The 72,089-nt window shown below is 35.3% G+C and overlaps 1 protein-coding gene, 1 long non-coding RNA gene and 1 other non-coding gene across 5 annotated transcripts; 1 reads left to right on the top strand and 2 right to left on the bottom strand.

Moving 5' to 3' along the window:
• The first annotated feature begins 25,144 nt into the window (after window positions 1-25,144).
• LOC120069612 lies at window positions 25,145-25,727 on the top strand. The gene is made up of 2 exons (XR_005479594.1): window positions 25,145-25,447; window positions 25,543-25,727. It is a non-coding gene; the product is annotated as an uncharacterized LOC120069612 (long non-coding RNA).
• Window positions 25,728-25,868: 141 nt separating this feature from the next.
• On the bottom strand, window positions 25,869-50,955 carry LOC120069611 (probable isoprenylcysteine alpha-carbonyl methylesterase ICMEL2). 3 transcript variants are annotated; one of them, XM_039021404.1, is made up of 11 exons: window positions 50,449-50,949; window positions 49,573-49,649; window positions 49,410-49,479; window positions 49,041-49,127; window positions 47,737-47,811; window positions 45,611-45,712; window positions 44,987-45,124; window positions 26,833-26,898; window positions 26,613-26,756; window positions 26,210-26,300; window positions 25,869-26,057 (listed from the first exon to the last, which is right to left on the bottom strand). In XM_039021404.1, exons 1-11 carry the CDS (start codon window positions 50,754-50,756, stop codon window positions 25,896-25,898), a joined length of 1,320 nt encoding a protein of 439 aa, XP_038877332.1. In that variant the 5' UTR covers window positions 50,757-50,949; the 3' UTR covers window positions 25,869-25,895. The 3 variants fall into 3 exon arrangements, 2 of the variants coding, with proteins under 2 accessions (XP_038877332.1, XP_038877333.1); XR_005479593.1 differs by having other exon boundaries at window positions 25,994-26,057; window positions 26,210-26,286; window positions 50,449-50,955; XM_039021405.1 differs by lacking the exons at window positions 49,041-49,127; window positions 49,410-49,479; window positions 49,573-49,649 and having other exon boundaries at window positions 50,449-50,948.
• A 5,727-nt stretch (window positions 50,956-56,682) lies between these two features.
• On the bottom strand, window positions 56,683-56,789 carry LOC120069626. The gene has a single exon (XR_005479607.1). It is a non-coding gene; the product is annotated as a small nucleolar RNA R71 (small nucleolar RNA).
• Window positions 56,790-72,089: the final 15,300 nt, after the last annotated feature.

Here is a 72,089-nt window from a genome sequence, read left to right as displayed (position 1 = left end):
TTCAACGGATCCCACCATCCCGTTCTAAGGTCGGAAAATAATCGGAAAGACTCAGGTGGTGGTCTAGAAACCATTTGTGAGGAGATTGAAGCTATTTTGGAGAAGGTTCAAGTCTACAAATGTTGTATTACTTCTATCCTTTTATACTTGTTTTAATAGCATGCTTATTCTTTGAAATTAACCTAATTATACTTGTTCCATCAATTGGTATCAGAGCATGCTTAAAGTACACAATTTTGGTTAATTTTTGCATATGATGGGTATTGATTCATGTGATGAATTTTTGTGTGCTAAAGTGGATAATTTTGGTTTTGGCATCCATTTTCTCTCTTGGGTTGTAATAATTATTGTAATTGCCCAATTTTTTATGGGCTTTTATGTGTCATGAAGGATCTGTAAATTTGCTAGAGTCATTAGAGACGTTTTAAGATTGTAATTGCTCATTTCTAGCAAGAGGACAGCTTCTTTTTGGTAAAAAATGCTCACAGGCCCGAGTTTCACCTCTGAGACCCGAGTTTATGACTCGACGACCCGACTCGGAGTGGAGTCTGACCCGTGAGGTGATACTGACATGTGTAGCAGCTCCCGGACCTGGTGACCTGCTCCAACCCGCCCTGTTGACACCCCAAGCATGCGGCCTAACCCGTTTGACGCTCCAGGCCCAAGTCTGCATGGCTCACGCCTGCGTCAACATGCCAGTCCAAGCCGTCCGATGACCCCCGGCTCAGCCCAGTTCGACACGCTTCAGTGTCTGCTGCAGCCAACCCGTCAACCCGCGCCTGCTCTGCCCAACCCGATTTGGTAGATCAGCCGGTCCAAATGGTCTAGACCGGTTTGGTTCGACTAGTTTGACCAATTTTGATCGGTTTTGAGCGGTTTTTTTATGTTTTTTTGGGTTTTTGAGGCCGCTTCAAGCGTTTTTCAAGCAATTTGAGCTGGTTCGAAATGTTCGGAGTTAGATCGAGGCTGGTTTTGGTTTATTATTGTAATAAGTTTAGCTTTTAGCTAGCTTAGAATGCCAAAACCGAACCATTTTAGTGTGTTTATTTAATTATGCATTATGAATATATGAATTAAATAATTTATCTATTGTGTGCATATTGTATGTCATGTAGATTTAAAATTTCACCATAAGATAAGCATGTAGCATGCATTGCAAGTATATTACAAGTGTTATAACGTATAGTATGCATATGTAGGATTTCATGATTTTTTATATAAGTTGTTATATTAATGCATAGAATGAATGTTTATATAATTGTTATATAAAGCATGTTAGATGCTTGTTATAGGTTTGTTGTCTTTTTATAAGTGTTATAAAAAGAGGTAAACTTTAAAATCTATAATAAAAAATAGTTACATGTTCATGTAGATTAACCACTTGTTTCAATAAGTTAAAATAGTTCGTTATCTTATAAAATCTGCGTTACAAACTCAACTAGCATATGATCCTGTCTAAGGTTGGGGGTACATAAGTTGACGGTCTACGGAACACCTCCTACCTAGGGATTATGGCCGAATAATTGAGCGGTGTCAACCGATTTTATGAGCACACATGAGCGGTGTGAGGTATTAAAATTAGTTTATCACCTAGACATCATAAGTTAAATCCAATTATAAACATTATACTTAAATAAACCACATAAACTTAGGTTGTTTAATTAACTGAAACATTCCTAAGTAAATATTTACCCAAAAATAAACAAAACACTTCAGTGGGAGATTAATAACATATATGATATGTTGTTCATAGCTCTCATATCCCAAAGAGTTCACATCATGAGATCCATGCAATGCTTCGTGTCGATTATAACTCAGCTGCTCCATTCAGAAAGTATTTGCATGGACCAATAGCAAGGTAAATAGGGGACGCGATTTATAGTAAGTGGGTGAAGGATGTGAGTCAACGTATCCTGCGGTCTCTTCCGTTAGTTTGGACCGTGAGATTCCTATTTTGTGCATACTGTCATCTTTTGGTCGGCATTAGCTAGTCGCTAAGCACGGCTATCCCCTCAGATGGTTGTAACATAAGATTCAAAACAAGTCAAACTACATAAATAGATAGGATTTCTTAGGTCATTTCCAACTTTGACTCTCCAATCAGTAGCATCATTGGGGCCGCTAATCTCTAAGATAAAAAATTGGAGGGTTACACTTACAGAATTACTAAGTGTTAGTAAGTTCTTGACCAAAAATGGTAGCTAAATTGTTGGAATATAAAGAACACATGCACAATAGAAGCAAAATATGAGGAATTAGATTTTACAAAATTCAAAAGCCAAATTCAAAAACCAAACTATGTCTTCCACCTCAAACTCTACTAGCATGTAAACTTTAGGTGTCAAGCTTAGGAAGTGCCACTTTCTTCAAAATCCTACGTTTATTTTTCTCAATGTAAGCCCATGTTATAAGGGCCTAATATTAACAAAAAAATTTATTCTTTATTCTTTCTGTTACATGAGGAATTATCTTGTGTATGTGTTTAGGGCAAGAGTGTTTCCTCCCAATCTTTATATATATTGTGCCTATGATTCTCATAAATATATACAAAAGCTAGGATTTTCTCTTGCAACAATTATCTCTCTGATGGCCTTCCTTTCCTCGTTCTCCTATTACCTTTCATTTTGTTAAAAAGCCATATGGGTTACTCTCATCCTTCCAAAACCACTTTCTTCTTCCTCAGAATCTCCTCCACCCATTACATGTAAGTCAATCTCATACTTTTTGTATCAAGATTATAGAAAATGGGTTGAAAGAGAATTTGGTTACAGTGGCAGAGACTAGAGCCAACCGGCAAAATCCTACTCCGACGAAACAAAGCTTGGGTGGTCATCAGTAAGGTTCTTAGTAGAATTAAGAAGCCAGTGGTGCATCTATATGTGGTCGCTTTGTCTCAATACCGCAAAGATGGTCATCTATAATCGTATAGCGCCATTGGTGCCTTCTTAGGTTTCCGGATACATGGACTGAGCTATTGTACGCGATCTCTTTTCCTGAGAGTTTCTTTAACTGAGCTTTGTTTTTTTTTTTTTTTCTTTTTTAATGCGTAAAGGAAGAATTAGAAGGAAAATAATAAGGATTAGAAATAATCTGGTGTTTATTAATTTAAGCCCCATTTGATGACTATTTATTTTTGTTTTGGGATTTTTTTTTTTTTTGAAAATTAAGTCTATTTTCTTTTCATTTCTTGCCATGATTTGCATCTTTCTTTATAATGGTTTAATTCTTAGATAAAATCTAAAAACAAGAAGTTTTTAAAAGAGAAATTTTCACATATCCAAAAAATGTCAGATGATTTACGAAAATATGTATATATAAAAAAAAACAATGATAGACATTAGTAGACTTCTATCAGCGTCTATCAATGATAGATTTCTATCAGTTTCTATCACTGTTAGATACTGCTAGACTTCTATCAGCCTCTATCAAAGAAGATTAAAAGTTTGCTATTTTGTGTAAATAGTTTCTCTTATTTTTATATTTTTGAAAATCTCCCTTTTTAAAAACTACTTTTTTTAATTTTCAAAATTTGGATTCGTTTTTTAAACTATTAGTAAAAATTAGATAACAAATGAATAAATTTGAAGATGGAAGTAGAGTGACTTAATTTCCAAAACAAAAAATAAAAAAAATAAATGATTACCAAATATGGTCTTAATTAGTAATCGCATAATTGTTGTTTTTTTGTAATTTTAAGGGTATACCTCTAGATTGGGAGGAGAGAGAGAGTTCAGAGAATAAAGAAAAGAAAATGAGAGGGGGAGAGAAACAGGGAGGACGACGGGGAGGGAGAGAGAAAAGAGATGAGAGATATATTAAAAAATAATTTTTTTGGGTTATCTTGCCACTTTAGTATTTAATTTTTTTTTATTGAAATTCAATGTTTTTTTTTTATATTGTGACCTTTTAAATTCATTCTTGAAAACTGATACGCATAAAATTTTAATCCATAAACTTGTTGACAAAATATTTGAATTCTTTAACTTAAGGACAATGATGAATATGAATGAATGAACAAGTCCAAGTCCTATTGCCATAAACTTGACAACATAAAATGAATTCTAATCTTCTTATGATCTTATGTCATACAACGCATGGATGATTGCGATGATATGCGATACTACTTCTAGATGTATGTCGTTATTAACGATATGCTTGTAGTATGCTTATGCATTGTCACAAGTTTCCTTGTGTTGAAACCAAGTATAATTTCATCGCAAGTTTCTCGATGTGATCCGAGATCGAACACAGGGATTGTTTTAGGTTGATTGTGTTACGTTCGTGATATATGTGACCGGTGGTTTTTCCATTTAATAAAAGTGTGGTTTGTACATGCGATAAAATAAATTGTGCAATAAAGTAAAGATAAGCGATAAAAATGCAATAATAAAATAAATTGCGATGAAAGTAAAGTGCGGTAAAATAAACCTAAGCTATGATGATACAAAATATCGAGGTTGAGACTGACTACGAAGATTATTCAAAGGTTGTGTTATACGGTGGCAAGGCTTATGTGCGAAGCAGAAAAAGAAAGGATAATTAATATAAACAACGCAAGTTTCTTAATTGCGTTAAAGATATAAGTACGGTTCCACTTTCCCTTAGCGTACACCTCTCGGTGATCGGCCGCATTTTCCACATCTCTGTGGTGAAACAGGGACAAATGTAGTGAATGCAAGGTTGATTCCATCTCTGGAAGTACTTTTTGCTTTAGTTAACGCATTCTTCTAACCTTCTCTCGACAGATCAAAATGGCATCTTCACTTCTGCTCTCACAGGTGAAGATGCCATCTAGCATGCATTAGCTAAACATCATTATTTCTTTAGCACGGATTAAATTACTTGCTTAATTCATATTAATCACCACAGGATTAAGAAAATATCGTGGAAAAAGCAATTAATGGAGGAATGGAAATAGACAGAAATGTGAAAATGAAAATGATCATGACAATTAATTAAAAAATCAAGCGTCTGATACATGGTTGTGAATGATTTAGACTAAGAAGATGAGATACAATTGATGAATAAGAGTTAGAAACAGATACAGAAGAGTGCCAACATCTTGACACCGATCTGGATGGAGAAATCGCTTGCCGGTGTATGAAGTGAATGGAAGGATGAGCTTCCCTCTCAAGCTTGCTCAACCGGTAGAGTTGATCTAGGTACAGAGCTTCACGACAGGGATTTGAAATGATTTGCCCTGAGACTCACCTCTCGGCCTTGCCTCTTTTCTTCCCGAATCATCTCCGATCAACACTCAGATTAGCCTCTCTTTCAATAGCCTCGTATCAATTATCCCCCGTATCAAGTATATTTTTCAGTGAATTCTCTGAAGGTATTTATAGATGAATGCTCTGACTCTCTGTCATATGGTCCCCACTTTATTATTATGAAAATTCCGAGAATGGTGGAATAAATATTCCTTATGTTATGCAATCAATCCATCGAAAATCCACAACGGTTAGTTGTACATGTGTCAAAATCCTCCGTGATTGCATTGCTCATTTGCATCTTTCGATCGTGTGCCCGCATGCGGTGTTGTTTTTTATTACCATATGCAGTTGAAGTTCAGCTTTGGATCGATTGTCGCATGCGCCGTCATTGCGATGATTGTCTATTCATTCTGAATGATGGGCGCAATGCGACGTAGATGCGTTAATCTTTTTCTCTTGAGCCATGAGCGCATACGATGACTTGATTTCCTGCAAAACGGACTTGAAATATCCTTTTCTACCATCGCAATGGTGTCAGTGGGTGTATTGACGATAATTTATAATTATTGTATTTCTTAGCCCAATTTTCATACAATTGACGCAACTTTCCTTTCTTTTGACCGTAATATCTAAATAAAACAGTATAAATAACTTGTATTTCTACAAGTTATCAAAAATGCATGGACTAAATTGGTCAATTTGAACATCGGGACTAAATATACCTATTCCTTAAAAATCAGGGACCAAAAAGTTATTTTTTCCAAATAAAATATATAAAAACTCATTTGACAGAAAGTTAAAAGTTGTAGAATACGTTAGACAAGTTTTAAAGTCTAAAGACATACTTGACACAAAAATAAAAGGGTAAAGATCTATTATTAATCGTTTAAGTCAAAAGATCAAGTATAAACACATAAATTTTGGAGTGTATGACAAAATTTAAGATTTTGTTCTGAAAAATGCAAAACTGCCCAAGAATAAGATTTATGGCAAGTCACGTGACATGCACATAGCCATAAATTTCTAAATTCCTTATTTGCCCTTGTTTGGTTCGTAGTTGTTGTAATTGATGAAACTACAAGTAATTGTAGAATAAAACACAAGGTCGAGTTATATATACAGTGTAATTGTTGATTTTCCTCAAGACAACTACCTTCCTGATTTTGATTCTCCATATTTTATATTAATTTAGATTTTGTTTAACCACTTTTCGAATTAATCTCACCTGAATTGAATATTCAGATTTTTCTATCAAATTAATATTTTAAATATCCATATATTATCAAATTTTATTTTATCTAATCAAATTTCAAATTTATTCAAATTTTTTAATGGTTTTTCATTACCTTTTACATATTCAATTTTATTTAAATCTTTGAATTGTTTTTCATAATTTTGTACATATATTCTTAATAAATTAGTTGTATAACTATTTTTTCTATTATTTAACGATTTTTATAATTTTATATATATATTCTTAATAAATTAGTTGTATATTTCTTATATCCTTAATGACCATTTCTTTACAAAGTGATATATGTTTTCCAAATCGTTCAAACATTCTTCAATTTTTTTTTTTTATCAATTTTAACACTTATCATATTATTATAGTTATGTTTATAAACGATTTCACCAATTAACTAACATATAGTTACACATACAGTGTAATAGTAATATGAAGCTATGTGATTTAATTATTTTACATTTACACATACAATGTTTGTAATGTAAACTTATGAGATTTTAACCATAACTTTTTTTTGTGATTCGTTATTATAACAAAATTTTGTATCTTCCTGATTTTTCTCCATGATTATCTATCCAAATCTATCTTTTGTCATCACATTTGATTTTATCTTATTCATTATCGATTTATTTATACATTTTCTTATCAAATTTGGTTTTATCTTATTCATTTTTTATTTATTTATACATTTTGTTATCAAATTCAGTTTTATGTTACCTTCTTTTTTCAAATTGATTCAATTTTATCTAATTATTTTTCAATTTTTTAATATATTTCGGAATTTGTATTCTTATCACGGTTGACATATTTTTTTTTATTTCATATATTTTCATATCAAATTTGGTTTTATTTTATTCCTTTTTAATTTATTTATACATTTTGTTATCAAATTCAGTTTTTTGTTACCTTCTTTTTTCAAATTGATTTAGTTTTATCTAATTCTTTTTTAATTTTGTAAATATATTTAGGGATTTGTATTCTTATCACGGTTTAACAATTTTTTTTTTATTTCATACATTTTTTCTTTTAATATTATTATATTTATATAATTTATTTTTTAAAAAATGATATAGTAATATAATAATATATCATTGGTATATAAACTGTAATATTCCGAGATCTTGTAAATTTAAATTAATTATCTCAAATTATTGGATTTTTTTCTTTTTAATTTTGTATTTTAGTGCCAAAACTAATGTAATTGAGAAGATAATCCATTTAAATTTATTTGATACGAGATTTGTAAATTTTGCATTTAAGTTGATAAAAGATTTGAAATTTGTAAATTTTAAATTTAAGAGGGAAATGTATAAGGAGTCAACCTTATTTGGAATTATATATATAGATTTCATTTTTCAATAACCCAATAAATTTTAGTTGAGTTTGAAATGTCTAGATTTTGTTTTAGAATTCAATTTTAATATAATTCAAATCAATAAAAAGAAAAAAAAATGAATAAAAGGAAATAAATAAATAAATATATATATATATATATATATCCCTACAGGCTACAACTTCTTTCTCTTTTTTCATTTTTGTTGTTCTACCATTATCGTAGCCATATAGCATGCCACCAACAGGTTAAGGTGTGTTTTTTCCTTTTATCACTTTTTTTGTTCGTTCACGAACTTGTAATCGGTAGCCATACAACTCCAATATGATTTTTCTTTCCTTCAATCATTTCTTATTCTATGTGACAGTGTGTATTGTGATCACCTGACGAAAAGAAAAATTGAAGGAAGAGGTTGCGTGAAGAAATTCTCAAATCTTTAATTTCTTTTGTAGAGGAAAACCGAAGGAGGAGGAGAAGTTTTTCAAATCCCTAGTTTTTTTTTTTTTTTTGAGTTGTTGGTAGTTTTGGTTTTAATTATTATTTTTTATTTTCTATGAATGCTTAGAGAATTGTAGTAATCATATCATGTAGGTGTTGACTGAACTTTTGGAAGGCTATATTAGTTATCATGGTAATTGTTTAGTTACAATGTATTTGAAGTTTTTTGCTTCAACTTATGAGCATTAGGTATTTATTTGTAAGTGAGGGCAGTTTTGACCATTTGTCATTATTATTATTTTTATTTAATTTGATTTTGCCATTTTTACAATTTTGAAATTTTTTTTCTATTTTTCCAAATGAAACCTCTAAATTTGCTATTTAGCTGGTCAGCTCACAATTATGTATAGATATAAATTAAGTTAAGGGTTGACCAGATAAATAGCAAAATTTAAGTTTTCATTTGGATAAATAGCAAAAACTTTTTAAAATTGTAGAAATAGCAAACATAATATAAAATTAAAAAATAAAGATTAACAATTGTCAAAATTGCCCAATGGAATTCTAAAGGTTTGAGGGTTTCAAAATTGTTTGAAAACAACAAATACACTCTACCTACTCCTATCACACACTACACAATCCATTATGACAAGGGGTCTAATCCACCATCACACCCCACACGATACTCAATGAATTTAAACCAAAATCCTAACCAAACAATTATTACCTAACAATCATTCAATGCAAGAAGAAAGGTGGGAGGGTTCGACGGAAGAAAGACCTTCACTTCAAGAGAAGAAATACCTTCATGACATCTTCAAGTGCTTGACCTTTGACATTGAAACTCCTTCAAAACAACTTCAAGTGGCAGCTTCAATGGACTTTTGCACGATATCGAATATTTCTCCATGGTATTGAATCTAAATACTTGCTTCTAGTCCTTTTAAGCACCTCCTTTAAGCTCTTCACTGATTGCAAACTGCTTAAATTTTCTTGAATGCAATCTGCTTAGGTCTAGAATCTACTTAAATTTTCTAATTTCGGACAGCATTGTGATTCCCATATTTCTTCTAATCCATGCATTGTAATCTAGTCTACCTCTTGTTTGCACATTGAAGAGATGAAAACAATGCTGACCGAATGTTTATATATAATATATAAATATTCCATTATTTTTTAAAAAATAAACAAATATTTAATATTGGTTTTACTGTTAAATATTTAGATTCAAATCTTTTGGGATATAAAATAACGCCCTTTTTTTAGGAGTTGAAAACAGAAACGATTAATGAAAATGATATAAAATCTCGCCCTTTGGTTATTTGTATAAAATTGATAAGTCTATGATTAATCAAACATTACAAGCTATGAAAAAAGAGAAAGTCGAAGGAAGAAGTAGAGGCAACGAAAGATTAAGAGCAGCTAGAATAACTGGTGGAAAAACAAACAAGCAAAGGGCCAATAGTTCTCAACAGTGACGACGAGGTATGTTTTTATTTTTATTTTAATGTATTTGAAAACATCAAATTCTGATCATGTATGTAAAGCAGGGGAAAATGGAGATAATGGCAGGGGGACCAAACATAAAACGTGCAACTCCAATAACTAGCAACAAACGAAAGCACGATGCTTCTACACTAGAGGTAAAAGTTCAAGCAAACAAACCAAGGATAAAGAGCAAGGTCAGGATTATTTGGAAAAAAAAAAAGAGAGAGAGAGCAAGGTCAACAAGAAATGTTAAGGGTTGAAGATCTTATAGATCTAAATTATGATGCAGGCTGTGAAAAAAAAAAAGATAGAATCCAACAAGAAAGGGAGAAAGTGAAGAAACTCTTAACGAAGAGCATTCATGAGCGCGTTCGGATCTTTTCGATTTCATTGTGGTCGAAATACAACACATACATTCCAACAGATAGTTATGCAAATTAACACTAATTAACGGCATGCTTCGAATAATAAAACACAAGAGAAAGAGTTCTTATACCAATTGAAGACTTTCTTCAAACGTCGAACTCAAAGCAGTGGAAGAACCTCTACATGTTGTATCGCCCAACAAATCATTCAGCTGCGGTAGCACGATCGTCTACACGAACGGCAGCAACACGAATAGTCACAAATAAGTAAACAGCGAGGACGACACCACCAGTTGAGGCCCTTGGTATTCTCGGAGTGAGAATCCAAAGTGTGGTCTTTGGTGAATTTGGTAGAGGTAAGATGAAAAATAGATCGTATAGACGATAAGAAAATGGGAGAGAAAGAGTTATCGTATAGCAAGGGTTCTTATCGTTTAGATGAAGCTACACGATTGTGTAGGTTTTACTAAGCGATTGTTTAATAAAAGGTAGACGATCATTTAGAAAATGCGGCACGCTATGCGATCATTTAGGAAAGCTAAGCGATCGTTTAGGGATAGACGTGCGATTGTTTAGGCGTTGGTGTGCGATCGTTTAGACAATGAGCTACGATCGTATAGGCTCTTAAGCTAAGCGATCGTTTACGTTTTCACACCAATTGCAAATTTTCTAACTTTTTGCCAAATGAAAAGAATTTTCATTTTATTCATCGGTTACCATAACCGAATGTGGCTTCTCCCACTAACACACGATCGAGGAGAATAAAACGGCCAATTATCTCATAATTAACCGAATTAATAATTAATGAATATAATCCTATTATATTCTTATCCTATAGTTTGATATCACTTATCTACTATAGTAATTTTTCCTCCACTTGATATAAATCATATTTATATCTAATTTTCTCCATAATTAATGTATCTCATACATTTAGTCAATTATATCATATATAGTTAACTAGTCAAATTATATCATATATAATCGAACTCCCTCTATTTAAACATTTCAAACTGACCTAAACACTGATTCTCGACTTTATCCAAGCTACCCAAGGGACCTAATGGACCTGTGGCTCAAAGCTCCAATAGTACGTGAATAGTTGACTAAACTCTTTAGCCACGAGATCCACCATCCGTTAACTACCAGACATTCCACTAAAGACCAACAGCTAAACGTTCTTACACAGATATATTTCTGTGTCCATCGGATATAACCAACCATGAGTACGATGACCCTTCACAGATGCTCGTAAGTACAACTGGGCCAATTTACTATTTTGCCCCTGTAGTTACATCTCACTCTTTAAGTACCACTGGTTCCTCTAATTAACAATAAAACATAGTCCAACTATGTGTGAACACCTCTCAAGCCAGGAGAAGGTGTGTGGCGCCACATCGTTCAAACCTTGGAATCAGCCCTTAAGAGAGCTATCTATCTACTTGCCCCTGCCTCGGAGAAGGAGTGAATTCCATCTTGTGTAGCTGAGTTCCCAGCTCCCAAATTAGACGAATCCCCAAAATGATAGGTTTGAATCGGCGACCTGGCCACTCGCACCCATACAAATCAAAGGACTGCCCTCAATGGCAGGAGTTCTCAACTCAATCTAGATTGAGGTCATGTTACTTATGGTAATCCTAGTGAAGTGAAGTCTCTGTCATAAACGATATTATATAACGAGACGTTAGTACTTCATGGTCAGGTCTTATACAAACTCTTTGTATAGGATGCCTCCGCTCGCATGTCCCCTACACGAATGATCAAGATCAGACTATCTGTGACAAGTCAAAACACTTGTGAGCATTCCACAATACAGGCCACATCCATAGCATTATCAGGATAAGGTTTCTCCTATATCCATATACTACAGACCATTTTGATTATCACTCAAGACATGATCTACTGTATGTCACCACATACATGCTTAAGTTACATACAGATAACCAGGGATTTTAAATTTATTGGTTTGTTGTAAAGCAAATAAAATATACAACTAAGCAAAAACAAGATGTGAAGTAAATATCATATATTATACAACACAAGCGTTCGTACAAACAGTTTACAAACTAAAGGACACGAGACTTTAGGGCATTAACCTCAACAGAAAGTACAAAGTAGAAGAAGAAGAGCAACATGAACTACATGAAGGAAAGGTATGATAATGTAGATTTTATGAAATCATCTATTAATTATAGTTTATTTGTTAATTATATACATAATATAATTACTAAATAATGAGGATGAACAATATAGTAATGAGTATGAAGAGGAAGAAGAGAAACTTGAAGGGACATGTGAAAATGTGCAAGATGCAAGCAAAGACAATGAAAAAGAACAGTCACAAAGTCGCGGGGAAACAATACTATCAGAAAAAAGATTATCTAGTAGACAGTCAGATAAGAGGATGGAAACAAATAAAGGAAAAAAGGTAATCATCTATGGAATAGATATATGTGAGGTATTCTTACTTTAATATTTGCTGATAGTTGTAGATATTAGGTAATAACTAGGTCAGATAAAGGAAAAGGCAAAGTAACAACATGCCAAAAGGGAAAAACAATCAAAATGATAGAACCACGTGAGGTATTTTTACTCAAATACTTTGTACTTGTATTTACTATTAGCATATTATTAAGCTTGTGTGGTTTATTTCAAATGTGTTAGGACACTTTGTATCTAATGGATAGTGCAAGGAGAAATGAACCACTAAAAATAAACTTGCAAACAAAGACTTCTATAATTGATAAACTTAAGGAGAATTTAAATGAGGAGTTACAACAGAGATTTAGAGAAACTATTTTTGGACATTTCCTTGATTTTTCCATTACAAATCAATCTTCCCAGCTGTTGTTACACCTAATATAAAGATAATGTAAACCAAAGTCATCACCCTAGTTGAACTTCTTCATAGGGAGTCGAGTACTGAAATTTGGTTTGAGAGAGTTTGCATTGATAACTGGTCTAAACTGTGGTGAATTACCAATAATTGATAAAAGTGGGATAAAGAGAGGAGATAATATAAGAAAAATGTACTTCGAAGATATGAAAGTTGTGACTAGGTATTTTCTTAAAATAGATTTTAATGTTAGCAAGGCAGGATGTGAAAGTGACAGGATAAAAATGGCGAAGTTGTATTTCTTGGAAAGTTTTCTTCTCTAAAACAAGATTCGATGAATGTGAATATAGACCACATCCTGATGGTTGATGACGATGACCTCTTTGATAACTACCCATGAGGAAGGGTTGCTTTTAATTTACTTGTTGATGTTATGCAGTATTATGCATAGAGCAATACACAACAAAGGTAAATGAGGAATATCAATGGGGGGATTCATATTCCCAATCTTAGCATGGGCATACGAGGTCATAACCACCTTGAGCTCGTCACAAAATTTCTTTGCTAGGAAGGTTTGTAATAATGTTCAAAGGATAGTAAATTGGGCTATAGACAGTCAACCCAAATGGAAGGATCTCAAGCTAAAAGTATTTGGTTCAAAAGAGGTATAAATATCTATACAAACAAAATAGAGTTTTAAATTCTAAACTATAAACTAACATCTTAAATTCTAAACTATAAACTAACATCTTATTTCCTTGTTTACTTGACAGCTTGAAATTGGTCCATTACTTGCAACCCCACAGGAAATGACTATGCCATATTTTGCTTCATTCATCGAGGAGGAAAAAAGGGTGTTGCAAGAGGTCGAAGAAGAAATGAGAAGGTATAGGCTGAAAGAGAGAGAGAGTGGTTGAACTATCCTTAAATAGAAGACTCGATTTATCATATGACAAAGATGAAATGGAACAAAAGTTTGAAAGTATAAAGAAAATACAACAATTAATGAACACAAGGATGAATGAAACTTTGATGCCATGAAGAATAATTAGCAAATCTTGACGAAGAAGATAAATGACTTGGTGGAATCGTTAAACAAACAGATTGACTACATAAAGACTACACAGGCTGTTCAATCACACGCATCAACAAGCAATGTATTTACTGTATTTCATAGTACAAACCTATTATGAATTATATGGAAGCAGCTTGCATTCTAGTTTGAAAAGGAACTAGATGGTATTGAGAAAGAACAAGAAGAAAAAGAAGAAGAGAAGGAGTTGGTTGATGCTTCTGATGCTCCCACAATAATTCAAAGAAAAGATGACGATGAGGACGAAGAAGGCCCAGGAAACAAGGATCATGGATGGAAAATACCATTAGCAGTACACAAAGAAGCATGCCATGGAGATAAAAACAAGGAGTCTGAAGAAAAAAGAAGTAAAGAACCACAGGTCAAGGTGAGTTAATATAAGCGTGTTGCAAATTATATCTTTTAACAATACATGGAAATTGACTAGCAAAATTTATTGAGATAGGACAATCAAGACGTTGATGAAGAAATCAACGAAGTGATTCGATCAATTGATGAACGAGAGATTTACAAGAAGCTAGAGATGTCAAACAAGCGAAGGCCAACAATATTGGTATGTTTCTTTAAAATTGTACAATCCTGGCAATCATTATTTTTTAACCCCATATTAAATAAATTATTTGGACATTTTAACGTGTTAACAGAATCACAATCCTAAAACTTCAACAACTAAGATCCTTCAAAAGATATAGCCATTGTGGTGCATGGGTCAACCCTAACAACCAAAAAAGCAAGAGGTATAATACTACAACTAATATAGATATTGAACATATAATGTGTAATTATACATATCTATAACAAATGTTGTCTTTTTAATAAATAATAAAAGGTCAAAAGGAAGTTGGAAATGATTGATAAGTAGTATAACATTGATGAAAATAACCCTACTATAAGGATCATACTAAAAAATGTAAGAAAAACTAATCTTGTAAGTTTGATCACTATTATAATTCGTTAAGTCCTAACAACTAATTGGTCATTAAATGTTATTAGTTAAACGTAACTAAGAAAGAGTTGATCATGATGGCTAACCAAGAGGAGGAGAGAAGATCAAGGCAACGAGAACTAAAAAGAAAATTGCCAAAAGTGAATGATGTGAATCCACCAATGACAGGCATATGGAAGATGCAGCAAGAGGGATAATACGAAAACCTCAAACCACGGATGAAAATACACTCCCAGATGGCCCATCATTTGACTTGCACCTAAGCCAAGCCTGATCTTGCAATGAATGAACCAAGTGATTTTGGCTTTTTATGTCATTCCCGTTTTGGATTTTGAAAGTAGAATACATTCAGATCTTGTGCCAGCTATATGGGCGAATTCTCTAATCTTGCTTTGGTATATGTTTTAAACTTTAGAACTTTTTAGTAGTCTTGGTTCTTGTATTGAATGAAGGGAATGATTTGGATATGTTGATATAGTTTCTATTTTGATATACAGTTTAACTATTTTGGATTTTGAAAATATAATAGATTTGGATTTGGTGCAGCTGTTTTGTACGAGTTTATCTGGCCAGCCCTATACTAAATAACCTCGATAAAATAGGCATGTTAAAGCCTCAATTGTCCAAAGGGCATATACATAAATTATTTGTAGGTGAATTGAACTTTTCACATTGCACATACATAAAGTTTAATAACAACAAACACACTGTAATTATAAAGCGTGCAACTCAATTTCCAACCCTCAATAACATAAATGAACAATGAATATATCAAGCGATTTGGAATTGTTATATCATTACTATTTTGGTATATCCATAAATATTTAGAATTGATTTCACAAGCACACTATAATTCTAAAATGTTTAGCTCAATTTCCCATTATGAAAAATACAGATGACTAAATAGCCAATATAAATTAGTAATATTTAATTTTCAATTCCATGTACAATAATTGGTATATCATTACTGTTTTTGTATATAATTTGAATCTTTTGAATTCATTTCACAAACACACTATAATTCTAAAACGTTTAGCTCAATTTCCCATTATGAATAATACAAATGACTGAACAACCAACATAAATTATTAATATTTAACTTTCAGTTCCATGTACAATCATTGTTATATTATTACTATTTTGGTATGCAATTTGAATATTTTGGATTTATTTCACAAACACACTGTAATTCTAAAATGTTTAGCTCAATTATGCCCATTCTGAATAATACAATGGCTGAATTACCAACATATAAGTATTACACAAATGACTGAACTACCTATATAAAAGTAAGATAACAAACCACAATATCAATGCAAATAACAATTCCTTTCATAACCGGCATTAAGTTTGAACATTAAAGAACTGTTTGAAGAGGGAAACAAACTGCAAAGTAAAGAAAAACAACACTAAAAGATATAACACTGTAGGTGCATTCAATTCATATGGGATCCTTGCAAGACCTACAATTATGACCCTTTTACCACACCGACTGCAGCGGACTGTAGCTTTGTTTTCTAAACAAGACGTGATTCTTTTTTTTAGGCCTCCCAACCGGACATTTGACATTAGGAGGAAGAATTGGATCATTGCCAACTGCATGACTTGCAGTGAATGGTGACAAACCAGCGTATGAGGACTCAAGAGTCCCCCCCTGAGGGAATTAAGGGCAATCTCACGACCTCTCCAAGCTTTATCATAACTTATATTTACACCATGTTGTCTTCTCATATAGCTTACAACATCACACAGTTGACATGGGACTTTGTCATTCATTTTAAAAATCACTTTGTACACTCACAATCCAAGATGTTGCTTGTCGATGACCATCTTTAACAATGTCAATAGAACATCTATGGATATCGATGTATTTCCGAACCATCCACACACCACCCCCTTTATATACAAATGCGCATAGATACCACCCACAAGACACACCCTTGCAACGAATTTCAAATGAAGTTTTGTTTGACCTAGTAGTAGTAAGTTCAAAACTATTTTTAAGAGCAAGCAAATAAACTGTTTTCTTCAAAACATACTTGCTACTAAAAAGTAAGCCTACTCTAATAGGAATATTAGATTGAATGGATTCGAAATCTTGGAAATCAACGATTTCATTGTTGCCCACAGGATGTTGGGAAGATTAATTAATGTTTGTTGATTCATTATTCAAATACAGTGTATTTCAAGTGTTTGGGGCAACAGATGAGACATGGTCAACCACTACACATAAATCAATTTAAGGGGAATCTGATAATACTGACATCAACCACAAAATATATTTATCTTCAACAATGCTAACAAGATTCAAATTGGCAGAACCAATCCGATACATTGTCAAATGATATATAGTTACTCACTGGAGGGAAAAAGTTTACCTTGGATATATTCCACAAATTGTTGGAACAATGAATTTGATGAAATATGCGTCTCACAATTTCAAAAATCATGGTACTGAAAATTCTCATCCCATCGACCATCAAATAGAAGTCTAACCCATTGTAAAGTCATAGCAAAAACAGTTGCAAAAGTTAATGAATCAGCAAGAAAAACTAAATCGATGAAACCTTTGTATAAGTAACAAAAGTTATGGCAATGGATGGAGCAACAATCCAATTGATTCTTGTGCAATCAACGCATGACCATTTTTTTAGGAACTAATATTTATTTTCCCAATCTGCTTAAAATAATATAAAAAATAGCATATAAAACTAATTTATTAAGAATGTGAAAAAAACTATATAGAGATTTGAATAAAATATATGGATAAAAGAAGTTTTAATAATATATAGATATTTCTAATATAAATTTGGTTTCAAAATTTGGATGTTTTATTAAGGTGAGATAAATTCGAAAAGTGGTTAAACAGAATCTAACGAAATAATAATATATAGAGATTATGTTAACTATATGAGCAAAATTAGGAAAGAAGTTTTAATAGTATATGGATATTTCAAATATAAATTTGGTTTCAAAATCTGGATATTTTATTAAGGTAAGATAAATTCGAAAAGTGGTTAAACAAAATCTAAAATAATAATAATAATATAGAGATTATGTTAACTATATAAGCAAAATTAGGAAGGCAGTTGTCCTTGACGAATATCAACAATTACCCTGTACATATATCTCGACCCTGTTTTCTATTTTGAAATTACCCGATATTTGTAGTTCCGTCAACAACATCTACGAACAAGTCAAGGGCAAATAAAGAATTTTGAAATTTGCGGCCATGTGCATGTCACATGAGTTGCAATAATTCTTATTCCTTGGCGATTTTGCCATTTTTCAGAATGAAACCTCAAATTCCGCCATATACTCCAATTCTCCTAAATGAAACTACAAAAACGTGAGACATTCAACCCAAATAAATTTGAAAATATGCATGCTACTTGATTGTCTAATAGTTTGCTAATATACTTTGTATTTTAATATCCTTGTTTATTTAATTTATATGCTTGATAGCATGACAATGTGCTTGAAATTTTAATATGCTTGTTAATTGATGTTCAATAGTTGGTCACTTGGATTTTAATAGTTGATGTACTTACAACTATGATACTAGCTAGTAAAGTAAACGTCTTAATGATATTCTATCGATACATTAATAATATACTTGAAAAGACTTATTGTATTAGTAGCAAAAGAGAATTGTAAAAATTTGGCATGTATATTTTCATTTTTTAATGTTTACAAAACATGACCAAAAAAAAAAAAAAAAAAAAAAAACCTATTCGACTTGAATGTTAATTGTTGTTAGATATACTACTGATACATTTTAAATATTGGTTGTTGTTAGATATACTATTGATACACTAATATCTTACTTCAAGTATTTACTAATTAAAGTTTGATACACTTGTGCTATGAAGCACAGATACTTCATGTGAGGCAAAGAATCAGTATCAGACACGTATCAGATACGGATACTTCTAGATACTTCCCAGATACGTATCTGACATGCGATTTGACGTATCTATACTTTCATATACGTATCTGACACGCGATTTAACGTATCTATTTCTATCCTTACTTTTTTTTTTTTAAGAAAAAAAACAAGTAACTCATCTAATCTTTCCCAATCTAAAATTAGGCAACCTATTTAAAAAGCTCACTACTCGAGTCCAAAACTAAAAGAAAAAAATAACGGACCGAACCCTAGACTAGAATCATCTAATCTCCATCTTCACATTTGAATCCCCACAAAGTCCACCAAAATATAAAGCATTTGGATATCTTCAACAATAAGTTTTTCGTTTATCATCATACTTCTCTCTCTAATCTTCTTCTTTTTCTTCTTCTTCTTTGCAATATGAGTCACTTTTCTATTGCGTTTTATTAAGTATTGTACTTCAACATCTTAGATGTTTCTTTTTTTGTATTGTATTTCAATGTTTGTATTCTATTTTGTGCTATTGTTATTAACTTGTATGCTAAATTTATCTATATCCTAGATTTTTTTAAAGAAAAAAAATGTATCTTCAACGTATCAGTATCCTCTTTTTTTAGAAATATATATATTAAAATATATATATAATGACACATCCTTAGACATATTCGTATCTTAGTTTTTTAGAAATTAACGAATCGCCGTATCTGATCATATCCATATCGTGTAGCCGTATCTGTGTCTGTGCTTCATAGCACTTGTGTTTTATATTTGATATACTACCAATACACTTTTGGAATATCATGTGTATAAAATGATACACACATGTCTTACTTCAACATAAGTTATTGATTAAATGTTGATTGTTGTAAATATAATTTTGATACAATTGACATGTTGATTAATGTTAGATATCACTATAATAAATAATATATATAGTAGCTAACAAAAAAGGCTATAAAAGAACTTTCATAGCCTTTTTCGAAGGTTATGACAGTCCATGTTATTAAAAGTCTGGGACTTTTTATAGCCTTTTTATACAACTATAATGGATGCTATAATAGATTATGAAGATATAGCGTCTATACATGGCTATGAAAACATTCAATAGCATTAGTCATTAAAGCTATCTTTAACATATAGTAGCTTGTTCTCAATGCTATCTTTAGTATATAATAGCCTTTTCTTAATGCTTTATTTGACATATGATAACATTTTTTAAGGCTATTATATCATATATATAGCTTTAATCTTATGTTATAACAAACAACATTGAAATTATGTCCATTTATATTACAAACACTTGTTTTAAGTTAAATAGACATATAAAATAATTCACAATGTATGCATTAAATACAATGACTTCCTTTCATTATTGAAATTTAGTAATCAATTTACAATAGAAACTAAAAAAGTTATCCAATATTACAAAAAATACATCAAATGTAATTTTCAACCATACAAGGTTCACAAAATACAAAATTTATCAAGTTTTGAGGATTATAGCATCATGAAATTGAGCTTCCATCTTTGATCTTCAACTACCTACATAAAAAGTGAATTAGCATCAGATTGGTTCCCAAAATCACAATTGAATGTCAAAACTATATAAAAAGTACATAATTGTCATTTTGACTCTCAAAACAACCTAAAAATATGTGGTTCATTAATAATGGACAAAGTTACATAAACACAATTATTAAACCTTTAATTACCTCTAAATTCATGAGTCTGACATTCATTTTAGCTATTCTCAATGTAACAAATATATAGGCATTGGTCATGAAGGATAAGTTGACATTAAACTTCATAGATCATTGAAATAATAAATACCACTAATTAGGCAATAATAATACGAGAAATAGTCATGAACTCTAAACATATGAAAATAGTAGTAAAATAGAAACAAAGGCACAATGAATAAATATGTTAAAAACAAATTCAGAACAATATGTAAAATATGGAGATGTTTTACAATTCTAATAATAGATTGAAATCAACAATAGAGTAAAGTGTAACTTGTTTACCCATTAAGAAAACAACAAAAAATAAGCATGATAAACATGCTAAAATAATACTTTCCTACCTACGGTTCATTGACAAAAAGACTCCAATCTTGTCTATAGTCACGAACCTACAAATAATACTCATGGAAAAAAAAGAGCAATAAACAATTGAAGGTGAGAAGAGAAATAGTGTAGAACAAGAGAGAAGAAAAGGAAATTGTTATCAAAAGAATAAGAAACTAAAAATTGAGCATTTGTATGTTATTACCCACTTTAAAAGTCTCTCCTGTTCGAATCAGGCGAGCATCAAGTGGGTTTTCTTTTATGGCAGATCTGGGCGAGCATTGAGTTCTTCACAGCAGGGAAGTTCTGGACCGAATCAAGACTTGGATTGATTTCGATCGAGGATCGAGTTCTGGACCGAATCAAGACTTGGATTGAGTTTGATCGAGGATCGAGTTCTAGACCAAATTGAGTTCTTCATAGTGGGGATCAAGGATCGAGTTTTGGATCGAATTGAGGATCGAGTTTTGTACTAGATCGAGTTTTTCACAGTGGGGACGAGTTCTTTACAGTGAGATTGAGGATCGAGTTTTGGGCCGAATCGAGGATCAAGTTCTAGCATAAAAATTTTAGACTAGAGTTACAGAATCATCAACCATCAGAGGAAACAAAACCCAATACATAATTGCATTCCATTTAGCTAGCTCAATCTCCTTCGAGTGCATAAACTATAATCGAAGAGCAACCAAACACAAACAGTAATCAAGTCAATGGAAAAATGTAAAAGGGAAAATCCAAAATCAAATAATAAAGAAAATGAAAACAGATCTAAGGATGAGTAAAGAGAGGAAAATCACACTCACCAAAGTTGCTGCAACGGACAAAGACGATGGAAAATCAACCATTGACGATGGAATGCAGGGCACATTTTAGGGCATCGCATGAAGTTAAGAATGATAAAGAGAGGAATGAAAACGATATGGGTTTCAAGTACTGAAAGTTGTGATTTGAGAAAATAAGGGTTGAGATTTGAAATAAAGAAGATTGAGATTTTGTGGGGTGAAACAAAGAAAGGAAAGAAGAGAATAGAGAAAAAAAAATATGGGTTTTTGATGTTTGAAGAAGGGGTGAAGTGCGCGACCCCCAAAATTTTGCGTGTTTGGGCGAATAACTACAAAATTTTGAGCGCACCCCCAAAATTTGATTTTTAACATTTTCCATTTCTTTTTTTAGAGTTTCTATATCCTATTTTTAAAAATGCTATGTCCAAAAACTATAATAAGTCATATTTGTTGTAGTGTATACTGTTGATATATTTTTGTCTTCAAGTAAATGTTTACATACTGTTGACTGATACACCCATGTCTTGTATCTATATATTGTTGATAACTCTTGGAATATCATGTTTAGAAAATGAAACACACATGGTTTCTTTCAAACTAAGTTACTTATTTAATGTTGATTGTTGTTAGATATATTGTTGATACACTCATGTTTTACTTTAAGTGCTTATTAATTGATGGTTAATATACTCATGTCTTACTATATCTAATATATTGTTGATACACTTTGAATATTTGATATTCTTGTTTGATATGTACTGATATATTTTAGACACACTATTGATAGAGGGATTTCCAAAAATAAAAAAAAATAATGGAAATTATTTACACAAAATAGAAAAATTTAATCTTCTTTGATAGAGGTTTATAGAAGTCTATCAGTATCATTGATACCATGTGATAGACGCTGATAGAAGTCCATCAGTGTCTACCAATGTTTTTTTTTTTTTGTTATTCCTGTAAATGTTTGACATTTTGTCTATTTGTGAAAATTTTCCTTATTGATGTACTGGAAAATTGTTTTATATCTGAATATATAGTATTGATATAATTTAAAGTTGATTACTATGTGATATATTATTGATATTTTTTTAAGTTATTTGATATATATTGATACCCTTAAAACTTTTTTATATGTAATATATTTGAAACTGTATTTATATATTGGTTTGGTTATTAGTCATAGTGTATCCATTTATACAATTGATCTACTCTAAATTTGGTGTATTAGTTTATAGAACAAAACATAACTTAAATTAGAGGAAAAAAAATCTCACTAATCAAACAAAAAATAAACGGGATAAAAATGAAACACAAACATCGATCTTAATTAAACAAAAAAATCAGAACAAAAAAGAATCGGACAAAATCAAACACAATTTATATATATATATATATATATATGAAGAAAATGAGAAAAAGATGGCATGAGGATAAAATTGTGAAATATGGACTTCATGATGATTAAGAGAAGAGAGAAATTGAAAGGTTGAAAATAAGATGTGATGAATGGATGAGATATAATATATAATGAAGAAATATTTAGAAGCGAAAAAATGGCATTGGTGAAAAAAAGGGAAACACATCAAGATGAACTAAAAAACGATAACATTGAAATAATAAAGAAATAAAACGAATCTACCTTTTGATTGCTATATTTGCAAAGTTAAAAAACTGGTGCTAAAATTTTAGATATGCTAATTCCTTTTGCTATCTATTACAATTTCCCATTTTTATAACACAAACAAAAGGGAGAGAATGGTTGTGGGATGATTTGTTCTCTGAGAATCTGTTTCTTAAAGTACTACCATTACTTTCTTCTATTTGCTGGTTCAGGATGTACTGGGTGATTCGATTTGATTTATATTTGCTAGTTTGAGGATGTGATGGGTCTTCTGGTTTGATTTGTTGTCATGGTTTTCTATCTGATGGTTTGTGTGGTCGTGGTGATTATTATGATATGATTTGGAGTTCTTTTTTTCGTTGCTGCATTATGTGTTTTAGTTTGTTTTACCTTAATAAATAACCAAAATGGAAGTTTGTTACTGCATTATGATCAACTGATTTTGTTTCATGCAAAATGTTTTGTAATTTGTCTTGTTAGATATCAAACATCTTGTTTCGTACTACAGATTTTGCCTGGAAATATTTTCCTTATTTGTTAAAGTGTGTGATGCAAATTCGCAGGAGCTGCTTTCCTCTTTCTTGTTGAGAAGATTATTTCCATCCTCGATTATCTTCTCAAGATTGTGCCATTTATACAATGTGGTTTTGTCACTTTTAGGATTAGCCTCTTGGAATAAGATGGTGGTGTTGTGTTTTACTGAAAATGTTCCCATCGAGTTTTTCATATATTGTTAGTGAATTGTGTGGACCTCACTGAGGGTGTTGTCAATAGTCATTTAGACTAGACTAAAGTGTTTACAACCATCGTCAATTACTGTAAGTGAAAAAGACTGTATCTCGCACCTAGGAGGAGCCTAAGTTCTTTTATATTGATGAGATCTCATACTTAGCTTGCAAGAAACTGATTCACAAAGGTGAGAGACAATCATGTTTAAGGGGAACCTAAGTATGTCTATTTGTGAAGTAAGGAGATCTCAAATATAGGGGAACCTAAGTTGAAATTAGAATATGTTGTACGTGAATTACCATAAAGGAAGTCAATTAAATAAATACTTTGTTGTCATTGTTTAATTCTTTTGATAATAAAGTTTCTCTCCATTGGGCAAATGATCTCTACGTAGGTGATATTATTTTATAACATCATGTTTAACTTGTGCATTTTCTATGTTAAATTCACTTTGAAATTTCAGGCTAACAATGAGTTGTATTAAATTTGATATATTTTGTTTTAAAATATATTATTTTCGTTAATCCAAAGATTTTGAAAATTTATCACTAGTCTTTCTAGTCTCAATTGCCTCAAATCAATTTCATTTTTGCAAGAGATGACAACACATTGCACTTTTATAGAATCAATAAGAAATAATCAAACAAAAACTACCATGACTTTTACAAGAGGGAAAATACTTAGGTGCATCCGACTTATATCTATCTTTGTGCAACTCATCCAAATGTGTATCACAAGTTGCCATGTGACAAACCTTTCTTTCTTTTTTTTTTTTTTTTTTTAAAGATGGATAAATTTTTTAATATCTTTTTCTTTTATTGTTGAAAGGGATGCATGGAGAAGTTGCAGATAAGTACCTTAAAAAGAGAATTAATTTTCAAGTATTTAGAAAAATATCCTTACCAATAAAATAGAACTTACCATAGGTAGGTAATGAGCATCCAATCATGCATGTATTGGATATATGCTTACTAATGCAGGGAACTAAAAAAAGTACGCTAAGCAGAGTATCTGATGCATATAGGTAAGCCATGAAGTTGTCCTCTACTTGAGTTATTCCATTCCCCTCGCCCATGATGTCTGTCACTTGCAGTTCAAATTCCTTTGCCACGGTCCGAGCCTCGATACTCAAAACTTGCCTCTATATAAGAGCATTGAGACCCAGCAATTCATTCAGCATAGTCTTTAGATACTTGCAATATCTCTTCAGTAAGTTGGTTCCAGGAGCTCATCCATGGGGTCTTTGAAGGCTGAAAAACCTGCAATGGGAGCTCAACAAGTTGGGCAATCTAAGAAGGAAGCTAAGCCTAGCGATGCTGCACCGAAAGCTTCGGCGTCAAAGTCCAATTCAGCCTCGAAGAATCCTGCACAAAGATCTCAAGAGGTCCCTAAAAAGGTACACACTAGTTAACTGTTTTATGATTTTAATTTTTAAACATGTTTTGAGTTTATGTATAATGTAATCATATTCTCTCATCCTTGGTTGTGTAGAGGAAAGGGCGCAAGTCCGCTGCAAAGAACTAAACGAAAAAAGGCTGTTTCCATTTGCTTGCACGATGAGCTAAGGCAAATCACCATTCTATGTTAATCTACTTTGTTGTGTATATCTTTGTATTTTAATCAGTGTGACAAGAGTGGAGCTCTCATATCTGAAATAAAAAATATGTTTCACTTAACTAGCCATAAGCAGTAGAAACTCAAGTGCAGGTCAACACGACAAAAATTATCAACCAATGGCTATGATATAATAATTCTTATTATGTTCTAAATCAATAAATATGTATACATATATTTGGCTATACACACACAGAGCACCACTGAGAAAAAGTAATCAAGTTAGCAGATCAGAATGGGCTAACATTACGTGCTAACTTCAACAATAACTCCGGTACGAGGCGCCTCCTTTGGCGAGCCATTGCATCTGTGGCAAGTGCATCCCTATCATTTTCATTAATGATGAAAATCAAATCTTCAACCAACTGATCTTTACCACCTCTCATTGGATCCTATGTTAGAATTTGAGAAAATTTTTAAAACCCAACATCTAGGCATTATAAGCTCTTAGTATGTTTGTGATATAAATAAAAGGCAGAAGGGTAATGCAATTTACTTTTATTACAGCACCAAGAGAAGCATAAAAGAAATATTTTGCTCTCACCTGGACAAACAAATCTGTATGCGTTTTTCCTTTGTATAGAACTGTTTCAACGTTTACTCCAGTTCTTTCAAGCACCTCTGCAAAGCTCTTACTACACAAAAATTAAAACCCAAAATAATGCTATGCATGTCTGCAGAAATATCGGCATACCTCTACCCCTCTAGCAAGCTCAAATAACGAGCTAAATTCTCAAACTGGCATTGAGAAATTTCTAAGATTTTAAAACAAGAGATTTTGGGCTATTGAACAATCTGATGAGGCTGAGGAGAAAAGCACTTCCGGCAAAAGAACTTCTACATTCATATAATAATGCAGTAAAATACACCTTAAAAGCTATTTTATGCATACTTAGTTCCATTTCTCACGCATAAATATAGCGAGACTTCTGAAAAAGAAAATTTACCTGGCATCTGATGGTATGGAATAATCTGCAGTTCCGTGAAATAGAGTCAAATGTGGAAGCAGGGAAACTGCATCTTTAATCTTTGGATCCTGTACAATAACCTCCGGGGAAAATCTTTGCAGGGACTCTTCTCCTTCCATTATGCTGTATTATTCAAGAAGTCATAAATTTATGTATTGAATGTATTGTAGGATAAAAAGAATAAGAAGAATGTGTCTACCTTAAAAAGATGGATCTGTGAAGACCTTGACCATGAAAGTAGTCCTTCAGATTTATCAAATTGTACCTATTTATGGATGTTGATGTTTCATAAAACAAGAAACTATAGAGCTGGAAAAGTTATGGCACACAAAAGGAAAAAAAAAAAAAAAACCCTAATTTATGATCACTTATAATAATTTTAAAATTTTATTTCTACCCAAAATTCATAGTTCGTGTCAGGGAAAAAAACCCTAGCCATTGTCCTCAAACAGCGTATCGTACTTCTGGTTGTCGCAGGTAACTTGGCGTTTGCAGCCACAGACCAGTTATAATGTTCCTTAAGTTTACTTAACACATAAGTTGGTAATCGAATTTGATACATTTAATCACTGAGGAGACAGTCTTTAGTTATCACTTGCTACAATCTAAGAATGTGTACACATGCACATTGACAGGGATTGTTTAACAGTGATCATACTCCTCAACTCTTAGCTAAAATAATACAGAAAACTCATGGTTGGCAGGTAAATGATAGAATACCAAACTGGTAGTGAAATTTTATTGAATTCAAATCAACAAGTACAAAGAAAAATTGCAAATGACGGAAACCAAATACTGCCTCCCTCCCACTTTGTGAGAAAAGCCCTACCCACCAACTTTCGTAATGAAAATGACCACCCCTCTTTCCTCCAACTTTCCCCCTTTTATTCCTCTTCTAATTCTTCTAACTAACTAAAAATGGTCCCCCACAGAGGTGGTCCCCTTCTCCTCAACAGAAGCATATTCCCCATTACCTATCTTTCCCTTATTACCCCTGTTCCCTCCATACTGAAATAATATTGGTGGCCTATCATTACCTACCTTCTCCAAACTTACCTTGTCCTCAAGGTAAACACTCAGAAATTGCTTCTTAAAATCTTCTACAATTTCCCAAGTTGCCTCATGACTTGGTAATCCTTTCCATCTCACCAATATTTCCCAATCACCAGTTGAAGGATTTCAACGGTATACCAATATTTCATCTGGCTCAGTCACCCATTTATGAGATTCAGTGAGATATGGGTCCATAGTTTGGACCTCACAATGTTGTCCCACAACTCCTTTTAATTGAGATACATGAAAAAAATAATGTATAACTGCTGAAGGAGGAAGCTCCAACTTGTATGCAACTGATCCAATCCTTTCCACAATCTTATATGGACCAAAATATTTAGGAGAAAGTTTCATGTAGCATTGCTGTCTTACAGAGATTTGTCGATATGGACGGAGTTTCAAGAACACAAAATCTCCCACCTGAAATTCCACAGCACCCCTCTTTTGATCAGCACTTTTCTTCATCTTGTCTTGAACCACCCATAAGTGCTCTTGAAAACACGTAAAACCTCATCAGGATCCTTCAGCTACTGATCCAAAGTAGAATTAGAAGTACAAGAATCCCCATAATATATCAAAGGTGGAGGTAATCTTCCATATACAATCTGAAAAGGGGTCACGCCAATCGATATATTAAACGTAGTGTTGTATCAAAACTCAGCCCAATGCAACCAATTAATCCACTCCTTCGGCCGCTCCCCACAGAAACAACGCGAGTAAATTTCTACACTTCGATTAACTACTTCAGTCTGTCAGTCAGTTTGGGGATGCTAAGGGGTGCTTCGATGCAGTTTAGTTCCTGAAAGACGAAAAAGTTCTTGCCAAAAATTACTCATGAATACCTTGTCTCTATCAGAAACAATTGTTTTAGGAAAACCATGTAACTTAACCACCTCTCTACTACACACATTAGCTATCGTCTCTGCATTAAAGGGATTTTTTATGCTATAAAATGTCCATACTTACTCGGCCTGTCCACCACCACAAGAATGACATCATAACCTCTGGCCTTCGGTAATCCTTCAATGAAATCCATTGATATATCAGGGATGGTTAAGGGCATCAGAAAGCCTGCAAGTGATAAGGATAGAGTCTTGTTTCTTTGGCACACCATACATTCCAATACATACTTCTTCACATCTCTTTTCATCCCTTCCCAATATAATCCCTTGTCAATTGTTTATAAGTTCTTAAATATCCAGAATGTCGTCCAAATACTTAATTATGATAAGTATGTAGTATTGTTGGAATTAAAGAAGATGACTTTGATAACACCGGTCTTCCCTTATACGTCAGTACTCCTTGCTGTAGTGACTAGTTTGGAACTCCCTCGACATCCTTTTGCAACTTGGTTCTAATGTCCTGTAATTTACAATCCTTTTCCACCTCTCCTTGAATTACTACAAGATCTGATGAAAAGTAAAGAGAAGAGAAAATGACACACACTTGTTACGTGGAAAACCCTAGTACAGGGAGAAAAAACCAAAGTAATGCCCAGAGGCTATGGTTTAAATAGAAAAGATGAAACTCTAGGGAACACATGAAAAGAAAAAAATGCCTCTAGGGAAAATATTCTATTTTTCAACACTCCCCCTCAAGTTGGAGCGTAGATATCAACGAGACCCAACTTGCTAACACATGAGTCAAAGAGTTGTCGAGATAGTCCTTTTGTGAGTACATCTGCAATCTGCTAACTAGAAGGAACGTAGGGAATGCAGATATTTCCACTGTCAAGCTTTTCTTTGATAAAATGTCTGTCAATCTCCACATGTTTCGTTCTGTCATGCTGAACAGGGTTGTTTGCAATGCTTATAGCAGCCTTGTTATCACAATAGAGTTTCATTGGCCCATCATGACTTTGGTTAAGATCAGTTAGGACCTTTTCCAACCATATTTCTTCGCATATCCCAAGGCTCCTTGTATTCAGCTTCGACACTACTTCTGATAACCACCCCTTTGTTTTTACTCCTCCATGTAACAAGGTTACCCTAAACAAACGTACAGTAGCCTGATGTCGACTTTCTGCCAACCACTGAGCCTACCCAATCAGCATCTGTGTAGGCCTCGATGCATCGTCTGTCTAACTTTATAAACATTAATCCCCTGCCTGGAGAAGCCTTTAAATATCTCAAAATTCGTTCCACTGCCTTCATATGTTCTTCATAAGGAGACTGCATAAATTGGCTAACCACGCTTACTGCATGTGCAATATCTGGTCTCGTATGGGAGAGATAAATGAGCTTCCCGACCAAACGTTAATACCTCTCCTTGTTAACTGGCGCACTACTACTCAGATCACTCAGCTTAGTATTTGCTTCCATAGGAGTATTAACAGGTTTACATCCTGTCATACCTGTCTCTTTAAGCAAATCTAGCGTATACTTTCGTTGAGTGACAGAGATGCCTTCCTTCGACCGGGCCACCTCCATTCCGAGAAAATACCTTAACCTTCCAAGATCCTTGATCTCAAATTTTTCAGCCATCCTTTTCTTCAATCTGTCTATTTTTGAAGCATCATCCCCCAAGATTACAATGTCATCAACATATACGATTAGAACTGCCATTTTCCCGGACACAGACTTCTTTGTGAACAAAGTGTGGTTTAAATGTCCCTGACTGTACCCTTGCGATTTTACAAATGTAGTAAATCTGTTAAACCAGGCCCTCGGAGACTGCTTCAACCCATATAAAGACTTCTTCAGTTTACAAACTTTACGACTGAACTGTTTTTCAAATCCTAGAGGCGGACTCATGTAAACTTCTTCTTCTAATTCACCATTAAGGAATGCATTCTTCACATCAAACTGGTGCAAAGGCCAATTCTTATTAACTGCAATCGAGAGGAGCACACGAACTATATTTAACTTTGCTACTGGAGAGAAAGTCGCTGAGATATCTATCCCAAAGTTCTGAGTGAAGCCTCTGGCCACTAACCGTGCCTTGTACCGGTCGATTGTACCATCAGGTCTATACTTAACAGTAAACATCCATTTGCACCCAACTATCTTGTGTCCCTCAGGAAGAGTGACCTGTTCCCATGTGTCGTTCTTCTCAAAAGCTTTCATTTCTTCCAAGACAGATGCTCTCCACTCAGGAATTTCCATAGCTGCATATATGCTGCTCGATATTAAAATAGTGTCGAGGTAGTAGTTAACGCTTTGAACACCGGAGACAGGTTACTATAAGACATATAACTCTGCATTGGGTACTTGGTACAATACCTTGTTCCTTTCCTTAAAGCAATAGGGATGTCAAGAGAGGCATCATGATCTTTCTGTTCTTCGGACTTCTCGTCACACTTAGTATCTTGCTTTGTCTTATCTAGGTCTTTCTAATCTTCTGACTTCTCATCATCATACTCAGTATCCTGCTTTGTCTCATTTGTATCTTCTTCAACATTTTCAGTCTAAACCTGGGGTTCATTACTGCCTTCACCCATATCAACCACATTCTCAGTACTGTCACTGTTACTGTCAATACTATCATGGTGATCAGTATCCACATTAGTCACATTCTTGGTAGTGTCTCTGCTTACACTACTTTCAACACAAGCATTATCACCACATATGTTATCATTATTAGGACTAGAAGACTTCATACCTGGACCTGTCAATCATTCTGACTCATGTACTGGAGTCGGAGAAGTGATGGGTAGCACTATTTCCTTTCTAAGATTCCTCCTATAGTACGTGATCCATGGGACTTGCTCGGTAGGAAGAATAGGAGCATTGACACTTGTGTCGGGAATGGACTCAGGAATGTCTGGCAGGCAAGGACTTAGACCCCAGTTGGACTCTTCACTTATACTCTCCCCCGAAAGAGGACTACGGGGGAAAAAGGGACGGTCTTCGAAGAAGGTGACATCTATGGAGACAAAATACTTGCAGGAAGAAGGATGGTAACAATTATACCCACGTTGATGAAGGGGGTACCCCACAAATACACACTTCTGAGCCCGAGGGGTAAATTTGATTCGATTAGGACCATGGATATGGACAAACACAACATACGAAGTGGAACATCAGGGGTTATCAGGATATGACTCTTTGAAATAGTCAAAAGGGGTTTGGAACTTTAAGACCCGAGACGGCATTAGGTTTATTAAGTGAGCTGCTATCAGAATAGCATCTCCCCAAAGATATGACGGTAGAGACGTGAATAGCATGAGTGACCGAGCAACCTCAATTAGGTGACAGTTTTTCCATTCAACCACGCCATTTTGTTGCGGGGTATAAGCACATGAACTTTGATGGATTATTCCTTTAGAGGCAAGGAATTCCCCAAGGTTATTATTAAAGAATTCCCTACCATTATCGCTATGAAGAATGGTGATTCTCGAGTTGAACTGGGTTTCTACTAGATGGTAGAAAATGCTTTTGGAAAACAGAGGTGACTTCGGATTTGTCAGTAAGAGGAGAAGACCCACACGTAAACCTACTGTGAGTCGTCTATTTGTTACCAACCACCATTTGCCAATATTGGTTGTAACTGGAGATGGACCCCACACATCACTATGAAAAAGAGTGAAAGTTTTCAAAGGTTTATAAGGTTGGGGTTTGAACGATACGCGAGTTTGTTTAACTTGGACACCACAATCACATTTGAAGTTAGAAAACATTAATTTTATTGAAAATAGATGAGGAAATAAATATTTCATTATAATGAAAACTCGGATGACTGAGACGAAATTTCCATAACATTTAATCTGTCTCAGAAATTAGAAAAATAAGGAAGACAATGAACTAGTCCTTTCACAAATCCTAAGGAAATATCTTCAGTAAAGAAATAAGAGCCCCCATCATGGCCGGGTAGTGCCAATCATCATCTCCGAGTTCAGATCCTGAAAAATAGCAACAATCGATGAAAAAGAATACATGACATTTCAATCGCTGCTAATCTTACTGACAGATAGCAAATTATAGGAAATTTTGGCACATGTAGAACTCTTTGGAGGGCAAACCTCAAGGGTGTGATAAAAACGGCTTTCCCGGCAACAGGGGCGAAGGACCCATCAGCGATCCTAATCCTCTCATTCCCAGCATGGTAATAAGATAAGAGTTGGTCGGACGTGCTAGTTAGATGTATGTAGCTCTGAGTCTAGAATCATGGTTTTCTACCGTTTATACTAACAAGGCCACAAGAGTGATGCGTACCTGATTGTGCGATGGCACTGAACCCACTGTACTAGAGTCGTTCTGACTCTCTTTGGATTTCTGTGGTTGATGACCAGCTTAGATTCACTAAAGCACGTCCAGGTCCTAATTGTCGTCTTTTACCATTTGGAGTCAACCATGTAGACTTCCAGCATTGCTCTTTAGTGTGCCAGGGTTTCTTACAATGTTCACAGAATCGGAGGAACTTTTCCATTCTGTTTGTCAGTTCTGACACTTTAAATGCAGCGGAATCTGTTGATTTAGTTACTGGGTTATTCATGGCATTAGACCTATCTTCCTCAAGATGGATTTCATAACATACTTCCATCAAGGAGGGAACTGGGGAGTTCCCAGAATTCGACTTCCACAGCATCAAATTTTGGGTTAAATCCTACCAAAAACACATAACCCGATCTGTCTCTTTCGGATTGATAGTACAAAACTCCTCCACCACGGCAACTCCAATTCAATTCTCTCGACATAAATCCATCTCTTGCCAAATCATAGATAGCTTATTGAAGTAAGCTGTGACGTCCATTGTCCCTTGTTTACATTCATGGACTTGTTATGCGGCTACAGACGAGCTCCATTTTGTCGTGAGGAGTACAACTTTTTCACAGCCTCCCAAATATCTCTTGCAGTAGCAGCATACAGCAGAGGGCATTCCAATCTGGGGTTCCATACTCCCTATTAACATAGATCGAAGTAGAGCGTCCTCTCCTTTCCATACGCGTTCCTGAGGGTCGCCTTGTCTAGGTTTTGTATTTCGCTATTCAATACCCAAACTTATGACGACCCTCAAGAGTCATTCTCACAGATTGGGACCACGAAAAATAATTATGACCATTTAATTTCTCTCCTACAATACAAGTAGCAGAATTCCCAGAAAATAATTGAGTTGTAGATAAATTAGGGAAAGAGGTTACCGGGCTTTCTGAATAAGCTAAGCAATTAGAGATTTCTCCCTGGCCATTTGGCATAGTTCCAAGCGCCTCTCCTAGACTAGCCATCTGCTGCTGTATTGACACATTCTGCTGTTTAATCTGAAGCTGCAATTGGGCCAACTGTTCTTGAACGTAGTTAGATCCGCTTGGCTGGAAAGGATTAGAACCGCTCGATTGGAAGGAATTGCGAGTGATTCCGGCAGCCATGTGTGACAACGGCTTGAGAACTTGGCTTGAGAGATCGAAGCTCGTGGCTCGGATCGACCCTGACTCACGCAACTAGGTATCACATCTGGATATCAACGCCTGCTGTCTAACTTCATTCATCTCGTGCAACTGGAACAACGGTCTTCTGTTCATCTTGTGCGGCTAGAACAACAGTCTTCTGTTCAACTCGTGTGGCTGGAACGACAGCTGGGTGTCATCTGACGGCTGGAATGATGAGGGCTAGAACACCGTGTTCAGTTGGGACTTCGTGGGTGGCTGGACATTAGAAATCGAAGGCTGGAACATCGCGGGCGGCTGGACCTCGAGCACCGGTAGTTGGGTATTGCGTGCGGCTGGAACATCGCAAGTGTCTGGCTGGGCTTCAACACTGGCAGCGAGGATCGACGCGTACAGCTCGGACTCGACCGAGATCTGCTGGTTTTTTCGATCATCTCCATAGGTGGCTGACTCGTGCGATCCGACCTATTCGTGCGGCAGAGTAGGGCCGAAATCAGCAAACCCGTGCGATCCGAAGCTTGATCCGTGCGGCTTGTCAATGGTTGATCCAATCATCTCCTGAAATCGAGGCATCATCATCTGAAAATACCATTCCATGGTTGTTTTAACGACAACTTCGATTTCTATGTTTGTAGTGTCAGATGGCCCTTGCGATTCTCCTGTTGGGTTTTCCTCAATGGTGGCCAGGGTTTCATCTTGCTCTAATACCATGATGACAAGTAAAGAGAAGAGAAAATGGTACACATTTGTTACGTGGAAAACCCTAGTACAGGGAGAAAAATCCACGGTGCAGAGAACTTTTATTATAATAATGTGTTACAAAGTAATGCCTAGAGGCTACAATTTAAATAGAAAAGATTAAACCCTAGGGAATACATGAAAAGACATAAATGCCCCTAGGGCAAATATTCTATTTTTCAACAAGATCCAACAGCGTAGGTGCTGTCAAAGATGCCAACTATACCGTAGGCATTACTCGAGATAAAGCATCAGCTGCACCATTTTCCAAGTCGGGTCGATAAACTACTTCAAAATCATATCCAAGCAATTTAGCAACCCATTTTTGATGTTGAGGTTATATTGTTCGCTGCTCCAACAAAAACTTTAAAGCCCTCTAATCAGTCTTGATTACAAATCTCCTTCCCAACAAATATGGTCTCCACCTTTGCACAGCTAGAACCACTACCAATAACTCCCTTTCATACACTGGATATGCATGATCTCTCATTGATAGTATGTGACCATAAAAAGCAATTAGATGTTTCTGTTGTACTAACACAGCTCCTATACCATAGCCTGAAGCATCAGTTTCTACATCAAACGGCAAGCTAAAGACAGGGAGTGCTAACACTGGTAGAGTCATCATGGTCCGTTTCAGTTTCTCGAACGCCCTTTGAGCATCCTCATTCCATTGGAATGTTCCTCCCTTCAATACATGGGTTAACGGAGCTGCAGTACTTCCATAATTTTGAACAAAATGTCTATAATATCTAGTTAAACCCAAAAACCAACAAATCTCCTTGATAGTCTGGGGAGCTGGCCATTCAAGAATAGCTCTTACCTTTTCTGAATCAACTTCTATGCGTTTTCCTGAAATTATATGCCCCATATATTCTATGTGTTCCCATGCAAACTAACACTTCTTAGGCTTGGCATACGGCTAGTTTTTCCTCAAAACAGTCAACACTACTTCCAAGTGATGTAAATGATCCTCCAAGTTCTTGCTATACACCAATATATCATCAAAAAATACTAATACGAAGTGTCGTAAATAGGGCTTGAAAATAGTATTCATTAGAGCTGGAAATGTAGAGGGAGCATTGGTAAGTCCAAAAGGCATTATCAAAAACTCGTAATGTCCCCGTGGGTCCTAAATGCTATCTTCTCCACATCCCCCAGATATATTCGGATTTGATGATACCCTGATTTCAGGTCTAACTTTGAAAATAACTCAGCTCCATTCAATTCATCAAACAACTCCTCTACTACCAGAATAGGAAATTTATTTGGGATTGTGACACTATTAAGAGCTTTACAATCTACACAAAATCTCTAGCCCCCATCCTTGTTTCTAACCAACAAAACATGGCTAGAATATGGCTCGTACTTGGTCTTATAATCCCCGAAGCTAACATCTCTTGCACTAATTTGTCCATCTCTGCTTTCTGTTGGTGAGCGTAACGGTAAGGCCTAATGTTCACTGGATTAGTTCCTTCCTTTAGATGTATATGGTGCTCAATGCTTCTTCTCGAAGGTAATTCCGTTGGCCAATCAAAGACATCTTCAAATTTATCCAACAACGAGGGTATGGATTCTGATATCATATACACCTCTTTTATCCCATACCCGTCTGCTATAGATACCCCTCCTTCCATCATTCTACATTCGATAAAAAACCTTTGATCCTCTTCTAACCAGGATTTCATCATGCTTTTTAAACTCACTCTATCTTTAGTCAAGCTAGGATCTCCCTGGAGTGTCACCTTACAGTTACCTTGATTGAAAGTCATGGTTAAGTTCCGCCAGTCCACTTCAGCCCTACCCAATGAATGTGACCCAGCATTCCCATAATGACGTCCACTCCCCCCAACTCTAATAAGGGTAGAAAACTGTCCCTCAACCTCCATTACCCAACTTTTAGCTCCACTTCCTAACAAACTCCCTTCCCTTTGACTGCTGATCCTGACCCCAAAACAACTCCATAATTTGAAGTCTCCACCACCATCAACAGTAATCGCTTCGCTAGCTTTTCAAATATGAAGTTATGTGTTGCTCCACAATCAATCAACACTATCACTTGTTCCCCTTTTATTTCTCCTTTAAGCTTCATAGTTCGCGGATTGGTCGATCCTACTACCGAGTTTATTGATAATTCCACCATCGTCAACACTTATCCTCCATTGCAATCATTTGCAATTCAGTTATTTCTTCTTTCAAATCGTCCTCCTCACACAGTTCCATCTCCTCCCTGTTTACGTACACAACTAATAATCGCAGCTCTCTGAGTTCTCGCCCTTTGCAACGATGACCCACTGAATATCGTTCATCATGTCTGAAACATAATCCCTTTTCCTTCTTGGCCTGAAACTCAGCATCAATTAACCGTCTAGATGCCCCTTCCCTCCGATTTTCTCCCATCATTACCCCTTGCAGAGTAATAGTTCCCATCAGAGTTATTTTGTTAAATTTCACTCCCTCTTTCATATTTCCAACACTATTTACCTTACCAACAATATTATTATTAGTAGGGTTATTCAAGGTTTGGGCCTTACCTTCATGTGATTTTGCTCGGCCCGACTCAATCCTCGCCTTCTCACAGTCCTCAACACGTTGGGCCAATTTCATCATCTGCGCCAGCCCAACGAGTTCTCAACATTCCACTTCTGCCTTGACCCACTGTGCTAGCCATTCATAAAAGTCTCGTCCAGGACTTCGTTCGATAGATGTGGCAAAGGCGCTACTAACTTGTCGAATAGGTTACGATACTCTTCCACGGTCGTTTTATTGCTAGAAATCTTCCACAAATTGATCCTCCTCTCAACAAATGAAAACGAACCAAAAGGCGTTGCTTCAAATCCTTTCAATCTTAGAACAGCTCACATTCTTATTTGGATCGATACCAATCTAAGACTACTCCATCGAAAGAGTTTAGGTAATACTTTCAAAGCGACTCTCGACGGGAGAATCACTCGAAAGTGTGAAAATACGCTAATCGACGAACCCTGGGCTGGTCCTAAAATGGGTCAGATGTCGGTTCAGGAATATGAGAGCAAAGAGAAATTCCTTCGAGTGCCTTTTGTTGTGGATACAAACGAGCTCACTTCTCCGCAAGGTAGCCAGAGCCTGCCAGTTTTTCACTAAATAGGCATAAGAGTATTTTATAACAGCGGAAAAGTAGTGCGGAGAACTAGTCAGAATTGGGCCAGCCATCCAATTCGTGACGTGGATGATCCGCCGAATCCATTGCTGACTTCACCACGATCGATTAGGTGAAACGGTTCTGCAAAGTTTGTTTGTTCATACAGGCAGCGTGGTTATAGTAGTCAGAATTGCGCCGTTTGGTCCTTCTTCTCGCTGGCTGAAAGGGAAACTTATCACAGCAACAGTCATCTTCTCCGACTCCGTCAACTTATGTATATGAAAATATCTATCAACTCTGAATAACCATGAGTATGGATCTTTTTCGCTGAATACCGACATCTCCACTTTCTTAAATTTGCTTCGATCGCTCACTGCTTCTTCGTCTCCCGTTTTTGCCGTGTTATTCAACACATCCGAAGTCATTCCGTTTATCTCCTCGGCTGCCTGTTCGTTCTTTGATCCCTCAATTACTTCCGTAGTTGTTGTTTTCTTTTTTTTTTTGTTGGAATACATCATTCTTTCTTTTATTTTTTGTGATTATTTTACAAGAGGGAGCACCCCTTTTATATACAACTATGATAGTGTATGGAAAAATCTATAACAGTCAAAAAAATGTATATAAGGTAAGAATAAAAATAAAAGCTAATTGTAGGGAATAAAATCATATGTACAAGGTAGGAGGAGATTTTCCATAATCAACACTCCCCCTCAAGCTGGGCGATATATGTTGATTAGGTCCAGCTTGGTTTTTAAGTCTTCAAACATATTCTTGAATAAGGCTTTTGTTAGTATGTCAGCAATTTGCCTCTTGGTAGGTATGTAGTTGAATGAGATGCTTTTGTTTTTAATTTTTTCTTTAATAAAGTGTTGATCAATGTCCACATGCTTTATGCGATCATGATGGACTGGGTCTTTGGCGATACTGATAGCAGCTTGATTATCACAGTGTACCTCCATTGGTCCTTCTTATTTGATTTTAGATAGAATGCTTTTGAGCCACATTCCTTCACATATTCCTTGAGCTAGAGTTCTTAGTTCTGCTTCGGCACTGCTCCTAGATACTACAGATTGTTTCTTGCTTCACCAGGTGACTAAATTCCCCCAAACAAAGGTGCAATATCCGGAAGTTGACCTTCTGTCTATTTTTGAGCTTGCCCAATCGGTATCTGTGAAGATTTCGATATTTCTTCTCTTAGATTTCTTGAAGTATAATCCCTCTCCTGGAGTTCCTTTCAAGTACCGGAGTATTCTGTATACAGCTTGCAATATTGTCTTCTGTTGGACTGTTCATAAATTGACTTACAAAGCTAACTGCAAAACAGATATCAAGTCTTGTGTGAGCTAGGTAAATCAATTTTCCAACTAGCCTTTGATACTGATCTTTGTTAACCATTTTGTGATTGTTTTCTTTGATTATGTGATTGTTTGTGTCAATTAGAGTATTAGCAAGCTTGCACCCAAGCATTCTAGTTTCCTTTAACAGGTCAAGGACATATTTTCTTTGAGAAATGCTTAAGCCTGTTTTTGAGCGGGCTACTTCCATTCCTAGGAAGTATTTAAGGTTGCCTAAGTCTTTTACTTCGAATTCCTTGGCTAAGAGAAGTTTTAGATTTCTTATTTCTTCTTCATGGTCTCCTGTAAGAATAATGTCATCTACATAGACAATGATAATTGCTATTTTACTCGTGCAAGAATGTTTGACGAAGAGAGTATGGTCAGATTGACATTGTAAATATCCATTTTCCTTTACTACTCTTGATAATTTATCAAACCACGCCCTAGGGGATTGTTTTAGGCCATATAGGGATTTTTTGAGTTTGCATACCTTATTTATGGTTTGAGTTGATTCTATACCGGCCTGTATATCCATATACACTTCTTCTTCTAAGTCTCCATTAAGGAAGGAATTTTTTATGTCTAATTGGTGAAGAACCCAATCATTGTTCACAGCTAAGGAAAACAAGACACGAATAGTATTTAATTTTGCCATCGGGGCAAATGTCTCTTGATAGTCAATGCCATAGGACTGGGTGAATTCTTTGGCGACGAGTCTAGCTTTGAACCTATCTATTTCTCCATCAGCCTTGTACTTGATGGTGAAGATCCATTTGCATCCTACTGTTTTCTTTCCTGGATGTAGGTTTGTTATTTCCCATGTGTTGTTCTTTTCCAAGGCCTTTATTTCGTCTAATACAGCTTGCTTCCAATTAATGTCCTTGAGGGCTTCATAGACATTGTTTGGAATGTAAACTTGGGATAGTGTAGTTGTGAATGTTTTAAACTTGGGAGAAAGGTTTCTGTAGGACAGATAGGTTTGGATGGGATGCATCGTACAGGTTCTTACCCCTTTCCGTTTTGCAATGGGAAGATCAATGTTTTAGTTGTGTCTTCGGTAGGAGTTTCAGTTGTGGAGTTTAGAGACATGATTTTCCTATATTTCGATTGATTTTGATTGATTACTGGTGTACGTTCAAGGGTGTTCTTCCTTCTAGTATAGATTATAGGCTCTTTCCTACTTTCCGGTGGGGGCCTGATTTGAAAACATTCACAACTACACTATCCAAGTTTACATTCAAACAATGTCTATGAAGCCTCAAGGACATTAATTGGAAGCAAGCTTATTAGACGAAATAAAGGCCTTGGAAAAGAACAAGGCCCCACCGGAAAGTAGGAGAAAGGTTTCTGTAGGACAGATAGGTTTGGATGGGATGCATCGTACAGGTTCTTACCCCTTTCCGTTTTGCAATGGGAAGATCAATGTTTTTAGTTGTGTTCTTCGGTAAGGAGTTCAGTTGTGGAGTTAGAGGCATGATTTTCCTATATTTCGATTGGATTTTGATTGAGTACTGGTGTACGTTCAAGGGTGTTCTTCCTTCTAGTATAGATTATAGGCTCTTTCCTACTTTCCGGTGGGGGCCTTGATTGGGAATATCTATTTCATGTATATAGGGAACATACGGAGCGCTCTCTTCAATGAGATCTAGTTTTTGGTTTCCTTCGTTTTCCAGAAGTTTTCCGTTTTCTATGAGGGTGGAAGGTTCAGTGGTGTCTTGCTTTTTGAAGTAAGGTTGGGTTTCAAAGAAGGTTACATCCATGGATGCATAGAACCTTTTTGTAGTTGGTGAATAGCATTTGTATCCCTTTTGGCTTGAAGTATAGCTGAGAAAGATGCATTTTATTGCCTTGGGATCTAACTTACTCCTATTGGGTCTATGATCTTGGACAAAAACTGTACAACCAAATATTTTTAAATGGACTTGAGAAAATAATCTAACATGAGGAAATATTTCCTTAAGTTTTTGTAAGGGGGTTTTGAAGCCTAATATTCGAGAGGGCATTCTATTAATAAGATAGGTGGTTGTTAGAACCGCTTCTCCCCAAAAACAATGGGGGATGTTGGCGTGACACATTAAAGTTCTAGAAACTTCTAGAAGATGTCTGTTTTTTCTCTTCGTAATTCCATTTTACTGGGGAGTGTTAGGACATGTACTTAGGTGGACAATACCCTTTTCGTTTAAATTTTTTTTTAAGGAATTATTAAAATAATCCTTAGCATTGTCAGTGTGAAGGATTTGTATTTTGGTGTTAAAGAGATTGTGAATCATGGCAAATAGATTCTGGAATATGGAACTAACTTCAGATTTTTCTTTCTTTAAAAAAACCCAAGTCTAGTGTGATCATCGATAAATGAAACAAACCATTTAGCTCCTGTTACATTCTAAACTCTACTAGGTCCCCAAACATCTCTATGCATCATAGAAAAATGATAAGAGGGTTTATATGCACTTACTGGATATGAGGATCGACCCAACTTTACCATTTCACACGACTCACATTGAAACACCTGCGAACTTTTATTGAAAATATCTGGAAATATTTGTTTCAAATATAGAAAATTGGGATGTCCTAAACGATTATGCCATAACATTATTGTACTATCATAATTGTCTTTAGAAGCAACAAAAGTAAATGTACTAAAATAATTATCTTTAGAGACAACAAAATTAGATGTACTAGATGCACTATCATAATAGTCTTTAGAAATAAAATGAGATTTGCTAAGACCTAACTCCTTAACTTGTGGCTTAAGAGAATTTAGTATGTAGAGACCGGGGGTTTTCTTAGCATTGCCAATCATCTTCCCCGAATTCAAATCCTGAAATATGCAATTATGTGAGTAGAAAGTTGCACTGCAGTTTTTCATAGATGTTAGTTTGTTTATGGAAAGAAGATTACATTTAAGATTTGGGACATGCAACACATTCTTTAATACTAGATCTTTAGATACAAGCATATTACCAATCGGTACCATCGACAATTTTTACAGTAATTTGACTGTTACAGTATGTGTAGTTAGTTAAAAGTGAGATGTCACCTGTCATGTGATCTGATACACCAGAGTCAATAATCCAAGTACTACAATTTTCTTTGATTGCATTAAGGGCCCAGAGAAAGTTACCTGATTGTGCCACTATTGCTATGCTAGTTTCTGATGTCTTTTGAGTAGGTTTCGGTTGGCCAAATAATTTATGGAGAAGGTCCAACTGCTCCTTAGTAAACACATTATATTCAAGGTTGACGTTACCTTCTGATGATGTACTTGCTTGATATGCCTTTCCACGTCTGTCTCCTGCACCTTTGTTGGGCTTCCAATCTGGAGGTTTTCCATGAATATCCCAGCACACTTCTTTAGTGTGTCCTGGTTTTTTACAGTGTTCATACCATGGTCTTGGTTTTCGTTGCCGATTTTCAGTTCCTGTGTAATTCTGGTTTCGATTGTAACAGTTATCATGAGTATTTGTACGTACCTCATTACCAAGGTTTCGAGCAAGTAAGGCTGATCCTTCAGATTCAGAGCTTGCAGTCACTCCTAACATTAGTTTCTTCCTACTTTCTTCTCTTCATACTTCTGCAAACACTTTTCTGATGTTAGGTAATGGTTTAATAGCTAAGATTCTACGATGTACCTCATCGAGTTCTTTATTAAGCCCAAGCAGGAATTTGAACACTCGTTTCTTTTCAACTATCTTTTTGAATGTAGCTTCATCTGCAGTGCACTCCCACTTATGGCTTTCAAAAACATCCAGTTGCTGCCAAAGGCGAGATAGTTGAGTGAAATAGTAAGTGACTTGCATATCCCTTTGTTGTAGCTCATGGATTTTTCCTTCAATTTCAAATGACTCTACAGTATTTTCTTGGTCAAAAAAAGTTTCACGAGCTGCTTTCCAAATTTCGCTTGCAATTGAGAAGAGTAAAAATCCTTCACCAATCTCTGTCGTCATGGAGTTGATTAGCCATGACATAACCATATTATTTTCCGCTTTCCATATTTTGTATCTTTGATCAATTTGGTCTAGGATAGGAAATTTGTTTGACAGGTAGTCTTCCTTTCCTTTTCCACATATGAACATCATGACTGATTGTGACCAATGTAGATAATTCCTTCCATTTAATTTGTGATTAGTGATTGGAAGAATGATCCCTTCAGTATTGTTAGAATTTATGGATGCCATAGAAAAATAGATGATTGGCAAAATAAGAAACTAAGGATGAAATAGGGGAAAATCAAAATGAAAACTGATAAAAAACCTCTTCAGACCCGGTTTTTGTCAAATATTGCTCCAGACCTGGTTTATCGACCCGATTAGGTAAAAAAAACGAAAAACACTGCTCCAGACCCGATTGCTGCTCCAGACTCGATTAAACCTGCTCCAGACCTGGTTACTGCTCCATACTCGATTTCAATGAGTTGCTCCAGACCCGACCCGATCAAAATTTACTAACTTGAGTAGGTTTAAAGTCGAGCAGACTTCGTCCGTTTTTCCTTAACGAGATCCGACCTGGTTCAACACCTACTCTGCATCCACGATCGGCGGCCACCCACGAACGGAGACGCTTACGAGTATTGGCACACCACGGTCGTTGAGCCACAGTTGATCGACTTCAAATATAAAAGTTTCAAAGAATCGGTTGGTGAACGAGCTTCGTGGTCGTCGATCAAAGAATCGGTTGGAGTACGTACAACGGTTGGGAATGTTTCGATTAGTACCAGTCGTTCGTGAGAGTTGGAGTACGAGTTTGCTTTGGATGTAAAGCTCCAAAGAATCTGATGTACTGCTTCAAAGAAAACGGTATGTTTGTGATTTCAACGTTCTGTTTTTTTTTTTTTTCTAGGGTTTCAGACGTGAAACCAATAGAAAAAATTCAAAAAGATGTCTCTGATACCATGTTGGAATACATAATTCTTTCTTTTTTTTCTTGTGATTATTTTACAAGAGGGAGTATCCCTTTTATATACAACTATGATAGTTAAGTATGGAAAAATCTATAACAGTCAAAAAATGTATATAAGGTAAGAATAAAAATAAAATCTAATTGTAGGGAATAAAATCATATGTACAAGGTAGGAGGAGATTTTCCATAATCAGCACTTTTCGCCATTTCAGCCATATACGATATCAACATCTTCTGATGTTTCTCTGCCTGTATTCCAAGTCGATCTATACTCTTGGCCAGAGCCTCCAAGTTCTCTTCAATCGTAGGTAGTTTCTGCATCTCCGCTCGTAATCCAGAGATTTCCTGATCCAACAACTCCAACTTCTCTTCAAATCTCTTTTGAGCCATCTGATGATATTCTTTCCCAGGTGAATGCTCTGATACCAATTTGATAGAATACCAAACTGGTAGTGAAAATTTATTGAATTCAAATCAACAAGTACAAAGAAAAATTGCAAATGACGGAAATCAACTACTGCCTCCATCCCACTTTGAGAGAAAAGCCCTTCCCACCAACTTTCGTAATCAAAATGACCACCCCTTTTTCCTTCAACTTTCCCCCTTTTATTCCTCTTCTAATTCTTCTAACTAACTAAAAATGGTCCCCAAGAGAGGTGGTCCCCTTCTCCTCAACAAAAGCATATTCCCCATTACCTATCTTTCCCTTATTACCCCTGTTCCTTCTTCCATACTGAAATAATATTGGTGGCCTATCAGTAAACTAAATTTCCTATCAATGGCCAGAAAAATATATTGGGAAGTAAAGAAATGGCCTTAAATAAAGAAATGGCCTTTCTATATGCATTTAGAATTGTCCCTACAAGAGTTAAATAGTACTTACCCCCCTGACAAACCAAAGTAAGCTTTTATCCTGGAGACACTCCAAGAAACGCTCTCACCACCAGCTTCTTTGATTGCCTGCTCTATAAGTGTGCAAGCAGCGATATGTGCACCAGCTGACTGTCCCATTAGATAAATCCTAGAATATCAGCAGAATTAAAGGTGTGTTGAGAGGGCTTTTAAACCAAGTGTTTTAGCTTTAAACATGAAACAATTTTATTATTAATGTATGAAAAGTCACAAGTATGTTCAAAGATACAACCTTTCACGAGGAGTTAATAAAAAAAATAATAAGTTAGCACTTGACACTAAAGTGCAAATGGTTAGTAACTAATCACTTTGATGTTTGGGCTACACTGTTACAGTACTTTTGAAGTGCTTCCCAGTCAAGTAGTTAGGTCAAAAACACCCCACAAGTGCTTTCTTCTGTGGCACGTTGAGGTACTTTAATTTGTAATCTTTTTCAAAAGCACGTATTATGTTACACCTAAACATGATACTTTTTGGTGAGAAAGGCAAAAATACTCCTAAATTTTGCCTAATGGCCAAATAAAAATATAGGCAGGTAAGATTCAATTTCCACAAGTGGGGGATGCAAACATACAGTAGAGGCAATAAATATTACCTGTTAGGATCGCCGCCATACTCGGCAATATTATTGAATACAAATGAGATGCCTTGAGAAACATCCTTTATCATATCACTCATGGTTCCTTGGGGGAAATTTCTACCAGAGGATTGTTCAAATAAAATGCTAAGAATCTTCTAAGCAAAATGATTAGTCGGATATAATAAAGATAACAATTTCAATTTATTAAAAATCCATAAAAAAGTCACAGGTAATTGGCAAAATAATAATAATAATAAACTGACAAGAAGTAATGACTTTTTTGTTTTCAATGGAAAGGAAATATTTTATTTCGATAAATTGGAAGGATACAATCGAATAATACAAAAAAGAAGAAAAATACACTACAAAAGAAGCTTGTACAAGGAAATCAAAATAAAGATCACAAAACGGAGCTCCAGTTAAAAATGATAGCCAAAGGATTGTTACAAAAACTCCTAAGAAATAGAAACCCAAATAAAAGTACTAAACCTAACTAGCCAACACTTCCCTCAAAGAACTCAATGAACAATTTAGAAAATTCTCCTTGTCTCTCTGCAGTCATATTCCAAAAAATAAGTAATAAGGTCATACACCTAAGAGCTCTATCTTGAATAACAAGTGAAACAGGACCTCCATCATCGTTAAATGACATAACCTATTACAAGGGAAGCTCAAACGTGCCCCAAAGGCTTCCTATACGATCAATGGTGTCTAGAGAAGGACCTACAGGGAGAAAATTAAATTTTGACCTTAAAAGTTCTATTCTTCGTGACAAGGAAAACTATAATGAAATTGAAAATTAGTGATAAATAGAAAAGCATAAATAGTAAAGAATCAACACATAAATTTACATGGTTCACTAACAGTGTGTTAGCGACATTCACGATGATGAGACAGAACAATTTCATTAGAGAGAATAAAATAACTTACTGAACAAAGGCACTTCTAGTCAGAGAGTTTAATTTATACACCGTACTTCTTTAAACCTTAGGGTCAAAAATGTAAATAATGTAAATATGCCGAATACAAAATAACTTAGGTTTCAGGGGTGAGACTCTAAGGTTTAACGAGACCCTATACTTGGTCATTTGAAGTGTCAAATAAAAGATTCAAGATATTCCAACAAATACAAGTAGGGAATGGAAGGATAAGTCACAAAGAAAAAAGAGAAATTGATCTGAAAAGAAAACTTCTTTCCAGTTTTGGCCTGTTCCTAAGACAGACGACAAGTCCCAACCAGTGAAAGAGTAAGAAAGAACAATCAACATTTCCCTATCACACAACAAGCATCGAAATCAAAGTTATACAAATTGAAATCTCCCAAGAAACGGAGAACAGAACCCCCACAAATTACAATATAGAATGGAGAAAGGTGATAGAGATGAGAAAAGTAAAGGTAAAGAGGATTATCTCCCACCTAACCAATTGAGTCATATCCAATAATTGAAATAAATTTGAGAAGGTATATAAATTTCTTTTCCTTAGTAGTCTTTACTTGGTCTTTTTCATCTGGACTAGAAGCAATGACAACTAAGGAGAAAGATATTTTACATACTTAATCATTTTTAATTTTATTCATTTAAGTAGTAGTTTAATAAATCATAAATCATGTGCCTAGCATTGCAAAACCAACATGTCAACCTGGAAAAAAATAAAAATAAATAAATAAATAAGGAGGTCCAATATATACATTGCATTCTTTATCCAAAAGAACCAATGAGACATAAATTGTGCTGGTTTTAATGATAGATTATGATAGATTATGCCACCTACTTACCTTTAAGACCTGAAAGAAGGTCATGGATACAGGATAGGTATAGGGAATAAGTAATACTTGTTCTTGAGGCTGATAATGAACAGTTTTACGACACATTTCCAAGAAAATGTGTTAAGAAGTCTGTTACAGTAAGGTGTAACATTATCATTATCCCATCTCATCAACTTCAGCTAATTAAGAAAACAGTTTCATGAAGCTAGATGCTATGGTGAATACAGTCAAAATTTAAAATTCTAGTATATAATTTGGCACAAAATATCATATAAATTAATCATATTTCATCAAATAATTCAACCTATCACATGTTTCAATTGACAGGAATTTTTTTTTTTTTTTTATCTACTGATACATTACATCGGTTTACCTGTAATCAAGGCAGGCTACTATAATGTCTCTCTCTGATAATTGTGATCCAAGAAGAGAACCCCATGCTTTATAACTGCACAGATAAATTCATTTCTCAAAATGTGGAACTATATATAACAGAAAATAGATAGTTGAATTTTGAAGTAAACATGTTATGATGATCTGGAAATGAATCAACTACCAGAAGCATTCAATCAGACTAGAGTCAACTGCCATTAGATTGTCATGAACTTCAGCCTCCCATATCGAGTAATTTGGTTTAATAACTAAGCTTATGTAAATAATTAGAATCAAAGTTAAATTCTTAACATTTATTCAGCTGTTGTATTAGAAGAAACCATTCTCTCTGCATTTTCTATTGCCTGTTTATTATCGGTTAGGCTGTTCTCCTTAAGAGCTAAATCTTTGAGAGTATCCATTTGAGTTAGGGGTAAAGAATATGGCTAAGTATGGACCTGACCAATGGGAATTGTATCTAGCCTTACAAGAATGACCCAATGTTTCATTCCAAAGTGAGTTATTTAGATAAGTATGGACCCAACGAATGGGAACAACCATAAGATGGTTCGGATTGAAGACCGACCCCATGGAAGTTTAAAGAAGGCATAAAGAGATCAACTCAAAAGATGGACCAAAAAATCAATGAACACTGTGAAGACTGAAGACCAACCCCCATGGAAGTTTAAAGAAGGCATGGATTTCAACTCATATGGTTGGGCATGATGGGAAAATTATATGCCCAAGTGTTTGTCTAGGCCAATTACATGTGCTTGAATCTGCCAATAAGATTATTCATAATGGCTAGATTAAGTTAGTAGCAGTAAAATTATTAATCCAAGAGATTAATTAGCCGAGTGATTGTTACAAAACAATTTTTCTACAAAAGCAAGAGGGCTCAACATTTGAGGGATGCTGGAAATACTCTAAGTTCTCTATTCTCTTAGCTCTCTAAATTATTACTAAATTGATCGTCCAAGTGCCAGTGGCTAAGCACCACATTGGTGATAGATTTTCTTTTCTTCTAAGACAATTGTTCGATTCCTTCCCAATTATTACACATTCACATTTGGTACCAAATTTCAATATCAACAATTCATCAAATGCAACTTTCACTTACTTTAAAGTGTTAAATCTTGAGAATTTGGTATTTCTTTTGTTGTATTCTACATGGGAAAATTTTCTGTACGATATATTTTCTATATGAAAAGGATGTCCTGTCCTTCTACAATCCAGGCATCATCAAATATTTATCATGTATTCATTTTTACTCCATGAAGAGAAGAGAGAAAATGCATCGGTCACCCTATAATCCAGGCTCCACCAGTTACAAATGCAACCACAGGCTTTGGCTTCTGGCCATGCCTAGTTTTTGGTAGATATATATCCAACCTGGATAAAACAAATCACCCAATCAGCCACATGATTCACAGAAATAAACAGATTAACTGATTTTGTTTTATGTTTCCGAAAATTTGTGAAAACTAGAGTAATAAACAAGAAACCATCTTTTATGTTTCTAGAATTTACCAAACAATTTTGGAAACATTTCTTAAAAATGAGATGAGAAACATGTAACAGTTCAAACTCGTCTACGTGAAGGGGAACTGGAAACAAAAAACAGAAAATGAGAGACAACAACCATATGAAATGACTAAAAGATACAAATCCTACCTATTTCTTGGTTGATCGCCATACTTTATGCTTCTTCGAATCTGGCCACAGTAAAGATAATAATATGCAACTGCAATGTAGAAGTTCACTGTTTGTAATCCAGAAATGGTACAAGCACTGATTAACTTAAGCTAAGATGTCCAAAAGAGGCATAGGGAATGACCTTGAAGTACACCAGGGGAAATAAAAGCCACATAACATCCAAGGGATAGAATTCTTGCTATCCATTTGTAGCCTATCCTGAATCCAAATCTAGATCAGGAAACTTTAACTTACATTAAACAGAATTGAAAAGATATCGCAGAAGGGTAAAGTGAAGGAGATTCCAATTACATCTCAAACACCTTTAAAATACTAAATGAGAATGACACAAAGTTAAATACGATTATAGCATCTTAGGAACTGTATCCAGCATAATTGCTCTTGTGGGTGAAAAAGTTACGAACTTATTTGGCCAAGAATGGAGACTGATCAAACCCATAAAGCCATAAATTTATTTGAACAAGTGTGGAAATTGACCCACCATCAAGCCATAGCTTTATTTGTCTACGTATAGAGACCGACCCATAGGGTCGGCCATAAAACGTTTCTTTGGCTATGTATGGAGACCAGTCCATAGGATTGGCCATAAAGCCATAATGCCTAGGTATAGGGGCCAATCCATAGGGATAGCTATAGAGCTTGCACATGCTTGGATCACTTGTGAAATAAATCTAACAATTTACTACGGTTAGTAAAGATTTGATTAATGATCCGAGAAGTTAATTAAGGAATAATCGTTACGAAACCTATTTTTATATAATCAATAAGGTTCATGAAATTTGAAATACACTCAAATACATCCAAAATTCTCTCTCTAGCTTTTTAAATGATACCTTACTTGATCGTCGGTGTATTGGTGGCCAAGCACCACACTGGTGCAAATGTTTTTCTCTTTTATGCAGAGGATCATTCCATTCCTCCCGAAAATTACAAATTCACAGTTGGGAAAACAATTCTTTATAAATACCGAAGGAATGGCAAATTCTGAGAAACGTACCAAAGGCATTGCAGAACTTTGAAACATAAACGCACCGCAAGAAATGTGACGGCCACAGCACGCCCTACATTGTGGACCAGTGCTCGGGAAACTTGCCGCCGTCTTTGCGGTCTGAAGTTGGCGGCGGCAGTGGTGGCTTGCCCTGTGAGGTGGAGAAGAAAGGGATGTTGATTGCCATCCTTATTACCATATTCTTTGATTAGCATTGTGTGTACAACAGCGGAGATGGTGGTCGAAGAAGAAGAAGAAGAAGAAGAAGAAGAAGAAGAAGGATGTTGGATAACGGGAATGATTTCGGTCGACGCCATTGGAGTTTGAAAAGGAGGAAAAAATGATTGAGATCAGGATGAAGAAGAGATTGATATAATCAATTTAAATTTTCAAATCAAACTACAGATGACTCTTGAAAAGGAAACGTGGAGATGATCACTTGTTTATTTTACGGATTTCATTGTTAGTTTTTCGAATACGCAAAGCGATATTCTGACTTTCTCAGAGAGATTTTGAAAATGACCGTTATCCACATTTTTTTGTTTGAATTTTATTCCAAAAGATAAAAATATGATAGATTTTTTTTTTTTTGGTTGGGTTGCATTGAAAATTTTGAAAAATTGTATTTCGGTCCATTCTTGGGTTCAGAAAAAATGAGATCGAGTTGACTCAACTTGACCCAACCCGAAGATACAAGTGTTGGGTTGGGTTGGAACCCTTGCACAAAACTAACAAGATTGAGATTTGACCAATTCGACTTTTTCGGGCTGATCCAAAAAAAAAACCTCTAATCCTCAGCCCCAAATTGATGTACTTAAAAAAAAAAAAAATAATTGAGTTCAATGTTATTAAATACAATACATTGTGTAATCAATTTGGTTGGATGAGGTTTGTCCTCTCCTTTCTTTTCTTGTTCTTTTTCTATGGTTGACTTTATATTTTTAATAAAAATTAAATGTCTTTAATTTTAGGCTAAAGTTCCATGAAATTAATAATTTAGTTCATGTATTTTCAAGTGGGACATCTACAAGATTAGAAAAATGCATTCTTAAATTTGTAACAAAATTTTGGAATTTGAAAGTATGGCAAACAAACGTTAAATATGATTTTTTTTTTTTTTTTCATTTTTACCCTCAACTAGTGTATCAAATTTATATCAATAATATATATACACTTTAAATTTAATATATATAGTAATTAGTATATTAGTTGAACTAATATACCCATTACAAATTATATCAATTATATAATTGATTTTTCAAATTTACCTTTCATATATCAAATTTATCTATGACTAATCGTGCATTTATTAGTATTTGTGTACTTAATTTGAGTTGTTATTCGTTTGCTTTAGAATATTATTATTATTTTTTTTTTGTACATTAGCATCACATTATCATCAATTAATTATGGTTCAATTAATTTTGTTGGAAACTATTCTAAATAAATGTCGACAAACTATTGATACACTAATGTTATGTACACTTTAAATTGAATTTAATAGGTGTTGATATACTACTAATATAATTGCAAATGTATTGTTAAGTACTTATATACTAAAGATACACAAATGCTATACTTGAAATGAATTTTGAATTAATGTTGATATATTATTAGTACACTAATATTGTACTTGAAACTTTCTTTAGAATGAATCTTGATATACTATTAATACACTAATGATATACTTAAAATTAGTTTTTAATGAGCATTCATATATTGTTGATACACTAATGTTATACTTTAAATGAACATTGTGTGAGTGAGAGCGGAGAGGCATTGATAATTGTGAAACCTGTATTTCAATTTCCCTACTTAAGTAGGTGATTAAGGGAATTAACTAAGTGGAAGTTAAATCCTATGTTGAAGAGAATGAAATTTCTAAGTGTTTAAATAGATGTGATTAGTAGCTTTGAGATAAGCCTTAACTAGTGAAAATTTGGCTAAGTGTGAAGTCAAAAGAAACCATGCGTTTGTGAGGTTGGACGTATGTTGGCCAAGGCGTTGGCAAGAGGCATTGCCCAAGTTGTTCATGCATTGAGATTGGGTGAGCAAGAGGGGAGAGAGCGAGAGAAGCTTGAGCGCAAGGCGCTAGGAAAGCGACCGTATAGCTTTGAGGCGATGTTGAGGAATGCGCTAGACGATCGTGTAACTGCGCGCGGTGTTAAGCGATGTAAAGAGATACGCTATGTGATAGCACTATACGATAGCGTTAAGCATTGAGCGGGCACTAGACGATAAGCTGAGCACTAGACGATGCGCGGGCGATGGGCGATAGACTACACGATGAGCATGAGCACTAAACGATAGGCCAAGCGCTAGATGATAGGCATGTGTGATAGACGCAGACGCTAGGCAATGGTATTACATGATAAGTAGACGTGTTAGACGATAGGCAGATGCGTTAGACGATAAGGCGTCGGTGCTAAACAATGGAGCTAAACGATGGGGGCAGTAGCTAGGCTATGCGCAAGATCATTGAGAGCGAGATGTTTACTAAACGATTGAGCTAAACGATGATATGCAGGAGCTGCACGATGGACTAAACGATGGAGTGGTATTGAGACTTGCGTTACGTAAGGCTGATAAGCTCATCCGAACAAATGGCTGTACCGAGAGAAGTTTGAGCTTGAGTTAGTAGAAGCTGGATGAATAAAGATTCATGCAAAGAGAGTCTTATGCATGAGGAAGACAACTCAAGTGGGTAAGTGGCATAAGAGTAGGTGAATGGAAAAGGAAGTAGATGGTGGCAAAACATGGTGCAAACACTTCAAGAGTAAGAGGTCTCTTGCTTTGGAGGCCTTAAAAGATGAGAAGGATAATTTCTTTTAGCCTATAAATACCACCACAAGATGTCTCTTCAACTCATAAGCCAAATCTTCTTCAAAGAGCGTAAGGAAGATTGTTAGAAAGTGGATTTGAAGGAGACCACGCGTTGATCATGAAGGGCATGTGTCGGTCATGAAGTTCCAAGAGAATGAGATGTTGTCAGACAGTGAGATCTGAAAGTAGCATCAACTTGGGACGAGAATTTCTCCTACAAAACTCGTGTGTTTGGAGTGATTTCAAAGCTACCTGAAAGATCTGAGAGTTTAGTTCTCATGGTTGGGCTTCCGAAGAAGAAGCTCTAAGGAATCAGCTGAAGAGTAAGGAAAAGACAAAAAGGTCGAGCTGTCGGGTAAGCTTGGGTCAGTCTTGATGTTTTGAGAATTCTGGCCAAACCACAAGAAGTTCTGAGCTAATATTTTAAGGTAAGATTTCTGAGACATTCTAAAGCAGGTTTATAGAAGGAAGTATCTCGAAATAAGACTTATAATTATGAGTAATCTGGGCTTTATGTTGAATATAGATCTTAGGGTTCAAAAGGGAGCCCGAAGTGATCAAAGAACTTCTAGAAAGGAAGATTCCTACCATACCGAGGTGAGTGGTATGTCCTTTAAGTCTTAAGCATATATTTTAGATTAAATTGTATATGCTTATGTTATGAATGAGTAAATATCATGAAAATAAGAATATATGATCGGAATGGTCAGGGGGTCAATAGACCTAGTTCCTGAGCCCGAATGGAACCTCACGGGATGGTCAGGGGACTGAGAGGTCTGGTTCTTGAGCCTGTGGGAGGAACCTCGTATGGAATGGTCAGAGGGCCGATAGGCCTCGCTTCTGAGCCCACAAGCAGGGAGCTATGTGCACATAGGGAATAAAGGGAATACAAAAGAGTAAGCGTTTATAATTAGTAACAGTTAACTATCTACCATACATATAAGTTAAGACCAGACTTATTCAAAGCTGAGGTTTGAGTACTAACCTTGTATATATATGATATGCTTGTTATTATGAGTTGAAATAGACTCTAGAAGTTACTTACCACTCATTGAGCTTTGTAAAGCTCATCATTTTTTTTCATGTTTTCTTTCCATGTAGCGAAAGGTGAGGAGTTCTAGGGTGTTGCTAAGGTCAAGGTCTATCATAGCCATAGTTACACTTTCGGGGTTCGAAGAGTTGTTGTTGTAAACTTTGTATCTCACACTTCCGGGGTTCTAAGAGTTGTTGTTGTAAACTTTGTATCTAAGTCTTGGAGTTGTATAAACATTACACTGATATAATAAAATGGGTCTACTAATAACGGGCAGAAATGCACGTTATTACAACACAAAGATGTAAAACAATGTAGGATTGCGACGGTAAAAATATTTAAAATCGTGTCCAAAAACATTAAGTTGAGAACATTACGATAGCATGCGCCCATCGCATTAAAGTAGCTAATTTACGTATTTTGTGCAGGAAAATGCGTTGGTGCAAGGCAGAATTGCGATACAAGGAATTCAGTGTCCGAGCGCATTAGAAGATGCGACCGTAAAGCTATACGATTGTATGCATTCACGAAGATCTGCTCAATAAGGTGGCTGCATAGAGACGGAGCATCAAGGTGAAAGCTTAATAAATCATGATAGGACAGAAAGCTGATGACGGTCGAATCTGAATTTAGTTGACAAGCCGTTAACGATACACTGTAGCAAGTACACTCAACTTTTCGGTGATAATTAATCGGCGCATTAGATAGAGATTTAATGACATCCCATCAGTGCAATCATTTGAGAGAAAAGCTTCTTCACCTTGATCTCTACAAATACCGAAGGCCACCATCGAGAAAAGGGCTTAGCCATATAAAGAATTGCTACCAGGCTCCCTATCCTTACTTCTCGTTGTCATTCTGTATTTTGATATCATTTATAGAATGGAACTTGCATCTTTACATCTGTTCATTCTCTTTACACTATGCATGAGTAACTAAACTTCCGAATGGGTTGAGAAGCACTTAGCTACCATGATCTAAAATCTTCTTTTTATGCGATCATTTTTTCTTATGTATGCGTCCATCACCCCTTTAGAGATACTCGAGAGAGAGAGTCTAAAGAAAGAACCTAGACTTGAGAGAGCTAGGTTAGAATCTAGGCTTGAGAAAGTTAGATTAGAACCGCGTAAGCAAGAGTTAGAGACTTAAAGATAAGCTCTATTTGCTAATATGTATCACATGCACCCTAGAAATAGGTTATGGTAGTATGCGGTCGCCTTGTGTATGTGTGTGTCATTCATCATCGCATAGACAAGAATAGAGGCTTACACGTAAATCCTATAGACATCATCGTATACATCGCATGTGTCCTAAAACTAGGAGCTATAGCATTTGCATTGAGAGATGACCTGTTGTTGTATGTGTGTTGCATGATCATATAATGTGAATGCAATCTTAGGAAGTGTTAGCTAAATCCCTTCTCAACCCGTTCCCCGACATACTCATTGTAACTTTCGTTGTTATTAACTCTTTTCTCAATTCCGGCGCATAGAATCTATACCTTAAACAAACATACCAACCAACTCATTGTTTTATTTGTCACCGCAAAGAAAGTCTGAAATCATCGTCGCATACTGTCTCCATAGTCCCTGTGTTCGACCATAGGCTTACCAGGTAACCTAGTAGGATTTATACTTGGATTTTGCTAGGAAAACTTGCATGCACAACGCATACACCACCATCGCAATATACACCATTATTTCATCATATTCACAACGCATCAAGTTTTTGGCGCTGTTGCTGGGGACTACGGTAGTACATATTGTGTCAATGGTAACTTTTTTATTTTCTTTGCAAACTTCCCATCTCTGTGCACTGCCTCTCCTATGGTAAAGGAAGAAGCGGCCGTCATATGAGCGAAGGACAAGTTTCTGAGCCTAAATACAACCCAAAAAAGAAGAAGAAATAACCGCCAACGACAACAAGAGAAAGATCCCAACATGGCGGAGCAATCATAAGATCGAGCACCAAATGCAAATAATATCATGGCGAACCCCATTCTCTTGGCGAACGACCGCAATAGGCTCATACGAGACTATGCGTCGCCCAACCTTTATGATTTCTCAATAGGGATCATGAGGCCAGCTCTGGACAGATTAAGGTTTGAGATGCAGCCGGTGATGCTGCAGATGATTCAAACTGCTGAACAGTTTGGCGGTAGGCGTGGCGAGGATCCGCACGCCCACCTCTGGAGTTTTATTGAAATCTAAAATACGTTTATGTTCCCAAACATCTCCACTGAGGAGGTTCGACTAACGTTGTTCCCATTTTTGTTGTGTGACTAAGCATGGAAATGGGCTTATTCTCTCGAACCAGGGGAAATTATATCGTGGGAACGGATAGTGAAAAAGTTCATGAAGAAGTACTTCCCCTCGACAGAAAACGTCAAAATGAGGAAGTTGATTACTAATTTTAAACAAGATATCGATGAATCGCTCAGTGACACCTGGGCGAGGTTTAAGCGACTGGTGCGAGATTGCCCGCACAATGGCTTACCAAATTGTCGATGAATGGAAATTTTTTACCACGGTTTAAACCCTGTATCGCAGACGGCTGCCAATGCGGCAGTAGCTGGAGGTCTGCTCGAAAAAACTTACTACGAGGCTAAGAATATACTTGATCGCATTTCAAAGAATCATGAAGACTTGAGAGAAAGCGATCAACGACTGAGAATTAAAAACAGTGATGCAAGCAATGGGACCATCGCAATCAACAGCCCATGAACACATAAGAGGCAGGTCAACGCAATCGATCAAACGAGCGCAAGTTGTGTCATTTGCGAAGAAGGCCATCCAATGGAGAATGGCTGAGGAACCCATAGTCTGTTTATTTCGTGAAGAATATTCCTTTTTCCAATACTTACAACCCTGAGTGGAGAAACAACCCTAACTTCGCGTGAAAAAATCAACACCAAAATTTTCAACCAATGGTGCAAAAAGAATGGCCACAAGGATTTTTCCCACGAACAAACAGTCAAACACAAAATCAAGCTAGTAGTTCGCAGGCGCCGCAATCTTCATCTCTACTTCAAAGAATGTGTTTTACAATATGAATTTAGCATGCATTTTTGGTATGTTTATATTTATGTTATGAAGCATGATGATTTCAGTAAAGGAGTTTTATAGGCATGTTTAATTTTTTTTACAAGGCACCATGCGATAATATGAAATTATGAGGAATGTTTAAACATATATACGTTCTGTTATATTCATATAAATTTTATGCCTTGTATGAACCCTACTACAATGTTGGTACCGAAGGTATGGTAAGGTACCCATATTTCAGTTATGCTAGGGATTCTTGACACTAAAGGTATAGTAAGTATTGGGATTGGTGTCCTAATTCTCCCGGAGTCTCGTAGTTTGTAATCTATACACATTGTTATGAATAAAATAAGAGTTATTTTATTTGGCATTTACTCATATCCAATAAACAAAGCTCCATGAATCAAGGTTATTGTATGTAAACTTAAGCATGTATATGAGATATATAAGTAGATCATGCCTTAAGTGATAACCTAAATAGGTCTTTAGTATAAGGATTAAGGATGGATACTTGATCCTGGTGACACTACTGATACGACTCGCTTTGTAGAGGTTTGCAAGTGTTGTGAACTACTACAGATGGTAGATCCTGACCATTCATGTGGAGACATGCGAGCAAGAGTGTCCTATACAAAGAGCTTGTATAAGATCGGACCACGAGATGACTAGTCTCTATATATAACACCGTTGATACTGGAGACTTACATCTCACCTAAACGACCATAGGTGACATGACCTTAATCCTGAGTGTTTTAGGAACTTCTACCTTTGAGGGTGATTCTTTGATTAGTCTGGGTGAGAATGGCCAGGTTGCTAACTCAACATGCCTACCTTTTTAAGGATTTGTCTGATTTCGGAGCTGGGAACTTAGTTACACAAGATAGAATTCACTTATTCCTTGAAGCAGGGGTAAGTAGATAGATTTCTCCCTTAAAGGCTGATTCCAAGTCTTGAACATAGTGGCCACAACATCTCTTTGGAAAAGAGGACTCAATCATAGTAGGACTATGACTCATGTTCATTAGAGGGATCAGTGGTACTTAAGGAGTTAGATGTAACTATAGGGGCGTAACGATTATTGGCCCAACTGTACTTACGAGCGATCTGTGAAGAGTTATCACACTGTTGATTGGTTGATATGGACACATAATATATTTGTGGTAAAGAGAGTCAACTATCAGTCCTTAGTGAAATGCCTAGCAGTTAACGGATGATGGATCCCGTGACTAAAGAGTTTAGTCAGTTATTCATGTACCATTGAAACTTCGAGCTCAGGTCCATAAGGTCCCCTTGGTAGCTTAATAGATTTGAGTTGAGAATTAATTCTTGGTGTTGATTTGAAATGTTCAAATTAACAAGAGAAAATTCGATTATATATGATATGATCAGTGTGAGGTATGAGATACATCAAGTGAAGGATTAATGTAAATGAGATTTACATTAAGTACCATGAAATAGAAAAAGTACTATGGTTTATACGTTTCATGAGATGAAATATTAAAACTATAGGTTATAAATATAATACGGTAAGTTGGTTATCATATATATTTGTAATAATAATAATTATTGGATAATTATATCTTTTTCTCTAATAACCAATTGAGTGGAAGGTTATTGGTGGTTTCATGGTAACCGTGAGATAAAAGGAAAAATGTTTTCTTAAATTTAGTAGATTTGCTAAAGTTGTTGAATTGAGATTTCTATTCTCGGAGAAAACTCACAAACCACTGTTAAGTGGATTAGATTCACTAAACAATAGCTGAAGAGAAACTAAACGATCATGGAGTGACACTACACGATAGTTCACTCAGCTAGCCTTTAGCTAAACGATCGTGGAGCTTTTGCTAGACGATCGCAGAGCATTTGTTAAACAATTGGGCGTCGTCTATACGATAGACTTCTGTCATCTCCCACTTGCTCAATCGTTTACACGATTGTGTTTCCTCTGGTCTCTTCCTCTAACCAAGTCCACACAAAGTCCATGCTTCTAGATTCTCACACTGAGAATACCAAAATAGCCATTATACTGGTGTCGTACTCAACTCGACATAGGTCCAGGTTTTGGAGGCCACTCGTTGAGTTTGTAGTGTTCGTGTTGTGGTTTCTGGTTGATTGTGCTTTGTTGCGGTCGCTGTGTTCGAGCGTTCATTTTTTGCTGTCTTGAAGATTGTTCAAGAATTTGTGATCGAGGGTGTTTGAAGATGAATCTTCAAAGGTATGTAAAATCTTTCCCTTGATCTTTGTTAAGCATGTTGTAATTTCGTATTGTGCATGACTTCTTAGTTTTCATTACTTGATTGTAATTGTGTATGTTCAAATATGAATGGAATTTGGAACGATCATTCCACTACTCATGGAAATCCTCATCACGTCTGATTTCCTTCAGTAGGTGGTCAGGACCTAGTTCATCTCTACATGCACGTATGACCATGTTATTGAGATTGGTGTGATCGAGCAAAAGGGCTCTCTCTCAACTCAGACTAGGAGGTGATTGAGCAAGCTCTCACTCCAGCCCAGGCAAAAGTATTAGGGATTGAGCAAAAGAGCTCTCCCTCATGTTCTGACAATGGAGTAGTGGTATTTTACAGCATGATAATGATGAACTTTATTTCAGGGATTTTCAGCTAATACGATTCCATGTTTTCAGTTTAATTTTCAAAACCCTGATTGAGAACGTGAAGGTCAAATATGCTAAGTAGTGAAGATGGAGATGGAGTCGAAGGAAACATTAAAATGCATTGATCAAAAAGTGTATTAATTTCTTAAGCCAAAATGTAATACAATACAATATAAGAAAAGAAGAGAAAATGAAAGGACTAGCTGGAAGCAATGTCTTGCTTCTAGTGGATGTGTGTCAAGGTTGTCGGTGGTGCCATGGAAGTGCGGTAGAGCTGACTCTCTCGAGATCTAACTCCGGCGAAGGCTCTGGTCATCACTCGGAATGGATGAAGGAGATGAAGAACTCTCAAGCTTTATCCTAACGCGTTTTTCTGGATCCCAAGGTTCCGGCCGAAGGCCGAAACTTGGATTAAAACTGCTCATCGGCTTCTATTTATAAAGCTTGATCGCCGATAACATTAATGTACCTACTCTGATTCTGACATTCATGGCGCATTGGTTCTTTTCTGACTCTCTGTTGCTAATGGCGTGGTAAATGAAATGTCAACATCATCTTTTGATTTTTCCGAGATATGCGTTGATGCTTCCATTCCACCAACCTTGCATTCATCCCTCTATTATGGTCATCATCGTGTAGCCGAAATCTTGCAATGACCGCATTTGCTTGATTACCGAAACTTCTACACGATCATCGCAACTCCTATGCGATGGATACATGTGGTTGATTACCGCAACACCCATGTGTTGAACGTATGCGTTCACATTTGCGATGGAGAATTTCTCCGCATGCGGTCGTATATGCGATAGCCCGGCTTCCGCGTCTGCGTCCGCTTTTTGCGTTAACTAGAAAGATAGACAATTTAACGCATAATAACGCATAATAGTGGGTTAGCCAAGATTTTTAATGTTAAATGATGCAAACTCATTTTCTCATGAATTCCTAACATAATTGATGCATATTCTACATAACAGCCCTCATAATTCTAAATAAAAGGCCTAAGATGATGTACATTTCTACATGTCATCAGAGCCTCAGGCAAAAACACTTGGATCCTTTGAAATTCTGCTCATCGACTTCTATTTATAGAGCTTGATCACCGACAGAATTTATGGACCTGCTCTGAATCTGACACTCGCGGCATGATTCTCCTTTTTTGAATCTTTGCTACTGATGGCGTGGTAGGTGAAATGTCAACATCATCTTTTGATTTTCCCGAGATATGCGTTGATGCTTCCATTCCACCAACCTTGCGTTCATCCCTCTATTATGGTCATCATCGTGTAGCCAAAATCTTGCAATGACCGCATTCGCTTGATTACCGTAACTTCTACACGATGATCGCAATCACTTGATGATCGCAACCTTATGTGATGGACACATGCGGTTGATTACCGCAACACCCATGCGTTGAACGTATGCGTTCACATTTGCGATGGAGAATTTCTCTGCATGCTCGTCTATACGATGCGTCTGCGTTGGCTTTTTGCGTTAACTATAAAGATAGACAATTTAACGCATAATAACGCATAATAGTGGGTTAGTCGAGATTTTTAATGTTGAACGAAGTAAACTCATTTTCTCATGAATTCCTAATATAATTGCCACATATTCTGCTTAACAGCCCTCATAATTCTAAATAAAAGGCCTAAGATGACGTGCATTTCTGCATGTCATTAGAGCCTCAGGCAAAAAACCTTGGATCTTTTGAAATTCTGCTCATCGACTTCTATTTGTAGAGCTTGATCGCCGAAAACATTTATGGACCTGCTCTGAATTTGACACTCGCGGCGCGATGGTCCTTTTCTGAATCTCTGCTGCTAATGGCGTGGTAGGTGAAATGTCAACATTATCTTTTGATACTCCCGATGTATGAGTTCATGTTTGCATTCCACCAACCTTGTGGTCATCCCTCTATTATGGTTATTATTCTGTAGCCATAATCTCTCTACGATGATCGCATTTGCTTGACGGCCGCAACTTCTATCCAATGGACGCATGCGCTTGATGGCCACAACATCCATGCGATGGATGCATGCGGTAAATGGGTGCAACATCCATGTGTCGAGCGTATGCAATCGCGTATGCGATCATCTCGAGGATAACCTGGATCCCGCGTATGCGATCGATTTCTGTGGTTGCTATAAAAATAAACAATTGAATGCATAATAACGCATAATAGTGGGTTAGCTGAGATTCTTAATGCCAATCGGTGTAAACTCGTTTTCTCATGAATTTCTAACATATTCGCTGCATATTCTACTTAACAGCTCTCATAATTCTAAATAAAAAGCCTATAATGACGTGCATTTCTTCCCGTCATCAACACCTTACATTTCTTTTATTTTGCATTTCTAATGGAATTTAAATGCTTATTTATCTCAAAACATGCTACCAATAAAGATTCATGATTTATGGGTACTAAAAGCTTACTTTTGTAAGAAATCATTTACCAACCTTGGAAATGGGTTATACTTATTGAATTTATAATATTAATTCTCATTCGAGGACATGAGCGATTTAGGAAACATAATTTATTCTCACCTTCCACTTTTCATTTTATTGTCAACCATTTGAACTTTGGTTAAAGAACTTGTACATGAATGTATGTTTCCTTCTCATGGGATTTAAGACTTTTTTTTAAAGGTTTATATCACACCCCTTCCCAGATTTCGTCTCTTATCTAACAGGAGGCGTGACAACAACAGATGTCATCCTTTAAGGACACTTATTGCTCATTCATTACTAGTTTCCTTTTAAAAACATTTAATATTGCAGTGGAAGACTTAATAGAATAAAAGGAAACCAGTTTACAAGTTTCTAAATTATATTTACTACCGTAGCCTCATCTCGACTAAAAAACTTTTCTTTAGTAATAATTTTATCTTGTGGCAGATCTCGACCATTCCCTACAACCTAGACTCTTCTGTTACCTGCAAGGAAAACACGAAAATAAAACAAGAGCTTTTTAAGACCAGTGAGTGGAATCATAAATATAAGTCTATTTCAACTTATAACATCATAACTGAGGTTACTACGCAAACCTTCATCTTGAATGAAGTTTTTTTTTCACAAATTCATCTACACACACATTAGCTAGTTAACATTTCACATCTCTAAAAATTCATTAACCTATGCGCACATAGTCTTCCCTTTCATGGGCTCAAAAGCTAGGCCTGTCGGTCCTCTGACTGTCCCATGCAAGGTTTTTCCCCACAGGCTCAGGAACTAGACTTCTCGGTCCCTAACCATCCTATGAGATTTTTATCTTGGGCTCAGGCACTAGGTTCATTAACACCCTGACTATCCCAATTCCATGCTCGCCTCATGCTATAAGCATTTTCATAAACTTTGGCATATTAATTCAGAATATGCTAAAAGACTAAAATGATAAACCATTCACAGTGATCCACTAGAATTGCTTTTCCTTCCTAGTTCACCCGGTTTCTCTTGATCTTCTGTTAAACCCTATTTCAGATTCAACTTCAAGCTTAGATTACTCATCCTTCTAGATCTTATCTCAAAATATTTCCTTCTAGAAAAATCTTTGAAAATGTCTTAGCTAGCTTACCTTAAAGTTTCTCCTCGAGATTCCCTCTTGAAAGTTTGGAGTCTCAAGTTCACTCTACCTGGCTCGACTGTTTTCTCATTGGTGAACACCTCTCGGTTTTCCTGAAATTTTGACAGCCTTAGAGTTAGAATTTCTTCATAGCAGCTTAGAATTTCCTCATAGCAGCCCTCATACCAAAACTACATTTAATTTAAAAGCTTTTGGTTAAAAAATCACCTAATTTGCTCTAGTAGTTTGAAATAACTCCTCGTTTGAACTTGGCCCAGACGTCTGTCCGTACACATTGCTTCGTCCAATGCCACTGTTTTGATCACCGCTTCGATCAACACTGCTTCCCCTCCATTCAACGCACAGATTTCTCTTATTTATTCTCACTTGTTCCCTTTTAAGTGATCTTTTAGAATAGAAATATTTTGTTAATTGAAGTGAAGTATCCTGCCCTATTTATAGGCGTTTCACCCTTCACCTTAACTTGACACCTCCACTTTTGAGCATGTTTAGGCGTTCTTCTTCCAATCTGCCAACGCCAAACCTCGCCACCTCCTATTTGAAGTGTCTCTTTCCTCTTTTTCCAGCTTAACTTAGCCAATCGCATGTTTTCTCCTTTCCCCAGCTCAATTTACATGGTCTTCAGGAATTTCCTTCGATCGCCATATGTTCGGTTAACTTTTCCAGCCCACAACTCTCAAATCCTTGTCATGTAGTACATCGTATCATGCCTGACCATCGTATAGTTTTACGCCCCATCGTGTAGCTCAATCGTTTAGTAAACTTTCACTCTTAGCGATCTCGCTCTCAAAGATCTCACTCTCAACGATCTCGCGCATAGCCCATCGCACAACTGCTACACCCATCGTTTAGCTCCATCGTGTAGCGCCGACACCTTATCATCTAACGCATCTGCCTATCGTGTAACGCCATCACCCAGCATCTGCGTCTATCGCACACGCCCATCGTCCAATGCTTGGCCTATCGTGTAGAGCCATTGTGTTGTCTATTGCTCAGTATCCGCGCATCGTCTACCACTCAGCTTATCGTCTAACGCCTGCTCATCGCTTAATGCTATCGTTTCATGCTATCGTATTGCACTATCATCCAACTTCTATGCTTATCGTCTAGCACTTACACTTATCGTGTAGTGCCATCACCCATCGTATAACTCTATAGCGTAGCGCATCGCTTCACATCATTTAGCGCTGCCTCAAGCTACACGATCATCTAGCGTATCACTTAGCATCCGCACATAGCTATACAATCATCCACCCTAGCATCTTACGCTTACTATCTCACTCTCTCCGCTCTCGCACACTGCAACCTCAACGCATGAGCAACTCTTGGCAATGCCTTTTGCCAATGCTTCGGCCAACATGCGTCCCACCTCACAAACACATGGTTGCCTTTGCTTTAATGCTTAATCCCTTTTAAGCTTCTACTAACTCAGCCTCATCCTATGCATTTAATGTATCCTTAATACCACACACATGGTTTCTTTTTGACTTCACACTTAACCAAATTTTCACTAGTTAAGGCTTATCTCAAAGCTACTCAAAGAAAATCCATTCAACACTTAGAAATTTTCCTTCTCTTTTAACTTACACTTAGTTAATTCTCTTAATTACTTGCTTTAGTAGAGAAATTGAAATCCGGGTATTACAGTTTATTTCTATTTAAAATTTAATTTCTCACATCTCTAAAAGATTGCAACATGCATGTAGTAGTGATCATGATTATAGAAATGTCTTAGAATTTCGGTCTTTACATTGCAAAAAATTAGAATTGAAACAAAACTCAAATCACAAGGGTGAAATTGTAACATTTTGAAATCTAGGAATTGAATTGAAATCAAACTCAACTGCTTTCATTAAGAACAAAAAATTTAATATTTTGAAACCTAGGGAAGAAATAATAACTAAACCCAAAACCGAGGGACAAAAAAAGGTATTTTTCCATTTGATTTATATATAGAAAATTTTTATTTTAAGTTTAAAATTGGTAACTAGATTTAGTTTTGAAACTACATGCATGTAATAATAACTCCATTTAGAGATCTTAAAAATTCAGATCGTTTGGTACTAAAAATATGAATTTCTACAAAATAATCTCAAAACAAACTTCCAAAAGCGACTCAATTAATAACAAATCATATATATTTTACAAGTCATGGTCAAAAGCATGATTGATACTCATCTTTACCTAAATTTGCTCTTTTTGGTGCGACTTACATCACAAAATACGGGATTTATTCAGAGTAAGTTTAGATAAGCCTAATTAATCCTAAAAAATGAACTGAAACCCACTCAAAAAGTACACTTTTAGGTTTAGCGTTATAGTTCTATTGATAATTCGTGTTCATTGAGCATTTAAACTAGAACATGCAAAATTGAGGTTAAAATGGCAACACCACCTCTATAATATGTCAAAGTTTGGCCTAGGCAAGAGAGAGGGTCAAAGTTGATGAATAGTGGTGAACTAGGACAAAAAGAAGTGTCAAAATCTCGTGGGCGACGTTGTCCTGCTTCTTTAAAACCTGCAGTTCGTATTTTGATCAAAACTTTTGATCCAAATGTTTAATTTAATTAGGCGAATGAGCACTAGTATTCTTCGTTTTTTCATTCTCCACCCATCTATATAATTAGATTTTAGATTTTCTATCCTTTACATTCTGTAATCAAGTCAAAAGATGACGGGTGTTATCTTTTATTTATCCAATTCCTACACAATTTGGAAAAACATTTGCCTATATAAAGAAGTGTTTTCAATATTTCTCATGATAGCTTTTGAAGCCAAGGGAGAGAGTTTTGTGCAAAATATAGAAGTTCTTTGGTGCGAAAGCTGATTGGAGAGCATTGAAGGGTCATTTCCATCATGAAAATGAGATCGTAATGTCGAATAATTCTTTCTTTCCCTTTTTATATTGGATTATTTTTTGTATTTTGTATTCTTATTATGGTTCAATGGAAGTCAAGTTAGGCTTAATTTCTCATAGTTTAAGGAATAAATGAAATCTTTAGCTAAATTATTGAACACTTTGCTTCTTGAATGTCAATTTGCATTTACGCTTTCTAACATAACCGTTTTTAATGATTTTGAATTTTTTATCAATATTTTAATAATTTCACATTTTAAATCTTGCTTGAACAAGTAGGCGTTAAATTAGATCATGTAGGCTAGATTATCGTTTGAACACACACTAGAGTAGTCGGATAACGATAGTGGTTGTTGATATAGGATCTTAATGTTTTGCTTAATTATCTAGTTTTAAGAAATTAGTAATTAGGTGAAAGAAAAAATTGGTCTTGAGAAAGACAATCCAGATTAAAGACTTCTAAACCTTGGTGTTGTGTTAATTACTTCAAGAACTAAAGCAAATGTGTTTGATATTGTCATGATGAAATATATTTTCTTAAACATCTCTTGGTTCATAATCTTCATATTCAATCACTCACTACAATCAAACAAGACTTTTCATGATACAAGAACATATCCAAATTAAGAGAGGAGAGAGAAAAAACTATCATAAAAGTAAAAAAAATCGCATTTTTGGCAGGAAAAAAAACTGATTTTTGAATATCAAGTTTTTCTGACAGTTTTCCAATATCAAAATTCATGAGGACATCCAACCATGTTATTACCCCAAATTTAAGCAATGTTGCAGCATCATTTTTTCTACAAAAATCTACAAGTCTTACTTCTATAGTAGTTTTTATAGATTCTTACAACATGCTTTTGATGAAACCTTACATTTTTTGTCTTATACATTTCTAGTGGAATTTAAATACAGACAATTTTGAGCCAAAATACAGAGGTTCCTTGGTGCCAAAGCAGATTGGAGAGCATTGAAGGATCATTTAAATCATAGAAACAAGATCGAAATGTTGGATAATTCTTTCTTTCCCTTTTTAATCTTGGATTCTTTTCTTTACTTTTGTATTCTTGCTATGGTTCTGTCTACAAAAATCAAGCTAGGCTGAATTTCTCATAGTTTTATAGATAGATGAATTCTTTGGCTTAATTTTTAAACACTTTGCTTCTTGAATGTCAATTTGCATTTAAATTTTCTAGCATGACCATTCTTAATAATTTTGGAAGTTGATCAATATTTTAATGATTTCACGATTTAAATCTTGCTTGAACAAGTAGGATGTAAAATAGATCATACATACTAGACTATCGTTTGAGCACACTAGAGTAGTTGGATAATAGTAGAGGTTATTGAAGAAGGATTTTAAGGCTTTACTTAATTATCTAGTTTCAAGAAATTAACAATTAGTAATTAGGTGAAAGAAAAGATTGATCTTGTGAAAGATAATCCGGATAAAAGACTTCTAGACCTAGATAATGTATTAATTACTTCAAGAGTTAAAGCTAATAATAATAAAAAAAAAAACCACGCTTTTGGCAGGAGGGTCGTCCTTAGTAATTTGATCTTTCAAAAATGTGTGTAAACAATCTTTTTTAATGTATGTGAGTACACAGGCCCGGTTAAATCCCAGATAGGTAGTCACCATGAATTGAACCCATGACCCTCTTATCCTTTTATGAATGAGATGTTTCCTTATTTACCACTAGGCCAACCAACAGTGGTTGTGGTTAAATATTTTGTTTATTTTGATTTTGTTAATAAATTCTTTTAACTTTTAATTTTGTTTTTAATTAGAAATCTATTTTTGTGTCTAATAGGTAGTTAACATATTTAAAAGTTTGGAAAAAAGAATTATTTGATCAATTTTTTTTTTTATATAAATTTGAAATGTAGTAGTTTTAGTGTTTAGTAGAATCATGTTTCTTTTCAAAAAAGAAAAAAATAAAAAGGAAGAGAAATAATAGATCAATGACTTTCGAGACACAAAATAAAATGGGAAAAATATCTTTTTGATCTCTATGTTTTGAGGAATAAGTGTATTTAGTCTCTTATGTTTTAAATTGGTCAATTTAGTCCTTAAATTTTCAATAATAAGTTTAAAAAGTCCAGTATTAAAAAAAGCATTAAATTTGAATAAAAAATTGATTAGATGTGGAAGTGGCAAGATGAGTGGAAAAAAAACTGTTTTTTTAATCATTCTCTCTCTCCTTTCTCTCTCCTCCTTTTCGTCCACTCTATTTCTCTCCCATTCTATTATCTTTATTCTCTCCCCTCTCTCTCCATTGCTAAACACTTGGAATGGGCATGCTCATCTTCCACTTGCATTGGTGTACTCACACTGGAACTTCTCAGCCATAAGCAATTTCTTCAACTACTAACCTCTTTGTTTTCCCCTCCTCTTTTCTCATGGTTCCCTCTTCTTCTTCTTCCTCACAAAAGAAACCAGGAGGGATTGCATTGAAGATGAAAACATGAGTAATAATGAAGGATATGAATCGTTATCTGACCAATTACAAAGGCTTTACCACTTGAAGGAAAGCCACTGATTTGGCCTCTTTTACGTTTATTTTTACTCAATGTAAGCCCATGTTATAAGTGAAGGGATTAGACCTCGCAGTGAAAGTGTCTCATGTGAGATTGCCTTGCATCCCGCAATTCGATTTTACATTCAATAAAATTGTTATACTAAATAGAATAAATAAACACGTAAATTAGCATGTTTCTAGGAAAAGGGCTAGAATGATTCTTATCTTTGTAGATTCCCTAGCACCACGATCAAGCTTCTCCAAGGTTCCAATGAACAGATCTCCAAACAGTCTCGATCACGAACAACTTCTTGAGCGATCTCGAACACTACCAAAAGAAAAACCTCATTATTCTCTTGGATTCCAATAGAGTGATAGGTGGTATCCAACTATTGAGAGAGGGTGAAGATAATATGGTTTTTGGAGAATTTAGAGGATTTATGGTTTAGAGAAAATTTTGCATAATAACACTAAAGGATTGTGTATTGTCAGAGTTTCTCTACAACCAAAGTTGTATAGGAATGTGTATTTACAAAGGGCAATGAGGAGGTCTTTATAGGGAAGGGTAAAAAATCTTTCCTAATATATTTTCCTTTCCTAATATATATTTTCCTTTTCTCTAAATATATATTTTCCTTTTCTCTAAGTATAATTTTCATTTTCTATAATTAATTATATAATACTTATTTAATTAATTAGTCCATTTAATTGAATAACACTTATTTAATTATTTAGCCAAATTAAATAACACTTATTTAATTTTAATTTGCACAATAATTAAATAACTATTTATACATTAATCCCAAATTAATGTATGTATTTAATTATCATATACATCGCATCTATATGTGCAATACCTCTCTATTAATTAATTCTTTAGGAATCTAATTCATTTGAATTTATTAAATTGAATCTTATTCAAATATTACTTTCTAATTTAATTATAGATCATATCCATAATTAATTATATAGTAATCACATTAATATATATTTTCCTCAAATTAATTTGAACAGTTCAAATAATCCCTTTTACGTATACTCTAGGGAGCTAATGAGGGTACCTCGTGCACCTGTAAATCAGAAGCTCCAACAATATGAGATTAATTGACCAAACTCTTTAACTAAGTTAAACAATATTCATTAACTGTGGGTATACTCCATTAAAGACCCACAGCTGCACTATTCTCACTATAGATATATTTTTGTTTCCACAAATATAGACCAATAACACTTTAATTCTTCATGAGTGTTTGTAACTCAAATTGGATCAAATTAACGTTTTACCCTTAGGTTACCTCTGGCTCCTTAAGTACCAGTGCTCCTCTAATGAACAACCTGTTTATGGTCCAACCAATAAACAAAACCCCTCTCGGGCCAATGAAAGGGTAAGACCCTTTGTTCAAGTCCGGAGACACCACTTAAGGAAACACTCATCTATTTACCCTCAAGTAGGAAAGAAGTGAATCCCATCTTGTATAATTATGTTTCCATCTCCCCACTCAGTCTCGTCCCCAAAATGGTAGTTTATTGGGTCAAAAATCTAGTCACTCCCTCTCATGCAAATCAAAGGATAATCCCTCGTGAACAAGAGTTCATAATATACTCAGGATTGCGACTAGGTTGCCTAGGTCATCCTATTGAATTAGGAACCATACTAGTCAATGGTGTTACATCTAGTTGGTTATTATTTCGCAGTTCATCTTATGCAAACTCTTTGCATTGGATACCCCCACTTGTGTGTCACCTATAGGAACGTGTTGGATAATTACGTTTGAATTGAATACAAAATCGGTTGTATCCATAATGTTACCAAGATAAGGTACCTAACCTTATCCCTATACTATAGACCCTTTAGGTTAAATCTTGAACATTGATCCCGATATGTCTCTACATATAGTTCAAGACTCATAAGGCAGCGTTGGATGTTAGATTATTGGATTTATGGTTATTAAGAAAAATTAGGGAATAATATAAACAACAACATTTATTGATTGAACATCTATAACTCTTTATTGATGATGGTCAATTAATAACATATACTATCTACAAGTTTTATGGCATAAAACCCAACAATAAGGGTCCAATATTAACAAAATATTTTATTCTTTATTCTTTCTGCTAAATGAGGAATTATCTTGTGTGTGTGCATGTTTAGGGCAAGAGTTTTTTCTCCCAACCTTTATATATATCGTGCCTCTAATTCTCATAAATATATATAAAAGCTAGGGTTTTCTTTTGTACCAATTATCTTTCCAATTGCATTCCTTTTCTCGTTCTCCGATTGCCTTTCATTTTGTTAAAACAGTATCAGAGCCCATGTCAAACGATTGAGGGCTTTCAATTTTTTTTCGTTCTTTCATCGTCTTCCACTTATTGTTGAAGTCTAGTTTATAAGCTATCAATCATCTACGATGGGAACTTAGGAATCAAAGGCATTGGCTTCATATTTTTCACAGATGTTTGGGTTGGTAACAAGATTTCCATTGTCATGCTTAGTGATGATAACTTTCTTCTCTAGAAGTTTCAGGTTATAACTACTTTAGAAAGGTATGATCTTGAACAGTACCTCTAATCGGAACCTCCTTCTGAACTTATCATCGTCGAAGAAGAGATAGATACAACTTTTTCCTCATTTGCTCGAACTCAGATTTCCAATCCTACGTATAAAATATGGAAGCTTAAGATCACTTCATTTCCTCATAGCTGCTTGGATCGATGAACAAAGATGTGTTGAATCAAATGTTGAGTTGTTGTTCAACCAAGGATATTTGGGCCACTGTTTAATGTATCTACTCTGCCCGATGTCTTGCTCAAGCTACGCAATTCAAAAGAAAACTTCACAACATAAAGAAGGAAGCTATGCCTCTAAATTAATACTTCATGAAGATTCAACAATGTGTGGATGATTTTGCATCCGTTATTAAACCCATATCCAAGGATGATTAAATATTATACATTCTGGCTGGATTAGGTTCTGATTATGAATCCATGATCTCTGTTATTTCTGCTAGAACTGATTCCCCCTCTATCCAAGATATCACTTCTTTTTCGTGTACTTAGGAATCTAGAAATGAAAGTAAGATTAGTCCTTAAGAAGCTTTGCCATCAGCTAATCCTATGTCAAATTCTTCTCCTAGGGTTGTACCATGATGGCCTATACAATTTTAATTTATC

This window comes from Benincasa hispida, unplaced genomic scaffold (assembly GCF_009727055.1).
Source record: "Benincasa hispida cultivar B227 unplaced genomic scaffold, ASM972705v1 Contig514, whole genome shotgun sequence".
In the NCBI taxonomy this organism is placed as follows: domain Eukaryota; kingdom Viridiplantae; phylum Streptophyta; class Magnoliopsida; order Cucurbitales; family Cucurbitaceae; genus Benincasa; species Benincasa hispida.
Note: the sequence above shows the minus strand (reverse complement) of the source record. Positions and strands in the feature narration are given on the sequence as shown.

Bases quoted from the DNA above. Each gene is read 5' to 3' on its own strand.
- LOC120069611 (XM_039021404.1), bottom strand. From the start codon at position 50,756: ATGGCGTCGACCGAAATCATTCCCGTTATCCAACATCCTTCTTCTTCT. The intron at 47,812-49,040 runs GTGACCGATGCA...TTATCTGTGCAG, and splicing joins GGTGGAGCCTGGATTATAGG to TTATAAAGCATGGGGTTCTC. The intron at 26,899-44,986 runs GTAAGTACTATT...ATCCATAAATAG, and splicing joins TACTTTGGTTTGTCAGGGGG to GTACAATTTGATAAATCTGA.